Source organism: Camelus ferus, chromosome 7 (assembly GCF_009834535.1).
Source record: "Camelus ferus isolate YT-003-E chromosome 7, BCGSAC_Cfer_1.0, whole genome shotgun sequence".
Classification (NCBI taxonomy): Eukaryota; Metazoa; Chordata; class Mammalia; order Artiodactyla; family Camelidae; genus Camelus; species Camelus ferus.
In genome coordinates, this window is record NC_045702.1 from 24515873 (window position 1) to 24578710 (window position 62838).

The 62838-nt window shown below is 38.2% G+C and overlaps 1 protein-coding gene and 1 long non-coding RNA gene across 2 annotated transcripts; one reads left to right on the forward strand and one right to left on the reverse strand.

Moving 5' to 3' along the window:
- Nucleotides 1–16513: 16513 nt before the first annotated feature.
- LOC116664860 lies at nt 16514–50215 on the forward strand. The gene is made up of 3 exons (XR_004321352.1): nt 16514–17053; nt 37737–37818; nt 50128–50215. It is a non-coding gene; the product is annotated as an uncharacterized LOC116664860 (long non-coding RNA).
- On the reverse strand, nt 30542–37077 carry SPAM1 (sperm adhesion molecule 1). The gene is made up of 3 exons (XM_032483587.1): nt 36124–37077; nt 35571–35660; nt 30542–31128 (listed from the first exon to the last, which is right to left on the reverse strand). The coding sequence occupies exons 1-3, from the start codon at nt 37075–37077 to the stop codon at nt 30736–30738; spliced, it is 1437 nt and encodes a 478-aa protein (XP_032339478.1). The 3' UTR covers nt 30542–30735.
- Nucleotides 50216–62838: the final 12623 nt, after the last annotated feature.

Sequence of the window (62838 nt, forward strand, 5' to 3'; positions counted from 1 at the left end):
TTGTTATTATTACTATTATCATCTATAGCTTATAGATGAAGTTATTGAAACTTATCTGCCACACAGCCAATAAGGCACAGGAATGAGACTCTATTTTAGCATTCTTTTTAGGCCACATTATCTGTCTCTCAGGAAGTTCAGGGCTGTATCATTAGACAGGCGAGAAGAACCCAAAGAAAGAAAAAAGGAACATCCTCTTAGTTTTTTCTTTCTAATGTTATATAATTGAGTTGTTTTCCTTATTCTCTCTAGGGTCAAGTTCTATTTTGTCCATCCCTAATTTTAACCTTTCTTAGTATTTGTACACTGATTTCTAAGTGAGCCCCTCTTCATTTTCATTTTTTTCTTCAAAGTTTATTTGTTCCTCAGAAAATCAGCTCTCTGGAAACCTCTGGTCGCAGACACTGTGTCTCCAGGACTTTCTAAGAGCTGAGACAGAGGCCTTAGAGGGCAACTATACTCAGAGCCAATTCACTTAATTTCATACAACAGAGTTTTGAGATTAGTATTTAAAATATCTGACCAGGATATTCAAGAGGACAAAATCAATTTTCCATGTATCGTATCTATCATTAGGTAACCACATTTCCATTAAGTGTATAGGGTGTTTATTTCCGTTTCAGAAACATGATTCCTGATATTATGTCTGGATGGTCTATAAATAACTACAAATATGCTTATCGATGTGATGTTCTGCTTTTGGTGGTGTAAAATAGAAAACATATATAACAAGGTACTGAGTTTTCTTTGCCAAAGGAAAAAAAATTTTTTTAATCCAGAAGATTGCATATTACTTTGGAAGCTGCATGCAAATCAAGTAAATTAGACAATATCAAAAGGAAACAGTGGCCTCCTAAGAACTCCTCTTGTGGGTTAAATGTGCAGTGTATTCCTTCTTCAACTGAAAGCACAGCACAGTATTTATCCTCCCGTCTCCCCTGGTGTCAGAAATCATCAGGCTTCCAAAAGCACTAAAAATAGTCTGAGTGAAAATCTCTTGTTGAAGCAGCTAGATGAACTATTTGAGGTTTAATAAATTCCGCATTTCTAAACTTAACCACACAAATTATATCACTGGGGTAATATAGTTATTTTCATGGTAAGAAATTCTATTGGGGTCACTTGCTGCCCCCAAATAGTTGAAGGAGGTTGATGAAAAGCTTCTCAGAATGGAAAAGGTCAGTGATTGGAGTTAGCTATTCAAAATGGCCTGTCTATAAAACCACTTTCTTTTCCAGTACCAAACTTTCTTGAAGAGGCCTATTCACCAAAGTAGTTAAATTGTTGATAAATATTTTAATAATCAACTTTACTCTATACCAGTGCTGTCCCCTAGAACATTCTGTAGTGAGAAGTGTTCTATATCAGCACTGACCAACAGGGTAGTCACTACTGAACAGCGTGACTTTAGCTAATTTACCCAGAGAGTGAAATTTTAAATTATATTTAAATTTAACTAATTTAGATTAAATAGACACATGGGGCTAGGGCTACTATATTGAGTGACAGAGCTCTAACCACATATATTAGTTTTCTAGTGCTTTCATTAGAAAGTACCATAAATTGGGTGGCTTGAAACAACAGAAGTGTATGTCTCACAGTTCTGGCGGCTAGATGTCTGACATCAAGGTGTCTGCAGTGCTCCTTCGGAAACCTGTGGGAGGTGGTGGTAAATTCTTTCTTGCCTCTTCTAGCTTCTGGTGTTTGCCAGCAATCTTAGGCATTCCTTGGTTTGTAGAGGCACCACTCCAATCTCTGCCTCTGTCATCATCTGGTTATCCTTTTCTGCCTCTGTGTCCAAAGTTCCTTCTTCTCATAAGCAACACCAATCATATTGGATTAGAAGACCCCCCCCCAACTCCAGTAGGACTTCAAACTATTTACATCTGAAAGGTCACATTCTGAAATACTTGGTGTTGGGACTTCCACGTATTTGGGGTTAGGGAGCATAAGTCAACCCATAAAACCATATTTTTAAAAAAATTAACAACTGAGAAAAATATTTTCTTAAGCTATTATCATAATTGAGGTTACTGGAGGGCTGTCATTTTCAATTGGGTCTATGATCTCCCTATTGGCTCTATTTTAATTTATGTTCAAAATATTTCAGTTGAGTTCAACTGCTTTCAGTTGAAACAAAACTAAATTTCAATTCAGGAAAAAAAAAAACCCAGAACAAATGATGCTTTAAATATACTAGAATAGCTCAAATTATTAGAGAAATTGTTTTGATACATAAGATTGCTTTTAACTTTCTAAATTTTTAAGTTGAGAACTAATTTATGTAATTCTTCTTCTTTGAGTCCCCTGAACCTGTTGCTCTTTTTTCCCCTAAATCAGCACTTGAGAATAAAAAATTTCAAGAACAAATAAGTTTGAGAAAATTTGATTTAAACATCAAGAATTTTTTCTTTACTGTAGAACTTGTCAGAGATTTTATTAACTGATATTGGTCATGAGCATCTAAGAACTTGATATAGAATGCAGTGTTTCCCAAATTTTTTGAGTACAGAACAGATTTCTTGAGTTGTGTTTGTGCTGCCTTGTGTTTGGGGCTCTCACAAAATGCACTTGGGAAAAACATTACCTTAAGTGTATTAACCAACATTCAGCTTATCCTATTATTCACCCTAATCTTACTGTTGGTAACTCTACACCAAAAGCATTCCTTCTGCCCAGGATTTACATTTATTCAAAGAGTCAAAATTTAAGAGTAATTTGGGTTCTTCCTTCTTGTATACCTTATAGGCAGTCAATAATCAAGTCTTGAAGATTTCTCAAAAAACTAAAAACAGATTTACCATGGGATCCAGCAATCCCAAACCTGAGCATATATCCAGAGGGAACTCTAATTCAAAAAGGTACACACACCCCAGTGTTCATGGCAGCACTATTTACAATAGCCAAGACATGGAAACAACCCAAATGTCCATTGACAGATGAGTGGATAAAGAAGTTGTGGTATATTTATACAATGGAACGCTACTCAGCCATAAAGAAGGATAAAATAATGCCATTTGCAACAACATGGATAGACCTAGAGATCATCACCCTAAGTGAAGTAAGCCAGAAAGAGAAAGAAAAATACCATATGGTATCACTTATATGTGGAATCTAAAAAAAAAAGACACAAATGAACTTATTTACAAAACAGAACAGACTCACAGACATAGAGAAAAAAACCTTACAGTTACCAGGGTAGAAAAGGGTGGGAAGGGATAAGTTGGGAGTTCGAGATTTGCAGATAATAACTACTATATATAAAAAAGATAAACAACAGATTTCTCCTGTTAGCACAGGGAACTATATTCAATAACTTATAGTAACATATAATAAAAAGCACATGAAAACAAATATACATATATGTATATTTATGACTGAAACTTTATGCTATACACCAAAAATTGACACAACATTGTAAACTGACTATACATCAATAGAAAAAAGTATAGCTAATACTCCCAAAAAATAATAATCAAGTCTTATCACATCTCCTTTGAAATTATAATTTATTTTCTTCTCTTTCTGTATCCTTGGCCTCCAGAGGAAATAGAACTCTAATGTGACAGTCTCATACTTTTTCCCCCTAACTGGAATTTCTATAGAATTCAATCTATCTGAACTAATCTTCCTTAAATACAAATGTCATTACATTGAAGGAGAAATTAAAACAGTATTTTTGAGAAGGAAAAGCCGGGCTGGGCCTACTTGTAAATCTAAGGTTAACAAGTGTCGGTTTACTGATCTGAGTCCTGCTGGCCCTACTCGTAAATCTAAGTTTAACAAGTGGTTTGCTGATCTGAGTTCTGTTGGGCTAACTCATAAATCTAAGTTTAATAAGTGTCAGTTTACTGATCTGAGTTCTGCTGGGCAGGGCTAACTCGTAAATCTGAGTTTAATCAGTGTCAATAACTGATCTGTTTTTATTAGATAAGTTCTGGTTTGCGGATTCCCTGCTTCCCTTTTGTGATACTGCTGAACTGTTCGCGCCTTATTGGCCAATATACCCCAAGCTTGTAATCTACCCTATAAAACCTCACGCACACGTCTTAGAGGTGCTCAGAGCCCAGGAGCGATAGCCCCTCTGAGCCCGTCGGCGTAAAAAACCTGAGTACTCCAACCCTCCAAGTGGTGCTTGTTTCTTGGCTGGCCTGTCGTTTCTGTAACACTTTATTAAACTTTATCTCATGGGAAAACAGTTAGTTACTATTAACCAACAGTTCTTTGAATGCCTAAGATTATCAGTTGTTGCTCCATTAGCGCTTGGTTCATCCCGGAGCTAGAGTAGAAGAAAGGCAGCCTAATGCCTTGGCTTGGAATCAGGCGCTTCCCAGGAAAGCCCTGAGAGGTCCAAATCGATTTCTCTCTCTGCTTTTGACTTTTCTTTCCCAGGACAATCAGTGGTCACCATCTAAAACTATGGATACACCATTTCTTCTCAAGTCCCTTTCCTCTTTTAAATACCGGGGCTCCTTTGAAGCTGGCATTATGTGGCAACCAACGGAATCACTGTGCTGTACATCTGAAACTAACACACTATTGTAAACCAACTATACTTCAACAACAAAAAAGAGAGAAATCTCCACTTGTAAGGGTGTCTCCCTACCAGTACCAGGAAGAATATGTAACACTATCTTTAGGAACTTGAAACAATGCAGAAGGAAATGACTCAATTTGCGTAACAATCTTACCCTTCTTTACTGTACTTTTCCTGGTAACCTCCCATAACAGACTTCCCCCACCAACCTCTTTTGTCTTTAGCTGAAGATGGTATTTAAGGTGGTGGGTGGCTTCCACATTTTTGGTGAGGTATTCAGTCTTTCTGGGTCTCCCCAATGTATACAGGAGGTAGATGTGCTTGTCTTCTGTTTTGTTTTGTTTGGCTTTGCTTGTTTTATGGAGGTACTGGGGATTGAACCCACAACCTTGTGCATGCTAAGCATGTCCACCACTGAGCTATACCCACTGCCAAGGTATACTTGTTATTAAGCCTTCTTTTTCTCCTTTTGATCTGTCTTTTGTCAATTTGATTATTAGATCAGCCATAGAACCTAGTAGACAAGAAGAAAGAAAATTTTTCTTCCCTAACACAAAAATTGCGCTACACCTAAAGTAAAAGGAAGGAGTGAGGGGAACCTCATGGCCCTATATTTACATTTACCCTCAGGTTTCTCAACTTTTTCACTTTTGATATTTGGGGCCACATAAGTCTGTTGTGGGAGGTTACCCTGTGCGTTCTAGGAGGTTTCCATCACTAGTCGCTACCTACTGGAAGCCAGCAGGACCCTCCCCAGTTGAAAATCACTGATCTGCACTAAGTAATGTCTAAAACTGCTGAGGTTTTTAGAATGTAAAAGTGTGTTTCAATTGCTGATTTTGCACCATCTGTCCCTCATTTGGAAAGTCCGTCCTCTCTAAATAATGCACTGTCCTGAAGCCTGGAGCACAAGAGATGTCCATGTTCAAGCACTCTCTGTAAAATTTAGACTCACTAATCATTTATTCAGGCTAACAACTGTCACATTAATAATAATACAATGACATCTGTTTCCTAGGGCCGCTGTAATAAATTACCATAAACTTGGTGGCTTAAAACAGCAGAAATGTGTTCTTGCAAAGAAGTGACCAGAGCAGAAAGCTTTTATACCTTTAAGATAAAGAAATCGTAAATTTGTGAAGAACTGACAAGACAAAGAAGTTTGGACCTCGTGCATGCTAAACATGTGCTCCTCCACTTGAGCTATACTCTCCTCCACTCTTAAGTAACTAATTCAAAATAATACGCCATTTTGGGGTGGCCTGTCCTGAGCTCCAACAACCTGCAGTCTCTACTTTCTCCCTGCTCATTCTCTCTTGGACCCACTCTAACTAGGTTTTGTCTCCATCACTCATAGAAATTGCTCTTGTCAAGGTCACCAAAAACCTCCAAGTTGCCAAGTTGGTGGCCATCAGCCTCATCTCCCCAACCTCCTGCAGCAGGGGTGGTGGCATCTGCCCTGTGCCCTCCCCATTCCTCCTCTGTGCAGGTTTGCAAAAGCACATACTTCACTCTAAGAGTGAATCCTACATCTTTCTCCAACATATCTTCAGCAAAGCTCCTGGGGTATTTTTCATTTATAGGACACATATAACTCCTTCATTTAAAAATTTCCAATGTCTCCCCATTTCCTTTGGTTCACCTAAAAATTCCTTGTTCAAGAGCTTTTCCACATGGAGGGACAGACCATGGAGCTAGTGTCTAAACTTTTGCTTCCTTAAAAGTCTAGTCTGAAGAGAAAAAGACCAGGTGTGGGCACAGGAATTCCTTCTTCAGCCTTTCCAAGGCCAGCGTTCCTAATTCCAGCTTCCTGTCTAAACTCCCAGTCTCTTCCTCAGGGATTGACACTGAGAATATTCACTGCTATGTAAGAAATTAGTAAGAACCTCAATTTAGTACAGTCATGAGACCAGAAGGGGGAGCTCTCACACCCTGTGACATGGTGGAGCCCAACAGAAAGACTCCTCTCCTGGCAAGAGCTCAGCCAATGAGACCATCACAACTCAGGCAATGAGCGTTGGTGGTATAGCAGTGAGCATAGCTGCCTACCACAACTCAGCCAATGAAAAGCCATGGACTCATCATTTACTAGAGCCCTCCTAACTTCCTTTTTCCCCCTATTAAAGAGTTCTTTCCATTTATCCTGGGGACTTGCACATGGCTCACCATGGCTGCAGATATCAAACTGCAATTAAAATTCTCTGCGGATTCCAACTAAACCCATTTTTGCTGGATAAATAACTGGCAGTCAATTTGTTTTACATCAGCACCTTCACTGGGAGACTGCCTGGGCATGTGACTTTCCACCATGCCTTCAGCAGGGCATCCAGGTCAGAACAGAGACAGACTAGGGCAGCTATTGAAAAACAGGCACTGGAATCAAATCCTGGGTTCAAATCCTCACTCTGACAATTACCAGCGAGGTGATTTTAAGCAGGTTACTAAACCACTCTGTGCTTCCATGTTCTCCTTTGTAAGACAGGGATAATAACAGTACTTATCTCATGAGGTCAATGTAAGGATGAAGTGAGACAATAGATGTCAAACACTGGAAACAGTGCTCAGGACATACACAGGTAATCAGGAGAAATGTCCTCTTGCAAGAAACTCATTATCGAAGACCCACTCAGAATATTACTTGTTAAGCCGAAAAGGAAGATGCAATCAGAGTGTGGTAGAACCTTGGTGAAGCAATCCCTACATTGCTCTGCCAATGCTCATTTAAGAATGATGGTTTCCAGTCCCTTTATGGCAAGTCCCCTTGCCTCATCCCCATTTAGAATTCAAAGCTATTGACCTTCCCTCCTTCACCAGGATCCTTTGAAGTGCAAGTTTTACTCTAATCTTTAGTAGAGCCTCAGGGCCTCAGTAATTCATCAGATCTTTTTACTGTTTCGGATCAAACAGAATTTTTGGAGAAGGCAAAATCCCTCCTGTCAAACAGTAAACAAAGAAACTCTCATAATAGCCCAGTGTTCTCACATGGCCTCCAGCCTTAGGTGTCCTGGAATGCTCCAGATCTGTAGAAAGGGACTACATTGTCTTGAATGTGGAAAAGGGGCAATATAGTGAAAGGACAGGTTTGGCTGCTAAATATATCTGTGCCTTATAAAGTCATGATTATACCGATTATGTATTTAAAAGTGCTTTAATAGTATAGGTTGGTAGAGAGGTCAGCATTTTTTTTTTTTCTGCCAAAGGCTAGATAGTAAGCATTTTAGGTCTTTTGGATGTAGTAAGTTTATAGTCTTTGTCTCAACTACTTAGCTCTGCCAGCGTAGGGGAAAGCAGCCACAGGCAATAAAATTAAATCATCTGACTTAAGTAAACTATTATCAAAATTAATAGGAAGTGGAAATCTAACATATGAATAATGTCTTTACATGGTTTTAAGATATGTCTAGAAACTAGAAAATTATAATACATATAACTTTTCTTAGTGCACATATACATTATTTTTTAAAAAAAGAGTCGTGTTTTCTTCCATATGTGAATACTTACTTCATTTCAAAAATTTGACATAAGCAATTATCCTTGTTTTAGAAAATAGATTGTTCCAGGCACTACCTGTTTAAGTTGATTTATATGCAATCCTACCACACTTAAAATGCTCCAGAAACTCATTATTCAAAGACACCCTGGAGTGGAAAAAGAACTGACTTGAACGGGTTTTCTTCTGTTTAGTTTAACCCTATTGGGAATATGGTATACTAATTTTGCTTCCTTCCTGTCCTCAGAGCACTAGAAAAATCCTTTCATGATAGGATTTAAGCAGACAGTAGGAAAGGCAGCTCAAATTATGAGTGTGAATGAAAAATGGGCAATGCTCTCAACTGATGACAACTTTCACTTTGTTTACACTTGAGAAACTTTTCCTTCGCTCCATACATATAGGTATGTTTTCTCCTTCATTACATGGTCCTTGTTGTTGATATTCCAAATCAGTGCCTCTCCAGTCTTATTAAAAAAGGCAGGGCATCCTGGTTGCTTAACACCAAGCAGCCAACACCCCAACTGGGAGCAGTGTTCAGGGTTTGAAGGGCTGGTCTTCTGAGATCTTCCTTTTGTGTCTGTAGAGTCCCACCTTCCATGACGACTGGGAGAAAACGAGGGATTTCAGAAGGACTATAGAATCGTGTAACCCTCTTAAACATATTCTTCTTAGGAACTCTATTAAAAAGATAGTGTGTGTGTATGTAGTACAAAAAAGAACTCAATGAACCAGTCACTTGCTTAACAAATGTTTCAAGTTTCCACATTCATTAGGTTGAAAAATTGCTTATTATAATTGGTTATTAAACATCTGTTGAAATAATATTAATGTACTGTGTTTAATTTGGTCATCAAAAATTTCAGCTACCATTTTTTATAATAGAAAGGGCACTGGGTTGAGAGAGAAAAAAATAACAACTGGGGCTTCCTTCCAGCTCAACTACACATTTGATGTGCCATCATGGACATGTCATTTGGCATCTTTGAATCTCAGTTTCTTCATCTATAAAACAAAGGAACTGTCCTAGATTATATCTTACTTATCTTTCTCACTGTTTAAGCCTTCCAAATATTAGTTGTTTAAACTCATCTTTAAATTCCTGGAGATGTGTTATTAACACTAGAAAGACTATGGATAACATTATTTTATAGAAAAAAGGTGGAATTGATTTGTGATATGTAGGCAGTTTTGTGTCAGAGTTTTGCAAACAGAAAAGGTGTTTGTGATAGGAAAATAACTGGATTGGTGCTGTGGGTGCCCAAAACTCCCAGATTCATGCTCCTCAGTTCCTAAAGCTCTCAGTCCCTACAACTTCAGATGACATGAGCAGATTCAGAATCTACATGAAATTAAAAAACAAAAACAAAAAACTATGTCCCCAAGATACCTTATTTTACCTATTGTATGGCATTTGTTTACATTGATGTTTTAAATTCTAAAGGCATAAAGTGTTCTATATGGAACTCTTCTTTTAAAATGTAATAGTACACAAAAGGAAATTGCACCCATAGAATATACATCAAAGGTGAACTGTAAAAGTGAAAATAGACTTACTGTATGATCCAACATCCTACTCCTGGGCATATATCCAGATGAAACTCTTATTTGAAAAGATACATGCACATCAGTGTTCATAGCAGCACTATTTACAATAGCCAAGACATGGAAGCAACCTAAATGTCCATCAACAGATGACTAGATAAAGATAACGGGATACTATTCGGCCATAAAAAAGAATGAAATAATGCCATTTGCAGCAACATGGATGGACCTGGAGATTGTCATACTAAGTGAAGTTAAGTTAGACAGGGAAAGAAAAATACCATATGATGTCACTTATATGTGGAATTTTAAAAAATGACACAAATGAACTTATTTACAAAACAAAAATGGAATCAGAGACATAGAAGACAAACATAGTTACCAATGGGGAAAGTGGGGGGTAAAGGGATAAATTGGGAGTTTGGGATTTGCAGATACTAATTACTATATATAAAACAATTAAACAACAAGGTCCTACTGTGTAGCAAAGGAAACTGTTTTTAATACCTTGTAATAGCCTATAATGAAAAAGAATATGAAAAGGAATACATATATATACAACTGAATCACTACTGGTTCTGTACAGCAGAAACCAATACAACACTGTTTACTGACTATAATTAAAAAAAAAAATCCTTGGTCCACTGAAAAAATCTGTGATACTGTTTCTTTTTTTTTCGGTTTTATATTGATTTATAATCATTTTACAATTTTGTGTCAAATTCTAGTGTTCAGCACAATTTTTCAGTCATACATGGACATAAACACACTCATTATCACATTTTTTCCTCTGTGATTCCCTGTGCTATATAGTATAATCTTGCCTATCTATTCTACAATTTTGAAATCCCAGTCTATCCCTTCCCACCCTCCGCCCCCCTGGCAACCACAGGTCTGCATTCTATGTCTATGAGTCTATTTCTGTCCTGTATATACGCTTTGTTTTTGTTTGTTTGTTTGTGACACTGTTTCTTAATTCAGGTAATAATAGGATTTGATGGAAAGGACATCCCTCCCCACATGTGTGTATCGTACTAATATCGGACTAGCGTGTTACGGCATGGTTGTCCTATTAAGGTCAAAATGTGCTGTCATGCCAATCACAAGAATAGAAACTGGGATCTCATTGTAATGAAATAGTCATTCCAGTGACTATCATTTATCCATCAGAAAGAAACATCCTGGGGATAGAATTATAACTTGGAAGAAAAATCTAAAATGGAAAAGAAATGGAGCATCTTCCTTGCTCCATGCTGGCTCTTTTGAAGTGTTTAGAGGGTCTTGGTTAATGAGGCAAATGGGTGGTTAGTAAGGAGAGACAACCCTATGGCTGGACATGCGGGTCACACCAGGGGACCCTGAAGAGAGCCAGGGTTCTGTTCTCTGAGAAGAGCCAATCCTAGATGCTGATTGTTTATAGTAGTCTTTGGATGGAAGTTCCCTCCAGTTTCCTGGAGCCTTAAGTTAAATCACGACTTGTGCCAGAATAAGGGTACATGCTGTACAGCTTAGTGATGCCAGTGGACTCTTACAGGATAAGAGAAGAGCTGGGAAGCCCAGCAGCCCCTCCCATCTGGAGACGGTCCACTGCCAAGCCTGGAGAATTAGAAAGTGATTCTGTTAAGGGAGCTGGGGAGTTTCCCTGCAGCACACTAACGCTTTCAGCTTTTCAACAGTTATGTTACACTTTATAATTATGATAAACTTCAGATCAACTAAAATGCTCAGGGCTTTTTCAGACAGCTCAATGATACATATACCCTAGCTGTTCAAATCATATTCTTAACCAAAATATGAGTGCTCTCAGTTTTTCAATTAATTTTTTCCCTGAATGTTCCAGCTTGTTCCTTATAGCCACTCTTAGTTCGATTGGTTAAAGTGTTATGACCTCTCCCAGCTCTGGTCACATGCAAATTGGACAAACACATGTTACTGTATGTCTTCAATCACATCATTTATAAAACCTTTTAATAAAACAGGGTCAAGGACAGAAACTTTCTTCATTTATTTGGCCAGCCTTGAAATGAACTCACTTAATATTATGGTGCATATTTCATCATCATGTCCTCAAGGATATCATAGAAGGCTTGTCAAATGCCTTGAGGTACTTAAAATACACTATGTTTAACCTCATAAACTTACTTGAAAAAGAAAAAATAGGTCAATTTGGGTTTCAAACCTATTCTGTAAAATTTTATGATTCTAAGGAATTAGTAGCTCATTGCTCATAGCTAAAAGAGAAGACATATATAAACTAAATGATGAATGATCCTGGTAATAATTATAAATCAGCTAATTAATTATTTTTTATCATTATTATCAATTTCATGAAGCACTGTTTCTATGCCAGGCACTGCACTAAGTTCTTTTATGCTTTTTCTCTTTTAATCTTCATCACAATTTCCTGATTTTATCACTGAAGGAGGCTTAGAAATGAGTGAACACTTATCCAAGGCCCACTTATTCAAGTGTGCATCTGGTCTTAAAATGACGTTTGCCTGATAGCACAATCCATGCTAGTTAGTGATGAGGCCAGAATAAGATTAACAATTTAGAATTAGACGTATGTTTGAATCTCTTCTTTACATTTTCTCCACTTTGATGTCTTCCTTTGATGAACTAGAGAGCTGCCATATTATAGCCATATCTTAAAATGGACAGTGTTAATCTGGGCTTGGGTGTAATAGGGCTGCTCTGTCTTAGACACAGCCTCTGGGTGACAGTGTGGAGTGGAGAGGGGGACCCTATGGGAGATTTTAAAGAATGAAAAAAATGTCACTTTTGGCATAGGACATCAGTTTTCTCATCTACTATTCATTGTTTTATTTTGTCCTCATAATAATCAGGTGCATTAGAAAAGATGTATTTACTAGCATCCTAATGGTAGAGAAGGAATTAGTGCTATTAATACTAAGTAATTTGGTTAAAGTCAGAGAGCATGTTGGTTGTAACTCTGGGACTAGAAATGTTTGATTTCTTTTTTCTTTTTAAAGTGAGCTGCGTGTTATTTTCCTCCTTAAAATCAGATTTATTGAGCTATACTTTACATACAATAAAATTCCATTTTTAAATGTACAATTCAGTGAGTCTTGTTAAATGTATACAACTGTGTAGTCATCAGTACAATCAAGAAACAGAACTGCTCCTTCTTGTCCTCTGCAATCCCCTCTCCCGGCCCCCAACCCCTGACAACCACTCATCTGCTTTCTGTCACTACAGTTACACCTTTTCTAGAGTTCCATAGAAAGAGAATCATACATTCGGTAGCCTTTTGTGTCTGCCTTCCTTTGATCAGCATGATACTTTCAATATTTATCCATGTTATCACACGTATCAGTACTTAGTTCTTTTTTATCACTAAAGAGTAGTCCATTGTATACATGTACAATTTGTTTACCCATTCATCAGTCAAAGGGCATTTGGATTTCCAGTTTTAGGCTATTATGCATAAAACTGTTATGAACATTCCCAAAAAGTCTTTGTGGGGACATACACTTTTTCAACTTTTTCTTGAGTAAATACCTAGGAGTGGAATAGCTGAATTGTTTGGTAGATGTGTTTGACTTTACAAGAAAGTGCCAGTTTTCCAAAATGGTGGCACCATCTTAAATTCCCACCAGCAGCGTGTGAGTATTTCAAGGGTCCTATACCCTCACCACCACTTGATATTTTAGCCATTTTAGTGAGCATGTAGTGGTATTTCATAGTGGCTTTAATTTCCATTTCCTAGTGACTAAACTACTGTTTTTTTCTCACAGGAAAGTATGGTGAGGAATAGAGATGGGAAGTTGCACCTATGTTCTCCAGCATTATGGACAAGTTACTTCAGCTCTCTATGCCTGGTTTCCTCATGTTCAAATGATGGCTGATAATAGTACCAACCTCACAGGGTGGTTGTTAAGGATTAAATGTGTTAAATATGTGAAATACAACAATATCTGGGGCTTGGTAAATGTTTGATGAATACTAGCTGGTTGTTTTGTTGTTGTTATTGTTATCATTCTTTTTGCTCAAAAAGGAGTTGAATACTTTTGCTATGAGGTCACCAAGATTATATAGAATCTTTCTGGAGCTGTGAGATCTGTTATAACTGTTTTCTAGCACTAGGGGAGAAACTGTAACAAAGAATGGTTTGGGAAAAACAAATAAATGAACAAATCAAACAAAACAAAAACAAACACATGGATACAGAGAACAGAGTAGTGGTTGCCAGAGAGGACTAGGTATGAGAAGGTAAAATGGATAAGGGGCATCAACCATATGACTGATGGATGGACACTAAATTTTTGTCTGTGAACACGCTGTAGTGTATAAAGAAGTCAAAATGTAATGTTGTACATATGAAACATATAAAGTTATAAACCAATGTTACCTCAATAAAAAATAAAAAGAAAAAAGAATGGTTTGGGGTAGGGAGGGTATAGCTCAGTGGTGGAGCGCATGCTTAGCATGCACAAGGTCCTGGGTTCAATCTCCAGTACCTCCACTAAAATAAATAAATACAACCTAATTACTGTCCCCTCTCCCCCTCCAGAAAGAATGGTTTGTGTTGGGCCAACTGACGTCCTTTAAAGTCCAATGACCCCCATTTCTGTCCTCTCAGATGTCTGCCTGTGATCCCTCAACAGATAAAGTACATTCTTTACTGGGTGTGTTTGCCCTAACAAACTAATAGTCCTAGGTAATGCCTAGTCTCACAACAGCTCAGGTAGGCTTGTTTCAGCCCACCTTATCAGAGTCATAAACCCCATCACCCTTCACGGACCCTAAAGTGCTTATCTCACCTACAGTCAATCAGAGACCTGTGCACAAGCCAATCAGGCACCTTGGACTCCACCTTATAAAACACTCCAACAACTGACCCTCACTGCTCACACAGGCGTCCCTCTCCTGTGCGGCCCGCTGTCGCCTATAGCAGCATACCCTAATAAGCTCCTTTTCTATTCTTATAGTTTATCCCTGGTAAATTCTTTTACCAACCAGCGTGTCACTAGCTCACCAACCAGCTGCCGTGTTGTGTCCACAACAGTTTGGAATCATGTCCACATCTCCCATCTCCATATACCCCAGATACCAAATCCACTGGCAAGAAGCAAGAGTGTGGTTATTAAGCTGATTTCCATACAGAGAATGGGGGACCTCATTTAGTGAACCACAGGCAATGGCAATACTGGAGTTGGAAGAAAGGTAAAAGAGACAGAGGAGCAAGAGAAAAGCATGTCCTGATAGGTTCCCCAGAGACAGGGAGGGGAAGGGAGACTTAGCCCGTAGAAGCTGGTTAGCCGGTGCAGACTGGAATCTGACGTCAAGTCTGGGGCAGGCGAGAGAGGCTCTGTGGACCGCCTTGGAAGGATGGTTTGGATGAATCAGGGAAAGGGGAGAAGGATGGGGAAGAATAGAAGAGGCCAATCTACATTCAGTTAAAGAGAAGATCAAGTGGGGGCTGGAGAATTAAACCAGGTTTGGGAAAGGGGAAGTTGGTCATTTCTGTAGGCTGAAGATAGAATCTTTTCCCATATATTCCATTCTTCCAAATTGAGAACAAGAAGTCCCATTATAAATGCAAGAAAGCCAGTAAATACTTCTACAGACAACACAGCAGAGGAAATCTACACACAGAGGAAACCCACATCAGTGACAGAGTGGGGCTCCAAATCTTAGGCAATTTCCCACCCCCACCCTTTCCTTTGTAGCCACCAAGCTTCACAGTCTCGGTGACCTTGAGCCCCATTCCTATTCACTCTGACCCCCTGACTTGGCCCCCAAAGCCAACCAGAACTTACATTACTCATATTTTTCTAATTTTCTGTATATCATGATGTTTCGACATCTGATTGAGGAGAGACTGCCCTTCTCAGGACTAGCTAATTCTTAAGAGACAGCAAAGGGCTTGCTCTTTGATACACAAACCAACCAGTGCAGAGCCTACCTCCTCTTGCCTGTACACCCAGGGGGGCAACATTCTGCCTTCATCATTCCAGGGCCAGGTACAGGCCACTAGAAAGCATCCCTATAGCCCCAAGTCTGCCGAAACTATTCAAACTAGCCAATCCTAAACTATTTACCCTGCCCTGCCTTGTGTTTCCCAGGAAAACCCCAATAAAGGCCATGGCCTACACACTCCCCAACCCACACCTATTCCTGCTTCTGCTTCTGCTTCCTGACTGACACCTGGTGTTCCTCATGTGTCTATGTGTGGCGAGCCATGCCTCTTGTTTCTAGAGAAACTGTAACATTTAATTTTTTTCCCCATTGGTATTGACCTTTCCATGTCGCCATTCCTAAGTTAAGACCTAGACACAGAACAAACATTTCCCTACCACTCCTAGACCCATTTCGAACTTTTTCTGACTCCACTGCCCCACCACTTGACGTTCGGCCCCATTATCCCTCTACCTGCCCCCTCACCCTGACGCTTGGCCTTAGAGCTCTGCTTTCTTCCGCTTTCCCCAGACGGCCCCTTCCTCATCCAGCGCCTGCTCGGATGCCTTTTCAGTCTGAGAAAAAACACACGGCCTCCGTTGGGCATCCCTGTCGTCTAAACTGCAGTATCACTGCTGCGAAAAACACTTCCAGCCCGGACCCATCCACCTGTGCTCATCACTTCGACTTTGTTGAGCTAACAGGGTTTGTTCTGTTACCCCAAAAGGGGAAGGGAAAAGAGTCCGGTTCATGTCTTACCTGAAAGACGAGAATTCAGATGGGAGACGGAAGTGCTGTGTAGCTAAAGATTTCAAAGGTTTTTTTAAGCAAAGAGAAAGTCCAGCTCCAAGGACAGGAGGCAGGCTGATCTGAGGATGGCTAGCAATGGTCTTTGCCCCTACTCTCATACCCTCGCCGAAAGGCGCTCTCAAGATTGATTGGCGGCTCTTGCCGGAGGAGCGCTTAGTCATGCTCCTCCCCTTTTGCGCATGTCCTTACCCATGATGCACACAGAAAAACCCATGGGGCGGGGCTAAACCACAGTGCTAATTATATTACAATGAGCATTGGACCGTTTCCGGTTAGGTCCTTCTCGCTACCACACAGTTGCGGCCATCGGTTTCTAACTGGTTTCTTGCTGTCACTCATTTAGAGGAAGTGAAGCCCCTTTACGCTGAAGGCGGGCCGTTCATCTTCCGGTCCATCCGCCCTCCCCTCCACCTCATCTGCCCTGTGCCCCCACTTACCTAACTACGGAACAGTTCCACTTCCAGCCCCGTTCCTGTGTCTGCCGGCTCTGGCTCCCTCGGCCTCTCTCTTTCTCTGTGACCTTAAGTAAGTCAGATGGATATTTCACCTCCTGCCTGGAGACAGAGGAGCCACGTCCCACCTCACAGGGGATTTCCGAGGGCTCATTAAAAGTTCCTGAAGTGTCTTGAGAACCAGCCTGGTCTCGGGCAGAGCAAGCAGCTTTGACGGCGGGGCTGCGCGTGGTCCTTGTAAACACGGCAGCTCATTACAAGCTCTTATGACAAGGCTTCAGAAACAACTTTCTCAAGGTAAGAACGGACTGACTGGAATGAAACGGGTGGTCAGGCATCACTTCAAATGCAACCAGCATGCAAGTCGCCTTAGCGCTGCGCTGCTTCCTGTGACCAGGGTACTTCCAATATAGAGAGAGCATTTTCTTTATTCTCACTTCCACCTTTAGAGACTTTCATGCAGGAGACCCAATGGTTTAACACCTGCCACGGTGCATATGAGTATATTTATTTTTTATGGTAAAGAAAGCAATTTATGAGAGAGGTTTCTCTAATATTATTAAAGTTCCTCTTATGTATTTGGCCGAAAGAAATCACTCACTAATTTATGGCTGTAAATGTGCCATTGAAGTGACAGCAAATCTAGCTCAAAATATATTGTATCGTAAAAATGTGGGTAAGAGATGCTAAGAAAAGCAGATGAGGGACTGGAATGTCCCTCAGTATGACATTCTAGGCAATTATCTTAAGCAGGAGGAGGAAAGATTATATCTGCTTTGGCAGGGAGCACGAGACTGTTTTTGAATTAGGATATGAAAGGAGTCCAGGGAGTTTACAGGGTCGTGATGACAGCACCTTTAGCCCAAATCTTCTTGAGAGTGGCTGAGTGAGCAGGAGGGTTAAGTCCAGAGTTTAATCTTCCTCTATTCCTTTTTACTCTTTCCTACTTTACTTCACAGAATCAACCTGAATAAATTAGAATGGCCGAAATTAACTGCCATGGTCTGAATGTCTGTGTCCCTCTTAAATTCATATACTGAAATCCTGATTCCCTCAGAGGATGGCATTGGGAGGTGGGGCCTCTGGGGGTGTTTAGATCTTGAGAGTGGAGCCCTTGTGAATGGAATTAGTGTTCTTATCAAAGAGGCTCCAGAGGGCTCCCAGGCTCCCTACACCAGGTGAGGAGAAGGGGCCAGCCAGGATCCTGAAGAAGACTCTCATCAAGACACAGCCGGGCTGGTGCCTTGATCTTGGACTTCTAAGCCTCCAGGACTGTGAGCAATTTCTGTTCTTTATAAGTGACCCAGTCTGCGGTATTTTGTTATAGCAGCCCAAATACAGTAACATCTACTAAGATACTTTCCTCCTATAACCTTGAGCTAGATAAATAAGATAATTTGACAGGGAAAGAGAAGAAGGAGGAAATTTGGAAATGTAAACAGTTGATTTGAGCTAGATCCAGCTGGATTATTTTCCTCAAGCAGAACAGGCTCCTCTATTGATGGCAGACAAAGTGCCTCAGAAGGAATGAAAAGAAAGCCAGCATGTGTTTGTATAGACCCGGAGAAGCACCTTGTCTCCACTCCACAAGAACTTGAAAAAAAAAAATCTGTTTTTTATTTGGTGATTTTTTTTTTCTTTTTGCATTCCTTTTTCTTTCTCTCTTTCTCTGCCCTCCCATGCTCAGTTTTCTAAACATGCGAGTGAGACCCAGGGCAGTCACAGATTTGGCTGACACGATTTCATGTCACTCAGAGATAACAGGGACACTCATTTCTAGTATATTCCAGGAGAAAGGACTTTGCTCAGGCCTGATGATAGCTGACTAATGCACCGAATCTCATGTCCCAGACAGTGCAGCCTGGGGCCCTCACTGAAGCACAGTGCCCTCAGATCCGGGCCAAGTGGGGTAAGTGTCACTTGCACATAGACTGAGGTGCGTGCAGTCAGGAGGATGATTTGAGAAGCAGCCTCCCGGACAGATGTCAGTTTAATGTGAGTGGGCCACCAAAGAGGGGGCCGGCCAGACAGGGTGAATTCAGGTGTGGAGCTCATTGAATGCAAGTGAAGAAGACCAGTCACCAGAGGAAATTTAGAACAGAGTAGAGGGTAGAGCCTGATTTAAGTGCTGGCTCCATGGCTGCTCTCCAAGAAACGCTGGCTGTGTCTCTTAGTCTACTTCATCTCCGTGTCCTCATCATGGACATAAACCACAGCCCCTCCCTTAGGTGTTCTGAGGGAAAACATGACAAGACATGAACAAGGCAGTGTCATACTTAGCACAGAGCAGAGGCTCATTGCTAGAATTATTATTATTATCATTGTTATTGCTGTCTGCCCTAAACCAAGGGAGGGTGGCTGTATCTACTTTTATAGGGTGTTCAGGTACTGGGCATGGTAAATAGGGATTAAAGAAATCCTGTTTGGACAAACAAAATATCCCAGCCCAAGTTGAGCCCCCAACTGCCTTCGTCATACTGAAAATGAGAAAACTGAGGCAAAAAGAGATGAAGTGACTTGTCCAGGGTCACACAGAAAAGCAGAGTTAAGATTCAAGCCGAGGTCGTTTGCACTGCCTTCGCAGCTGCATACTTCCTACAGGAGTCTCACATTGCCTGGGTTGGGGCATCTCCCATTTCAGTTTGTGTCTGGAATGTCCTTCCTCCTCTTCTCAATTCAATAAGCTACTACTCAGCCTTCCAGTTACAGCACCAATGGGTCCTTGGGAGGCCTTTTCTAAGGCCACCAGGAAAGTGGATCTCTCCCACCATTGGGCTCGCATCCATCTTTGTCATCACATTAGGTTTTGGCTTTGGTTGAAGCTACTGCCCACTCGTTTACATCTTGGGAGGGCATCAGAGGGAGGTCTGTGACTCAGGCGTGTGGATATGTGTGTGCACGCGTACACACAGGGACAGGTATGCACACACACGTACACGGATATAATTTTTATACGATTTTGCCAGATTATCTTGGAACACACTATTTTTATGTCTAGTGTGGCTGCTTCTGCAGACACGTACTGTATATTCACCCGTGTTGTCATATGTTGGAACAGCTTTCCACTGGTAGGAATTTTTAAATATGTGCCCCACCATTATGATGGTGAGCATCTGTCTTTGTTTACTCCAAGACTGGCTAAAGTTAGAAAATGTCAAAGATAAAGAAGAAATAGCGAATATCCTTTGGCTTTGCTCTCCATGGTGTGTGAGAGGACAGCAGAACCCCAGTGCTTTTTGCATAACAACATTCTTGCTGATGGAAGGAGCCTGAAGCCCAAAATGCTAAAGTACCACCTCATACTTTCTGTTCCAAAAATATATTAGTGTAGATCTTTTTCAACAAAAAAGGCTGGAGTTGAAAAGGCAAGGCTTGACTAAAAGCTGGTCTGTCCTGATGCCACAGCTTCATCTTAAAATAGCCACAAGATAACTGGGAAAGGCTGTATGCTCCAGAATCACAAGTTCCTGTGTGACTGGGAGCAGAGGAGGTGGGTTAAAGCAGTGCCTCTGAAAAATGAAATCATTCCGTGATGGTTGACTTTTCAAAAATAATATTTTGAGTCACGTGTGATAGAGGAATTAGAAACTTCTCTATGCAGCCAGCTGATGTCTTCAAAAATGAATTCCTATTTAGCAAGTTCTTTTTGAAATCTCAAATCCGTCAACCTCTTTGAAAGGCTGGAAAGTTTCTTCTGCAAATAAAACTCACTGGGCACTTTGTGAACAGACAGAACACCTGTGGTGCTTAGTAACACATCTTAGAGGATGTATTTTTATGCAGTAAGCTCTGCAACCCATTGCTTTGGATACTTCTGCTTAGCTACTAGCAAGTTAACTTTGTTAATGCCAGGGCCTTGAATCATTGCCTTTTCAAAATGTTTTCTCATGAGATGAAAGCAGAATATGAACTTCTTCTCTTTTACAAATCTGTGATACAGAAATATGCAGACAACTTGAAATTCCGCATGACTCTTTAAAATACTTCTGCTCAGACAACCAGAAAGTTGCAACGTGGGTTCTTAATCCTCCCTTTGCTGACATCAGCAGCATCCCCTGGCTGAACATGAAAACTCAGTGCTGTAAAGCCAACAGAAATGAAAGGACATAAATCCAGTTCAGGTAGTCTTGGAATATCTTGGTGTTCCCTGATCACAGGCCCTTCGTGTCGTCTGGGAACATGAACTTATTGTGTTTGCTTCACTGTGCTGTTATGAGCCCCGCTCTCTAGTATGTGTTACCGTCAAAGCAGAGTCTGTCGGAAAGTGTGCGTGCTGCCACACCAAAGACCACGCAGTAATTTTAGCTTCTCATTCAAACCAAGGGAGAGGTGCTTTTTCATTGAAATTTATTTTTTTTAGCAAGACTAAAGTTTATTTTTTTAATTTTATTAGCACACTTTGGAGTTCTTTCTTTCCTTCCTATTTTTTTTAAGACAATTGCCTGAAATTCATTTTGCATTGCAAAAAAAAAATGATGGGAAAGGCATAATTCCTTATAAAAAGTATTTTGATCCAATGCAATGAAGTAAGTTACACAAATAATTTTGCTTACACTCTTATGTAAATATCTCCGGGAAAAGAAGCTCTAGCTTTCACCAGATTCCCAAAGCCTCTATGATGCCAAAAGGGGTATGAAAAATAGAATAAAATTATTAATATCTTGAGGTCAGGGCTATTTTTCCAACCTGGCTTTTCCCTGCAGAACCTGGGGAAGCGACTGTCCTTAAGACCCAGTGATGTTAGTCAACAGTTTTCCCATTTCCTAAGTGATATTGACCACAAGAGACAGACTTGGCTGAGTGAACAGGTTTACATATGGGTTTCAACTTTAAAACTGAGTACGAATCTTTATTTCTTATCAAGAGAAGGAGAAAAGTTTCTTTATTAAGTATCTTATTAATTAGAGAAAGCTGACTGGGAGGATGTAAAAAGAAAATGTATTTCCTTTGGTTGATACCAGAAAGCGGTTGGGTAGAGTATGTTTCTTTATTTGTGCTGCACTTTTGTATTAGATTCATCAAAGTCAAAATCTTTAGCCATTAAAGTGAACATCATTAGGGTACTGACATTGTTATGGGCTGAATTATGTCCTTTCAAAATCCATATGTTGAAGTCCCACTCCCAGACTTAACAGTGTGATCTTGTCTGGAGACAGGATCTTTACAGAGGTACTTAAGTTAAAACGAGGCCATTAGAATGGGCCCTAATCCAATATGACTGGTGTCCTTATGAGAAGAGGAAATTTGGACACAGAGAGGGACAGAAGGTAGACACAGGCAGAAGAGAGCCATCTACGAGCCAAAGAGAGAGGTGTGGAACAGATCACTCCTTTCCTGCCCTCAGAAGAAATCAGCCCTGCTAACACCTTGATCTTGGACTTCTAGCCTTCAGAACTGTAAGAAAAGAAATTTCTGTTGGTTAAGCCACCCAGTCTGAGATACTTTGTTAAGGCAGCCTCAGCAAACTAATACAGATATATAGAATAAATTCCAGGGGACCCCAGGCAAAGACAGAGAATCCAGGCTCGGGGACCCTGGAGGAACACTAGTCTGGGGCACAGAAGTAGATGTAAGTATTAGTCCCTAAGGCCCCTGCCTAGAGGAGGGAGAAATCTCCTAGGACCTAACCTTAGATGAGCATCTCTGAGGTTCCGAGTTTAAAATACCTTCCATATATATTAAATCTGCTAGATAATGTGATGCCTCTGGTGTAGGAATCAAGATTTGTGTGTCTGTTTCTTTCTTTCTTTCTTTTTTTTTTTATTCACGCAGAGAAGTGTAAAATGTAAAATCTCAATATTAAAGAAAGGGGAGGGCCAGTCAGGGCAGACTGAAAAGGATGTCCTTGCCTTCCCGGACTTGGCCAACCTGCTTCTTCCCAGTCTCTTGCACTGGGCATTTTCAGTTGCTTTGCTCTACCCTCATCCCACCACAGAGGGACGTCGGTGTTCCCTGGCCTTTGTCCCTTTACACACCCTCCCCCAAGAGAGGTTTCACCCACTCTGGTGGTTTCAAATACCTAACTGGGCTTCGACTTCTGTGGTCCTTCAGACTGGAGCTTACATCCTGGCTCTGCCCTTTGTTTCCCAGCGGGGTGCTTTGGGAAAGTTGCTCAGCTCCCCAAAGGTCTGAGTTTCTTCAGATGATAACAGTTTTAGCATCACAGAGTGTTGTGGAGATTCAGTGAGAAATTGCCCATATGCTCTTAGCACAGGCTGGACCCATAGCAAGTATCCCAAAATGAGAGCTAAAATAAAAGTAACAGCACCATACAAAAAAGTACATGGCCTTTACTGTATACTGAGTACTGCTCTAAAAGCTCCATATACATCAGCTCATTTAATTCTCACAACAGATGAGGAAACTGAGGCACAAGGATGTTAGGTAACTTGCCCAAGCTCACAAGTAGATGGTGGACATAGAACTCAAGCTCAGTTAGTCTGGCTCAGAGACCATCTTCTCAAACTGGGTTTGACTATTACTGTTACTCATTGTTAATGATACTGCCCTACTCTCTCCCATGAGAATCAGCCTTAAAAAAACAAATAAACAAACAAAAAAACCTCTCTGGGTACCCCACAGGCACCTCAGACACAACATACTCAAAAGAGTCCCCAAAGCCAGCTCTCCACCTGAGCCCCTTCCACTGCCCCAGGGAGACACCTGGCTTCACATTAGGTTCTTCCTTCCCCTTGAACCTCCCACCTCCAAGCAATCAATGATTGATTTCTATTTCTATCCTCTTCTCTCCAACCCTAATTCTTCCCGCATTCAACACTTCATCATCTCTGCTCTAGGTAACAGTGACAACCTTCTGTTTTTCCTGCCTCCAGTTTCCAACACCCAGTTTTTCCTCAATTCATCTTCTCTACAGATTTAGAATACCAGTCTGACCATTTCAATCCTGCCTGAAAAGGATGACTTATGTGTTCACTAGCATAGCCCAGAGGACCCCTCATATCTGACTCCTGTCTTCCTTTCCAGCCTCAACTCCCACCTCTCGCCAAGTTCCACTTCCCCGGCATATCACCATTCACCAGACTCTCTCTCTCTCTCACACACACACACACACACACACATCATGCTGTTTTACAACTAGTATAGTAAAGTCTACATTTAAAAGAATTATTTAGCTTATCTACTAAGAATACATACAACAATCACTCGCAGGGAAGATATGATCACTCACTTTCCCACCCACCGTTTTCCTCACCGCTAAAATACCCACAAAATTAAATTTGTTACTTGCAGGGGGAAAAAAATAAAAGTCACTTTTAAGTCAGTTTTGTAAGTAAGTCAAAAATTTTAAAGTCATCTTTCGAAAACCTCGAGCTTACAAAGTGATCACAAACCAGCCATGTTATTTGTATATTCTGTTTTTATCATCTTAATCCAGTTTTTATCTGAAGGAAAAGCTGACTGATTTTCTTCTGGTGACATAGAGGGCTAGCATGTGACTAGTTATTTCTGTTTGCCGAAACCAAAAGGCTTCAAGGACACAGAGACATTATTGTTGAAGCAGCCCTGGGGAATGACACTGTTACCCTACTGCCACCTGCTGCTGTGACTCTGAAGTTCTCCCTTGTGTTGTGACTGAGGTCCGGGATGTGTCAAGATGATGCAAGCTTCTAGGAGCCTACCTAAGCTTGCTTGCTTTCTTTGAATGTCAGTTTCTCCTTTGATCCATATATGCCATACTTTGAAAGTATATATAAAAAATTAAGTACCCCTTGATCACCTGTGCCCTTCAGAAAAGTCAGAAAAGTCTCTGTAGTTAGCAGACGCCCCTGGTCAGATGCTGTTGTGGAGTGAAAAGAAGAAATTGGAAGTAGTTCTAAGTTCTATGGGCCGTGATGTTATTTCATCTTGTAACTTCATGGGAGGGCAGTATTGTGTAAGGTGGAATGCACGCTTAGAGTCAAAGTCACCCAGGGCTTCATTCCAGCCCTAGCCATGGGACCTATTCTAAGGCTTGGTTTTCTCATCTGGAAGAAAAAAAAATTAAATAGAGGTATGTAAAGCACATAATTAGGTGTTGAATAATAATAATAATTGGAGGCTCTTCTTATTCATGAAGGATTGTGAAGTAGTGACTGACAATTCCAGCCAGGCTAGTTCCTAGCATCCATGGGGACCAGATAGCACCAAAATTAGTAGTCACTGAAGTCAGCTCTCAACATTCAAGGATTAAAGGTTTCTATAAGATACACAAAGTATATTTATTTTTGGCTGCACAATTTTTGAAAACTTTGGTATCTACATATTATAGTCATAAATTTTTCCCTACTTTTATAAAATGGTTAACTTAGAAATTTCTTCTAACACTGATCTTTAATTAAAACCTATTAGAGAACAGTAAAATCATTCAGAATGACTTATTCCTTAAAAATTATATAATTGTATTTTAACCCAAGCCCATACTTGTCCCTACAGCTGTAATTTAGGGTTAGCAAGTTGGTGTGGGGGAAGTAATATATTTTAATAAAAACTACATGTGCTACGTGCTAAAGTTTGTTATTAAACATGTACTGTAATGAAATGATTGGAAACCAAATAAGTAAGTGAAGGTATATTAACAAAATGTGTTGAAATTTTTTATGGAGTCTTAACTACAAACGTGGCATATTAGACATAAGACTGAGACTCCTGATAGTATTAATTCTTTTCTGATAATATTCATTCATCCGTGTGATAGCACATTGTACCAGAGTTAGGTAATTTGTGGTTTTCAGTCAAATTAACCATACTTACCCCTTTTAAGTAAAGATCAATTATAAATACATTTTACTTGTCCTATTCATCAAACTAAACATATTAAAACCCGTTTCAGATTTCAAAGTTAAACTCTTAGTCATTTGTCAGACAGAACGCTCTGGAGAGTATATAAATGTTTCAGATAAATGATAATCACTATCGGTCAAGTACCCACCATTTTTGTGACAAGCACTATGCTGGCTGACCTCTGTTTATTTTCTGTAATCTTCTCAACAGTTGGCCTTCCACATTCAGGGAAGAAACTCAGAGAATGAAAATTACTAGCCCAGGGTCAACAACTTGCAGGTAGCCAAGCTGAGATGGATTTGTTCTTTACCTGTACCCTACTACCGAGGATTAAGTGTCCCATTAAAAACTACTAGAAGTTTATTTAAAAGAGATCTCTTGTAAAGTAATTATTTGCCAAAAGTTTAGGAGACTCTGTGGTGGCATGGAAGCAATGAGACTCGGTGGTTAGGTGCATTTGTAGCTCCTGGTGTACTTTAAAAATATAATAATGATAATCAAAACTGAATGTCACGTAAGAAATAATAGGCAGAAGAATTAGAATGTTCTTTTTAAACCTGGCCTTCCATTGTATAATTTGTTGACATCTGAAAAGGTATTATCTTAATTTTCAGAAATGGCAACAATCTCCTAAAAATAGAATTTGAACATACAGGAGAAACAATACAAGGTTTACTTAAAAAAAAAAAAAAAAAAGTCTTGGCAAAAAAAAAAAAAAGGAATGCCCTTAATAAACTATGAAAAATATCACCTTTATTATGTAAGAACCAAGTTCTTAAAATGAAATGCCATTTTCACCTAGGGATGAACACTAATTACAGAATTTGATAATGCTCAGTGTTGGTAAGGAAAATTGGCCCTCTCATTCACTATTGGTGAGATCCTTAATAGGAACAAACTTTTAAAAGAATATTTTGCAATATCTCTGAAAATTGAACTGTATATACCCTTTGCATTAGCAATTCCATTTCATCCTGGCCAAAGCAGGCCAAGATATGTATATACACAGGTGCTAATTACAACATTTTTGATAGAGGGGGGAAAAATCTCCAGAAAATGAAATGTCAATTAATTAAGAACTTCCAGAAAAAATGTCATATAATGGTATAGTGGAGTGCAATGTAGTCACTACAAAATGCCCTGATGTGGACAAATACCCAAAATATGTTGTCATGTAGGAAGAGCACATTATAGACAGCCCTATTTGTGTTAAATATTCTATTAATTAATTTTTTTAAAGAATTGATTGTTTAATGTGACTGATTTTTTTTTTTTTTAATGGAGGTACTGTTGCCGAAAGATTGGCCCCCATCTCTGATGAGCCAAATAACCCAGAGACTAGGTCTTGGAGTTTAGAAGAAAAGAGGCAATTTTATTGCTTTGCCGGGCAAAGGGGACTCACAAAACTGTAAACCCACCTTGGACATGGGTTGGGGTGGTTATATAGCCAGAGCTCAAACAATAAAGCATTGATAAGAAGCAACAGAATCATTTTCTCACCAGAAGACTTAGAATGGTGACATGATGCCTCCAGACAACCAATTCTATAGATCCCAGAGGTCAGATCTCTTTATCTCGTGAGCACTCAAGCTGTGGTCTTCTTGGTAATTCAGGCTATTTTGTAAGGTTACAGTCTTGTGAACTTCTCCTTGGAGAAGGACTCAGATACCAAGCTTGATTATTACTTTCAATTACTGGAATAAAGTAGAATCAGTAAGATCAATAGCTTTAGTTTTAACAATACGCCAGGAACTGTGAGTAGCAAACAGTCACTCAGGTCAGTTGACCCTTTTAAGGGCAAGCATAAGAATAAGCAATCTGTTAGCCTAAGTGCAGCCATTTTATTAATCCTCCTTCAGTACTAGGGACTGAACCTAGGACCTCATGCATGCTAGGCATGTCCTCTACCACTGAGCTACACCCTCCCCTCTAAGAGCTTAGTGACTTTTTACCCATAACCTACAAGTACCTAGCCGTCTGCGGATTTGGCACATTCCAACAGTGCCAGCACTTTGTGGCTTCATCATTTTTTCTTCTTAGAGGAAGTCTGAGGCAAAGGGAGAAGGAGGAGGCAGTGACATCTGTCAGGTCAGCCCAGGTAGGGCATTCAAGTACAAACGCTCTTGGCTTTTTAAGAGGGAATTGAAGGCAAATTGTGTCTGTATTGAATGTTCTTTTCAATCCTGTGCAAATTAGCATCCTCAATGGAGTTAGAGAAAGCAAAGAATTCTAGTTCTCTTTTGCTTATCTTTTCTCTCCCAGCATTCTCCCCCACCTCCTTCCTTCCCCCGCTCTCTGATTGCCAGCAGAGGAGAAACGAGAAATATCCATGTTCTCAATTTTATTGATGGGTTTTGTTGATGGGTTTTCACGTACAAATTCTTAGCCACTCCTTATCAATTGTGTCATCAAAATGTCAGTACCTTGAGCAGAATGATTGTGTTGAAACCATCCTGGCAGCTTTGCATGTGAAACAGATAATGTGAGTCTTAGTATTCTGAACTGGGGCCGCTGGTAGGCAAGCTGCAGAGTCCTGCAATGGCAGTCCTAGACCCAGGGTCGAGACTGCACTGTTTGTCAGGTTCAAAGGAAACTGCCATTCACTAGATACTGTAATTCAAAAAGGTTTTTCCAAAAATGACTTTTCAATGAGAGATGCTCCTTTCAGAGTTAGTCTAAAAGCACACTTTTTTTTTAATTGAAGTGTAGTGGATTTACAATGTTGTATTAATTTCTGGTGTACAGCATAGTGATTCAGTTATACATACATACATACATATAAATATATTCTTTTTCATATTCTTTTTCACTATAGGCTATAGCTATTGAAAATAGCTCCCTGTGCTATACAGTGGGACCTTGTTGTTTATCTATTCTATATATAGTAATTAGTATCTGCAAATCCTGAACTCCCAACTTGTCCCTCCACCTCTCCCCTTCCCACTCAGGCCTCGGTAATCACAAATTTGTTCTCTATGTCTGTAAGTCTGTTTTTGTTTTGTAAATAAGTTCATTTGTCTCTCTATTTTTTAGATTCCACATATAAGTGATATCATATGGTATTTTTCTTTCTCTGGCTTACTTCACTTAGTATGACCATCTCTAGGTCCATCTATGTTGCTACAAATGGCATATTTTATTCTTTTTTATGGCTGAGTAGTGTTCCAGTGCATATATATGTATCTGTCTCACAGCCTCTTTATCTAATCATCTGTCAATGGACATTTAGGTTACTTCCATGTCTTGGCTATTGTACATAGTAAAAGCACACTTTAAAATGGACATATTGTTCATTTTAGCTAATATGTAGACTTATAAACTTATTATAGAAGAACAAAATATTAGCAAAGAGAAAAGCATTTCTCCTTTCCTGTTTGTTCTGTGAGTCTTAATTTATAAAGGTTACTGAGCAGCTACACAGAGGACCACATGAGGAACACCAGGTTTGGGCAAGACCCAGAAGCAGGAGAAGGGAAGAACCCATGCCAGCCAGCATCTTCCTTGTAAAGTCCACTTTTCTTTGTATGCTTTACGAAAGCCTTCATCATTTGGCCATCATTCACTGTATACCACTCGAATAACCACACTCGGTGTTTTGTTCTACTGAAGGCCCTTGTGTCTTGTGTTTCCACATGACCTAACTGCTATTCAGCCTTCAAGGCAACGGACACATCATCTCTTTCATGACATCTTTGAAACCCTTCTCTGACATGCTCAGGTTCTCGTTTATACAGCGGAGCATGCTGAACTTATATCACAGCCCTTCTCACACCCTAGTCAATGTCTGTCTTTCTCCAAATATACAACAAACTCACTGATGGTAAGAAGTACGCTATTTCACCTTGAACCTGTGACACTTAAAATTGAGCCTCGCAGAGAATAAACTCTCGATAAATGCTAAATGAAGGGTGTGAATGGAGGCTTAGATGAATTAAGGCACTTTAGATGCACAAGATTGTCAAATTTGACAATCAAGAGCGAAAAGAAAGTTAGAATACTTCGTATACGAATTTTGAAGACATATTAAACCATGTGCAAAAGTTGACAGGATAATCATTTTTTAAAAGTTACCTTTTTACAAAAGCACAACTTGAACAAATTATCAAGTGAAATAGCTAAAAACTATAATTCTGTGCTTGAGACAGATGAGTGCATTTAGGATATTACATTTTAAAAGATAAGATATTATGCTTTGATATTGTCCTGACATTTTTATTACAAATTACAAGCTACTTATAGACATTCATTTGGAGTAAATTGGCATTATTCAAATTGTCACTTTTCTCAGAAGAACACTAGGCCCCTAAGTATTAATAGGCCTTACAGTCAGTCTTTGGTAGAACCAAGAATACAACAGGTAGCTCTTAGTTTTATATATACATTCACAGTATGTGAAATATTTGCTACACTCTCATGGCAACTCAAAAATACAAACCTGGATATCATCTTACAAAGCAAATTTGATGCTCTCTTAAATCCTGTATTTATTTTTTTATTCATTGGGGGGTAATTAAGTTTATCCTTTTTTTTTTTTTAATGGAGGTACTGGGGATTGAACCCAGGACCTTATGCATGCCAAGCACGTGCTCTACCACAGAGCTATACCCTCCCCCTGATGCTCTCTTAATAAGTGAGTCTACTTTAAGTTTCAAAAGAAAATGTGTTCAATGGATTTAGTAATAACACTGCCCGGACTATGATTTTGAAAATTAAAGATGCTAGCCACAATTCTTTGTTTCTCAATCAATGATTATTTCAAGTTCAATTTGATCATGGAAAAGCAATCTCTGCTCAAAAAATTAAAATACTGTCTTGGCCATGAGTTTTGTTTCACATTTCAAATACGAAACTTTAAATATGCAGGTATCATCTCTTGCTTAAAAAAGTAAACTAAGCGAGCTAAACTATTAAATGAAAAAATGAAAAACATATCAAAACATAAAGCATGGGTACAGGAAATCTAATAAGCGCTGAACTTGTACTTGAAAAGGTTGTTTGATTTTTTTGTGTTGAATATATCACTGAGTGGAAGTGTTGTTCCAGTTAACACTCTGACAGCCCTCTTGGGTGTTGTTGGACGTGGCTTCCGCTGAATACCTGGCTGTGAGGCACCCACTGAGATCTTTCCCAGAAACACATGGAGACCCTGTGTCAGGTGGTGTGAAGGATGAGATATTGCTAAATGTGGCAGAGAATCTTTATTTCCACATAGGAGAACAACCTGAGTTTAGAAGGGCATCTATACAAACATCTTTGGCAATACACACATGAATGGTATGAATGTTTGTTACATTAGCTGTCTCCTTACAATGGGTGCTGGGATAACAACTGCAATAAAATTTTTCAGAAAATTGTTGCAGGTCTTCAATTGTGGGCTTCCCATGTACCATGTATTTTCCATCTTTCCCAGTTTGAATAGCAAAGTTCATTGGGTTCAGGTGAAGATAGTCACTTGAATTCCAGTGTCTCCTTGCACACACTCCTTGTTTCTGGCAAAGCACTTGGCTACACATTTTGGCTGCTAGGGTGACATTGACTATGTAAGGATTCAGTGTCTTCTTCATGTAATTGTTTAGGTTCATGCAAGATTGCTGTAAAATTATAAGAAGATCAGATTATTAAGATCCAAGTTATTTCATATGTGAATTAATTCACTATATTAAGCAATTTCTAAGGAAGCACAAAAAGACAACAGACCCAGTAAGAAGTAGAAATATTTTATCTTTTTTACTTTAACAAGCAAGATTCTTCCATGTGTTTTTGGTAACAATTGTAAGTTTCACATGCCATTTCATATCACTAAATAATTGACCAGTTGAGGTTTGATGTACTCTAGCTTTGGTCTTCCTCAGTAATTCATAAACTAATGGGGGTGGAAGGGGCAGAAAGGTACAATGAGGGTGGGAGGATTTAGAGCGTGGGCTCTGGGATCCATCTGCCCAGACTGGAGTCACAGTTCCATTGATGATCAACTGTGTGAACTTGGGAATCTCTTAAGTTTTCTAAGTCTTAGTTTCCTATCTGGGGGACCGTGGAAAAATTAATAACTTGGCTATGCATCACTGTAAAATAAGGATAATTACAGCACCCACCTTACAGGGCTATCATGAAGATGAAAAGGTACAGTGTATATAAAAGTGCTAAGCACGAGGCCCAGCATATCATTGGTTGGCCCTCAATTTATAAATAATATGAAGTGTAAGTGAATGTATTAAGTATCACATTTGTCAGACAAGTTTAAAGCGCATTGGAAAGAGTGGTTTCTAAATTGCTAGCTCAAAACAACTAAACAGGTTCAGCCGAGTATACTTTCTGTTAAATGTTACGTATAACTCAAGTTTGGGTGAATTAATGACAGCTCTTTTACAGATATTTGGCAGAGTATGAGTTATGAGCAACTAAAATGATTCATCTTGAAACTGATATTTCTAAAACTGGGACGCCATCCTTTTAAAAACATAGAAGGCGGTTGCTTCTTTCATGATCAACAGTTCCATTGAGTGAGCTGTCTGTGCTACTCCTTCAGTAAGACCAAAGAAGTGGTAGTGGTGGGTCATCAGGAAAGCTGAGGAATCTTGGCAGGTTCCACTCAAATCTATTTCTGTTGCCTCCCTTGAGATGATGCCATCAATGGTAGTCAGAATAAGTGCCTTCCAAGAAGGATGTTCATACCCCAGTCCCATGGAATCTGTGATTTTGTTACTTTACATGGCAAAAGGGACTTTCCAGATATGATTAAGGGTATAGACCTGAGGTGGAGAGATTATCCTGAACTATCTGGATGGGCTCAGTCTAATCACAAGGGTTCTTAATAATGTAGAAACACTTTAAGCTTGGATTTTAAAAAATTAGATGGAAGAAGGAGGGCAAATTCAAAGGGAAGGGAGACTCAGCCAGCATTGCTGGCTTTGAAGACAGAGGAGAGGGCCAAAAGAGAAAGAAGGTGGTGACTTCCAGAAGCTGGAAATGACCCCTAGCCACCGCCAGCCAGAAAATAGAGATCTTGTTGCTACAATCACAAGGAAATGAATTCTGCCAACTCAAATGAGCAAATGAGGGGCCTTCCATAGAAAGGAGTGCAACTTTGCTGACATCTTGATTTCAGTGCATTGAGGTCCCTGTTGGACTTCTGAATTACAGAACTGTAAGATAACACTTTTCTGCTGTTTAAACCACTAAGTTTGTTGTAATTTTTATGACAGCAATAGAAAACCTCTTCTTAACCCTCCCATAGCTTTGTAGGGTGTTTAAAATACAATCCAGCTTCTTTCAACTTGTACGCACCTGATGTGGTGTAATCTCTCCTTCCTCTTGTACAACCCTCTTGTCACCCACTCAGCCTTATGTACTAGTTGTCCCACAAGCATGGCAGGTTCATTTCAAACTGCCCTTACTGTTCCCTCTGCCCAGAATGCTCTTCTCTCTAATTTTTAACGTGGTTGATTCCATCTTGTCATTCAGATCACAGCTTTAATTAGACAATACCCTTCTCAGAAACCTTTCCTATCCACTTTATCATATCTACTATTTTAATTTCCTGCATGGTGCTTGTCAAATATTTTTCTTGTCTTGTGTTGTTTCTTCCCCTCCAACTTTAAATAAGCTCCAAGAAGGCAGGGACTTTGTCAGTATTCAACACTGCATCACCAGTGCCATGGATATATGAGAATTTATACCAAGTTCAGATGACATTGCAGTTGTCTACAGATACAAAAACTACACAGGGAAAGGAGTAAAAGGATGAGAATGTTTTGAGAATCCTTAGACTGCACAAGATGCGGTCTTTGAAAAGATTTAAAACTGGTTCTCCAAGAGATAAAGCCTGGTTTATAGCATTGTTAATATCCCTGGTGTAAATACTCCTACCGTGGCCAGTTTTAAGCTACCAACCTGACATCACTGAGTGCAGAATTAGGAATCAAGTACTCCATTGTTACACAGCACGGTAGTATGGTGTGAAGTAGCAGACTGTTACATAACACCATTTCTACTTACACAGATACAACAGATGTAAATAACCTCAAAAGTATGGATGATAGCACATTTTGAGTATTATTTTTGTTTTTAACATACTTTATTTTCTTCTAAGCTTTTATAATTTAATATTTAATAACGGCTGTGTTTAACAAACTTCACAAAATTTCTGAATAGTTAACAATCAGGTCTCATGGGCTGGGACCAGTAGAAGCTGGCTCTGTCACACAACTGGATCTAATAAGATGGAATGGAAGGAAATGATTTGCCTACATCTGATAACAACTGTTTCATGTTGATTCCAGTCGTTGTAAGTAAACCTGCAATTACCAGTTTCTCAAGTTGTCAATGAATCAGGGGAAGCAGGACAAGTAATCTGTGACTCTGTTGATTTCAAATGACATAGAAAAAAGAGGACGTAATGACAGAATCAATAGTCAAAATGATCATCAATTGGCAAAGGTAAAAGACATATACAGAATAGAGTCCACAAGGGACCATTTCAAGGCAGTGTTATTAAGTAGAAAATCATCATATTAAAGTTGAAGGACTGTCCCTGTATGAATAATACGGAAGGTGATTTGAGAGTCATGGCAGAAGAATGTGAATCTAAGATTAAAGTGCCATTTTGAAAAAGTGTGATGATTGACTAGTATGCCATGCCATGCCCCTACTGATTGGAGAATGCCTGATTCATTCCTCATCAGAGTCAGGTGGAGCACTCAATTATTAAAAAAAAAAAAAAAAAGAGGAAGTAGTATGGGGAAATTATAAATGGCTCCATCATAGAAGTAACAGGATCCTTGAGAAAAGAATTTATAAATTTGAGAAAACAACTAATAAAAAGTTGAAATATTCTTAGAATTTTTAAATAATTTTCTGACATATAAGAGTTTTGCAAAGGGGACATATACCTTTCCCTGAACTTACATTTTATATTATTTCTCTTTACTGGTGATCAAACCGGAGACAACAGAATCTACCAAAGAGGTAGAAGGGCTCAGATTACCTTGAAAGAATTTCTGAAGGGAGACTGCTGTTAAGTATCTTTATAAATAAAGGAAGAATCTGGCTAGTCTGTCTGAAGGACAAGATATCAAAAGATCTCTTCTGGTCTTAAGAGTATAAAGCTGTTCTCTGTAGGTCCCAGGAGAAGAGTTCTGGGTCATAAGCATCATTAGACATTCTCCATGGCACCTACATTACAAGTATCTCCACATCCGTCAGAGAAGGAAAAGTTCAGCTCCAGCTCAGCAGCGTCCATGTGATAGCTTTACTCATGTTTTGAATCAAGAAGACTGAAGAGGTGAAGGATAAAGGCCTGATATGGAGAATGAAACAAGGATGAAAAATAAAGGAAGAGAGGAAAGGATTAGGTCATGATAGTTAAAGGCTTTTTGAGCTAAAGAAAATGCGTCAGGAGAAAATGAGTACAGTTAACACTATACAGAACAAAATAAACACATTTTCCTAATAAAACAAGTTTTACTTAAAATTTTACTTAAAATGGATACTACTAAATATAACCCATGGGAAATAAAGAAGGGTTCCTTTTCCTCTCCCTTAGGGAAGCTTTGAACAACTTAGCAATATCTTCAAAAAGTAACTCCCAACTGCCCACAACCCCCCCCCCCCCAGTTACTGGCCCCCCGCAATAAACTGTCATTAAATAAATAAGTAATTACCAAACAGTAATTGGGCAAATGAAAGAATGAATGAATGCATATCAACTAGTTGAGCTCTTTTGAGAAGAAAGACAGCACAATATAGTAGAAAAAACACCAAATATCAGAAAACCAAGATTGTGGCCCTGTTTTTGCTACTTACTAACCACATAGCCTAGAGAATTTCGATTAATCTCACCAGATTTGTTTTTCTCACTGGAAAAGAGCCTTACAACCCAACCACACAAATGAAAGCTGGTTTGGTTTTTCTGTTATTCATTGAGCACATACTATTGTGTACCAAACATAGTTATTTTATTACTCAATTCCACAAAAATCCTCAAAAACATTAAAAGTAGAAATGTTTTCACCTACTTCCTGTAATTTCAACTTACCATACTTAGGCTTAAATTGGCGCTTCCCCACATTATAATTCCAGAGACGCCTAGAGCAACACTTTCACCAACTGTATGCACAAGGTCATCCTGGCAAATGTGATGGAAAGAGTTAACAGAGAGGAATAAAATAGAAGTGTTACTCTTAGAACAGTTACACCAAAGCCAAGACTGCTGACCCAGCAATAATCATTTAAATATTTCCCCGCTACTTATGTCTATCTTTGATGCCACCTCTGTCCTACAATAACAAAAATACAGATTTTCTACTATTTCAATTTTATTGACAAAACCCTATAAAAGAAAAAGAATGAAAGGAACTGAGTTAATACATTGTCTATACTACCCAATTCTCCATGGTTGTGAAGATAACTATATGACTACATTAAAATAAAATATATCCTTGTTTTGCATTCATATAGTGATGCAGAAATACCTGTGTGCACATTCCAGATTAAAAGCTAAATTTCACTCCCTTCAAAAGTGCTATTGAATTCCACTGAACACCATTTGTGGACAATATTCTATAGACTTCATACCTTGATTAACTTACCTGAGAGAGGTATTTCAGAGACATATCAGTAAAAACTGGACGGGCATATACAAACACCGGAAGTGGACGTCCAGCTTTGGCTGCTTTAGACATCCGAATGGCTTCCTGGATACGATTACGAGCAAAGAGTGCACCCCGTAGAGAAGACTTTAACTTGGTGGTCAAATAAATGGATGGGAAAAGGGCAGTGCTTTCTTTCCACAACCAGTCAAGCGCAGCATTTCTTCTTTTTTCTATTTCAGGGCAACTTCCATTGTAAGTAGGTTGGTTATAATTATGATTGTAACAATCAGGAAAAAGATAATAACCCCATAAGTAATTTGGCCGATGTAATTTTCCCACCTTTAAAGTCTCTAGCATGAATCTCTTTCCTGCCTTTTCAAACTCTACTTTGGCTACTTTGGCAGCCTCTGAGTCAGAAAGTGTTGTATTTTGTTGCCGAACTAGCTCAATAGACTGATTCTTGTAAATATCTTTCGGTTTCCAGTTTCTCTCCCAGGTAGGCCTCCAGTTTTCCCAGTCAATGACAGCCAAGCCCACGTTATCGACTTGAATGTAATAGGAAATGTCCTCTATAGCTTTCTCCAAATGCCTTTCTAAGGATCCCTTCTGGGGGATTCCTCCGTGCACATTTTCGCCTGTTACTTCATCTATGTGAGGATAGTAGCCAAGTCTATCAGCATAAAATAATGCAATAGGTTGTCCTCTGGCACCTTTCTGGGGGCTTCCCACCAAAGAGAAGAGTCTCAGATCTGGAGGCACCTTAAATCTATTACAAAGTTCAGTTGGGGCATTCCAGACCCAGAGGAAAGGGGTATTTGGAATAAGAGGGGGTGATCTGAAGTCCCGAGTCAAACAACACGGAATCAGAAGGAAGGTGAACACTGCCTGGGGTGCTCCATTGGACCCAACAAAACTCCTTAAGGAGATGGGATGGAGCCTTAATGCCTCCATCATGAAGAGCAATGACTATGAAAAGCACTTGTTGCTCCTACACACTTTAGTTTATCCAATATTTGATGCAGGATATAAGCACAGAAGAGAGACAGTAGAATGAAGCCACTTTGATTGATGAAAAGATATAATGATGATTTATATTTAATATTATTCTTCTTGCTTTTGTGTTTTAGGAATGTTTTGCAAATTGCTTCTTCTATAACTGAAAAAAAAAAAAAACACACATAGGATATCTTGTTAAACTACCTTTCCATATCAGAGATCACAAGCTTTACCAAATTCCCAACTTTAAGTGCAAGGAATTTAATTCAACTTTTGAAGATGGAGGACTCCTGTGCTTGAGTCAGTAAAATTATTTTCTCTTATGTAGGATACAAATCCTGTAATAGCTAATATTTGTCTCATCTTTCCAAATCACTATTGAACCTGCAGAGAAGTAAATGCAGCCATTTTCCCTTGTGCCCTCCTAGTTGTGCAGAATGCCGTACTGAGCAATGCCTTAGCAAAAAAACTATTGAATGAAAAGAAATTCCAAGTTGAACCTCTCAAGCTTGTTTGTTATTTCTTGGACAAGCACTCTGTAGTGGTCTACCCAAAAGTGAAAACAATCTCTCATCGAATTGTGAGATTTCATCATTTTGTTTTTCTTTTTTAAGGGATGCTGGTAAAAGAGGAGGCAAAGTCACTTCTGTCAGAGGCAATAAGTCAAAAGAATCCAACTGAATCTCCTCTTGAGGGGTAAGTTGAAGTTTCTATTTAGAACAGGACTCTTAATGATATCTCAAAGTACTGTACACTCGTGTTGTTTAAATTTAATAAAATATTTTACAATGTTATATCTTCTACTAAAAGAATTGGTTCTGACCTAGCTTAATAAAAGCAAAAATGAATTTTGGTCCTTTATAGTTTTTAATAATTGAGATTGTGTTGTGCTGACTGTCCCAATGTGAAGAGTTATGGCGCACTCTGGTACAATAATGTCTGAATCAAGGATAGGAAATTAAGCTAGGCATTACTTAACATTTGGTATTTGCAAAAATTACCTACAAGAAGATGTATTTAAATGTTCTGTGATTCTAGGAGGAAACTGGAACATTTATTTTAATTAGATTCCATTTAATTAGATGCATTTCATAATCCAGTAGTAGTGTTCTGCTGTGTGAGGGTACAATGTGGATTGTACCATTCTTCCCACGAATGTGTGTCTTTACCATAGCAAATCATTCATTCATTCCTGTTGCTGAAAAAGCAGTTGCTCTAAAGAGAACACCATAGATGGAACAAAATAAAATCTTAAGAACCATTGCAGTCTCATGCTTTGAAGATAATAGGTTTTTCCCCTAATAGTTAGAACATGTAAAGGAGCTAAAGATTTTTACCGTTTAAGCCCTTATAAACTTTCTTACTTATGACCTAGAAGGTCTTCATCTAAAGTAATATTGGGGAGAAGACTAGTTCAACTACCAACTACCAATAAAAATGTCTGAATGGCAGGGAGTGGGACAAGTACATGGAATAAAGAAAGAATTAGATGTCCTTATACTTCAAGGAAAAAGTAGGTTAAGCTTATTAAAATAATTAACATTCAAACCTAATTTCCACATGATCACTTTATGTAAGAAAAACATGGGGCAGAATGAGACTATTGGAAAGCTCTCTACTCACAGAAATCTTCAGGAAGAAATGAACACTTCTATCCTTGAAAATTGTAAATGTGAATTTTAAAATTTAAAAAGTGGGACTGGGATTTCAAAATGTAGACTAAATAAACAAAATTGTACTGGAAATATATACAGGATCTTGTGGCTCTCAGCGAAAGAGAATGTGACAATGAATGTGTGTATGTTCATGTATAACTGAAAAATTGTGCTGTATACTGGAATTTGACACAACATTGTAAAATGACAATAACTCAATAAAAAAAGTTTTTATAGTAAAAAAAAAAAGTGATAAAGCTGTTGACATTTAAAGGAAGATAGTCACTCTAATTGGTTGAGCAGTGTCCCCCTACAAATCCATTTCTACCCCAAACCTCAGAATGTGACCTTATTTGGAAATAGAGTCTTTGTAGGTACAAATAGTTAAGGATATTAAGATAATATCATAGATTTAGGGTGGGCCCTAAATCCAATTACTGGTACCCATATAAGAAAAGGAGAGGATACAGAGATACAGAGATACAGGGAAGAAGGCCATGTGACTATGGAGGCAGAGACTGAAGTGATGCAGTTACAGACCAAGGAAAGCCAAATACTGCCAGGAGCCAACAGAAGCTAGAAAAAACAAGGAGAGATTCTTTACTGGAGTCTTGAGAGGGAACATGGCCCTGCTGACACCTTGATTTAGAATTTCTAGTCTTCAGAACTGTGAGATAATACATCTCTGTTGTTTTAAGCCACCAAGTTAATGACAATTTATTTCAGCAGCCCTAGGAAACTCATTATAATCATCAAAGGTTTAAAAAAAAAAAAAGGATTGTAGCTTCTACAAGTCTCTTTTCTCAAACCAGTTTCAGCTTCAAGAGAAAGACTGGTATATTTCTATGTATCATTATGTAACTGTTTTACCCAAACTGACCTAAAAATAACAAACCAGTGACACAGCCAGAGCCAGAACCTATGTCTCTGAGCCTCATTCTGTGGAATAAAACCTTCTTGAAGGCTTCATAGTTTAAGGAGAAAGGAAAACCCTTCCAACCTTTGGGCTATCTGGTGTTTAGCAACATAACCTCCTCAGGTATCACTGTTCCATACAAAGCAAGACAGATGGTGTCTGTGTGAGCTGAGGCAATAAGCAGAGTCAAAGCACGTAAAGACAGCAAGCCTCACTTGAACTTGAAATTGGCTGCACGTATGAGTCCCAGAGGCAAGATTTCTAGAGAAGTTTAATTTCTCTAGGCAAATAGACAGATAGTTGAGAGACTGATAAGTGTTAACATTATGTGAGAGAAAAAAAGGAAAAGAAGAATGGCAGAGAGAAACGTTGTCAGATCTTAAGTACAAATGCAAGATCCAGAGATCACAGATCATTGATTTGTGACTGTGGTCAAAGGATAAGATGAATTCCATTTAGACTGTTAGCAGAACCTTAGGGATTATCAACATCCACTTCTGAGACCCAATTAGAGGAACTAGCACAGGCCCAGAGCTTTATGATTAGCAAAGAGTATATTTGGATTGGCTGTGATCTTAATTGTTCTAAGCACCTCTCAATCCACTTGGGGTCTTATTACCTAAAGATAATTAAACCAGCCAATCATTCATCCAACATTTATTGAACTATAGGATAGGTACTGTGGCAAGCACTGGTATTTAAAGGAGGAGGAGGAGACAGCACACTCTTCCTGATAAGTATTAGAAGTGCGGAAATTGACGGCCAGATGTGATAAGCACAGTGACAGGGTGTTAGGATATGCCTAATGCACCATGAGAGCCAAATACCAAGGCACCTGGGTAGATGAGATGTGGCTCCCAACAGAGAACGATGCTCAAGTTGGACAAACCCAAGTAGGTGTAGGGGCTGGGAATAGAGGCAAGGATTAGACACAGAGGGCTAGTCTTTGCAGTGATGCATTCCATAATCCAATATGGGAGAACTTTGAGGACCTGAAAAAGAAAGAAAGTTAATGCTGGTAATGGGACAGATTCCATCCCAAGGAATTCTGATTGCAGCCCTTAGGCAAGTAACAAAATAAGTGAAAAAGGCAAGATGTGTGAAACGATGGGCCAAGGCCGAAGCTCATATCCTGTCCTAAAAGAACGTCTGCTATTTGGCTCACGTTATTTCGAGTGGTGCCAAATCTTCCAATTTTTAATACATCCATTTTTATAGTGTGGAAATATCAATTTTAAATATGGACAAATCTCTGTACGTGTAAGTGTTGGCAGTGTTCAGACATTGTGAGTGAGGTGGAAAATGTCAGCTAACAGAGTTTTGGGTTGTCAATCAGGGGTCCTTGGCCCAATATAGTATTTTGTTAGGGTAGTGAGATGATCAGATTCACTTCAGAATGATTATTATAAGCACTTTATACAAGATACAATGAGAGAGGGACAAGACAGAAGGAGTATAAATAAGGTGGAGAGTAGCAGGGTGATAGGTTCAGGAGGAGATTGAGAATTGACAGCCATTGGTCACCAGATGCATTTGGAAGAATAAGGAAGCAAGTAACTTATGACTCCTTGGCTTCTGGCTTGAACAGTTAGATGGAACCAGACTAAATAAAAAAGACAGTCCTTCAACCTCTTTTCTTTACCGCCATGATCCTTCATCTGTAACAAAGCTGATTAAGCTAATGGAAGTGAAATTTCTTATAAAAATAAAATATCTTAGATAACCTGAAAAACTATTTTTTAAATGTCATTTAATGTCCTATACAGATCTGCTTCAAAATAATTTGGGTTGGAGAAGGGTGACTAGGTGGCAAGGGGGGGATCTGAGTTTAGGTGGAAAAGATTGGCTGTGAGTTAATAATGGTAGAAACTGGGTGATCAGGACATGGAGGTCATTGTTTTTCTACTTATGTGTTTATTTGGATTGAAGGAGATGAGGACATGCCATCCCCAAAAATGCCATTTTGGCATATTGACTATTTTCAGCTAAAGGCATCTGAGAGACAGCAGGTGCAGGAAGGGCTTTCTAACCTCCATTTTCTTCCTAAAAGCAGGACATAAAATTTCCTGTGAGAAAAACAGCCTCTTTGAACCAGAAAGAGAATAGTCTTATCACTGGAGACGAGGAAACGATGCCAAGATAATATAACCCTTGTCTTCTATGAGTTTCCCCTCATGCTTCCTTTCCTTAGCTTCTTCTCAGTCTCCATGACTCTACAGTCCCCAGGACAACTGAATAGGATAAAGGCATTGTCACAGTACTCAGCAAATAGCCCCTGGCCTCAGGATACTGAACGTAATTTTTTCAATATATTTTTATTGAAGTATAGTCAGTTTCCAACATTGTGTCAATTTCTGGGGTACAGTACAGCACAATACTTCAGTCATATAGGAACATACATATATTGGTTTTCATATGCTTTTTCACCTTAAGTTACTACAAGATATTGAATATGGTCCCCTGTGCTATACAGTATAAACTTGTTTGTCTATTTTATATTTATTAGTTAGTGTCTGCAAATCTCGAACTCTCAATTTAATGTATCCCAGTTTTAATGTATCTAAATTATACCCACACCCTGGGAATCATGCTTTCATATGAAAAATAAGAAGCAAAATTCCAAGTGAGCAGCAGGCCCCTAATTTATTGCTCTTGTAGCCTTTATATACTAATCACATGTGATAGGGTGTATATCCTTTACGAAATACTTAGTTTATCATTTCAACTCAGAGGCTGACTTCTCCCTCCACTTGCAAATTATAGTAAATCCAAGCTGAGTTCTGAGCAAACTTTTCAAATAAGAGACCAGCATAATATCCCCAAAGCAGAAAAATCCATGTGCAACTTTCTTCTCTTATAGCAAAAATTTATGCATGTTTTCAGGAAAGAAAGGAGCTTTCAAGTGAGACATTTTTCCTAGAAAATTTCTTATTAAGCTATGATATTTTACAAGTAATTTGGCCAGAAATGGACATGGTGATAAACCTGATTCAACAAGAGAAGTTAATACCATTTTGGGCGGCATTCCATCAACTCTTTTTTTCTTCCCCTTTCTCTTTAGTATTATTATTATCATTATTATTCCTCATTATTGGTTCTTTCTCCTACTCTGTCTTAACTTTGTCAGTATCTCCCCCTGATAAATTTTGCACAGGCTGGAGATTCTCAAGGCTAAAGAAATTGCTAATCCTTAATCTGTGTATCTCCTTCCAAGCACAATTAAATGCCAAACGACCTCCTCCCAAAGCCAAAGACGTAGTCTTAAAGACATGGCACGTTACAGAACTTCTCTCCGCCCCCCCCCCCCCCCCGAGAGACATATCTCATTTTCCCTATCAGGCTATACAGTAGAAATTTAAAAAGACAACTTACTTTTGAAACAAAATTTGAGTTTTCCTCTAAGAAGTCAGTAGATTTGTCCCAGACCATCTAATAACTCTACAGTATTTAACCTGTTGGGTGAGAGAAGACAGCTCTTTGCCCAGTCAATTAAAGATAGACTTAATTTTTTTGAAGTGTAATTGTGTGACTAGGGGAAAGGGAACTTTTGTGTGTGTGCATGTGGGGGTATGTGTGTGTGTGTTTGAATATGTGTGTTTGAATCTCAGCAAATTTAGTGCCTCCTAACAGAAAAGATTAACAAGCTTGGTAAATTAACATAAGAATCTTATACATTGCTTATTAGCATTTGAAATCAGTTTAAGAACAATGATAAAACAAATGCTCATTGCAGGTGTTTTGATTATTAAGCATTCTGTTAAATTAATGACAGATTTCTGTAGCGTAACATATAGAAAGAACTTAAAGGCATCGATTTCAAGGAATTACGGCATTCACTGTAAAAGTAGTCTCTCCTTAAGAAATTAATGAAATGAATTAGAATTGATATTTAATATTTTCAAAAAGATATTTAAGGTGGGAAGAGAGAGAGGAGAGGAGGAAAAAAAGAGCCAAATAAATAACAAAGTTCTTCAAGAGAAATCCCAAAAATCTAATTTTATTTAATTGTGATAGTGGAACACAGATATAATTTATATATGCTCATTTTATGCAATAGAAGTTTGTCCTGTTGTGACAAGACATAATTAAGAAGTAATACATCTAAGAAGCTAGAAAACCACAGGATGATTAAACATGAATTCTAAATATTGAAACCTTAAGTTATATTGATATATTGGAAAACATGTAGGATTAGGTTATTGTTCAATTTTCCAAGCCACTTAATTGATGCTCAATAGATACACACAAGAGTTAATAGTTAATTAAAGGAATGAACTTGACATACTTTGAATTACAGTAAACTCAAAATATGGCCAATGGTGACTTTTAAATAAAGATGTTCAAACAAGAACCAAAACATATTGTCCAGAAGCCTCAAAACCATCAAAGAAAAACTAGAACAGGACAGTAGTTAAAGCAGTAAAAACAAATTTTATGAAGAAAAACTATTGCAGTAGGGAAGACTCCTCAGAACAGAAATGGACTCAATTCTGAATACAAGGAGGAAGAGTGGGGATTTATAGCCAAGGAGCAAAGGGACAGGGGTGGTCAGTGGGTAGAAAAATAACTAAGAAGAAACATCAGGGGTAAAGGGAGGGTCTGGCTAAACTCACCAGGCCGGATCCTTGCTGAATACAAGCCAGGTGATCAGACAGACATCACCTGGGGGAAGGTGGAGGATGAGGAACCTGGTTACATATCCTGGGGGATCAGGTATGGAGGATGGGGAACTCCTAGTAAACTGACTTTGCAGGATTCTTGCTAGAATTGGACTCTGTAGGAAAGGCTACAGAAGTCCAGGGTTTGGGACCTAGGCAACAGGAGAGCTCAGTGGACCTAATGAGTATGGTCCAGTAGAGAATCTGTCAGTCCCCAGTCTTGTGTATGCTATTGAGTTAACCATTTAATGAAATAAATGACCTTGATCTTCTTTGAATTTCAATAAACTCAAAATCATGGCTTATGGTAACACTTTAAAATGAAGATGGTCAAACAAAAAACCAAAGTGTAGCAGCCAGAAGCCAGAGTTCAAACATTACTCGGAAGACAAATACGTTTTCTACAACCAAGCATGAAGCACTGACACACCCAGATACGACTGAAACAGAGTAATCGAAAAACTGCGTAAAGTCTTGAAGAGTCAATTCTAGAGGCTAATTAAAAACACAATAGCTTCACTAGGGATGCTCCCTGCAGTGCCACCTGTCAGACCCTAGGCTGAACTTGGCGATGCCTCACTTGCCGTCAACCCAACATTCCACCGCCATAATTCTGGGACCAATCCTGGTTCTTCTGTGGTTACGGTGACTCAGCTGCCTGGCACAAAAAAGCAAAGGGGCTTACTATTGTTGGAGCTTAGGGCAGGCAGGCTGTCCCAAAATATGCCAAAGTGGCATTGGATTATTTCGAATTAAAGTTCCTTGAAAAGCAGCCCATACAAAAAGGACACTTTGACTCTTCTTTGTCTCCCTGAATACAGGAAATAAATCTCCCCTGTGAAGGGTACACTTCCTGCACCAGGAGGCTAATAGAGACATCCTTATCACCAGAGATAAGTTGCTCAGGGCTGAGAAGCCCACATAAACAAACTTTGTTTCTGCTTTAATAATTTACTACCCAAGCCTAACTTTACTAATTAAGCTCTCAAACCCAAGCCTCTTTGTTCTCTCAAATGCTCACAAATTTATTGTTTATGTAATGAGATATAAAAGCTGCCTGCTTTTGATGACTCTCTGAGCATCCCTTTATGATCTCTCATGCACATGATATTAAATTAGTTGTCCTCCTGTTAATCTGTCTTGTGTTGATTTTATTGTTAGTCCAGCCACAAGAACTCAAGAAGGGTAGAGAGGGATATTTCCCCCTCCCTGACAGTACTATTCAAGTCAAAGTTTAAGAAGAATAACGAACACCTGCATTATTACTGGTGCCTTGCACCATGAAATTCACAAAAGTAGAGTAGCCATAACATGGGCTATGAATTGGTCTTCTATTAGCAGTATTAACTTTTGTTTCTCTTTGCTCGACCAGTCAGATGAGTTTTGGGTTTTTTCTCTGAATTGTCAAAGTCCTAGTTACTAAATCTTCTACATATGGGATTATGTCAATGATCTAAATGGCCACTGTAGCCTAAAATAAATAAAACACCTATGTATTCATAAATTTCCTTTGTCCAAAGACAATAGGGACCCAATGTCATTAAACGCATCTGAGCACCTTCATTAAGACTGCACATCAATACCACTGAAGACAAAGATGAGCTCAGCTTCAAAACACAATACAGCAGGTATTTTCCTCTTATCTAAGAGATCTGAAGCCTATAGAGATAACCAGGCTTCTAAATGGAGCACTTCGGAGGCAGATTGAATTTTTAACTTAGGACAGAGGACTGATTCAAAAATCTTGTCAGAGTTTTAAGTGGTAATAGTTATCACCCTAAAATGCCATGTTCTGCAGTCTACCTTACAAATGCACATTTTGTGAACGCAAAACTGTGGCTGAAGACTCCAGCAACCAAGTGTCTTCCTAGCGGGAATGTGTGGCAGTTCAGTCTAGACCAGCTTTTCAGCCAGGCTGTAAAGAAAAATAAAACTCAAATTTTTCATTATCCACAAAAGTTCCTTTGAAGGAGAAGGGCTTGGGGTTACAGGCTCTTATGGACAAAATGAATTCCACCTGGGAACTGCATACATCTCAGTCCAGAGGGATCCTGCTTTGCACCTCTTGTGTTAATCTCTTTGCCTTAGATTTTTAAAATGTCTCTTCTGAGCCTAGAGGTATATCTCTCTCTGACTGTTTCCACTGTGTGGCCTTTCCAAATAGATCTGACTAGTGAAGTGTTAATCTCTGATTGCCACCAAGACTATTGCAAATGATTCAAAGGCTCTCATAAAAAGTGTACTTATTTCTTAGCCCCAGTCACAGTTTATGTTCAAATCTGAAATAAGTCTGTCTCCCTCACTAGACTGTAAACTCTCTCTTGAGTTCCAATTTCCCACTGCTGGGCCTGGTACAGAGTAGGGGGTCCACGTGTACTTCATTGAGTAGGTGAATGAGTGAATCTATTAATTAATCCTTTTATCAAAATATTTTTTTCCTTTTCCCCAGCTTCACTCAGTTTTAATCTCCTACCCTTCTCCAAGGTACAAGTTATCTGTTAGATAAAACCCATTTATCACATCTTAAGCATTAACACGATAAAGAGTTGAAGGGGTGACAATTATCCTTAAGTAAGAAGAGCTTTGTTTTATCTTACTTTGTTATATGAAAGTAAAAGGTATCTTAGAGGTTACAATTAGCGGGGAGTTTAATCTTACTCTCTCAGAACTGCCCCCACTGCCACCATTCTCTCTAGTTCATGATATGATACAGTCCAAGATGCAGATATGGTATGTATGCTCCAGAGAGCAGTGGAAATGTTTACTGGTGTTTCCCTTTACAATGACTTTTTTCTTTCCTTTTTTTTCTTTTGGTGTATATATTTTTATTGAAGTACAGTCAGTTTACAATATTGTGTCAACTTCTGGTGCATAACACAGTGCTTCAGTCATACATAAACATACATATATTCGTTTTCATACTCTCCTTCACCATAAGTTACTATAAGATATTGAATATAGTTCCTTGTGCTGTACAGTATTAATTTGTTGTTTGTCTATTTTATATATGGTAGTTAGTATCTGCGAATCTCGAACTCCCAACTTATCCCTTCCCACTCCCTTCCCTCCCTGGTAACCATAAGTTTGTTTTCTATGTCTGTGAGTCTGAATCAAGAAGAAATAGATCATTTGAACAGACCAATCCCTGGAAGTGATATAGAATCAGCAATAAAAAACCTCCCTGCAAACAAAAGCCCAGGACCAGATGGCTTCACTGGGGAATTCTACCACACATGCAAAGAAGAGCTCTCCTCTTCTTACATTTACTTTTAACTTTTTTCTTTCTATTTTAACTGAGTCTTTCATTCACCAATGGGACCTTAAGGCTGGTGACTTTGGGGCTTAAGGAGATTCAGAAAAGGATTAAGGCTCTATTTCTGTTTTTAGCTTTATTATGCAGTGATTAGATGATTCAAATTATTCAATTTTTAGGCATCACTCAACTCTTTGAAAATATATTGGTAAAACCTAGATCAGTCTAACTCCCAGGGGTGCTGGGATGATGTGTGAAAGGATGTCTGTGAAGTATTTTTCACAAGAAGCCCTGAAAATCCGAAGTGCAGTGTTAGCTCCCCTGGACTACCTGTATTATTACATCTTGCTTATATCTGTTCATTTGCATTTACCCCAAACTATAAGAAAGATGGTTGTCATAAGGTGTAAAGAAAATTGGCTTTGACCTGTAGGAGGCCCAAAGAGCCAATATAGGTAATTAGATTAGGGATATCTCTAGAAAAATTTAGGAATTGTGAATTCTTAGTCCAAGAAACCCAAAGAAATGTTTATCATGGATAGTGACATTCTTAGACAACACAGAGGACTTTGTGGGGAGGGGATGGGGATAACAGCGGTGATCAAAGTCTCCTCTAAAGATTGTGGCCAGTGAGAAAGGAAAGATGGACAGAGGAAGAGTCATCCTAGCAAAATTCACTTCAAGGTGTAGAAACTCAGTAAAGGTTGCATTTACAATTAAATAGTCCTTTTATCTCCACTTATGGATTGAGAAGCTGGGTGTTTCCGCCTCAACAAAGACCACACACTGCCAGTTGAAGTAAATGGAAGAGCTCAGTCAACCCTTCCACAAGAGACAGTGGCTAGTCCTTCAACACTGAGATGATCTCTGGCCAAGATCTAATCACAAAGAGCATTTCAGAGCAAAAACTAAATCATCTAAGTAGTCCTATGCATTTTAGGCACAAATTGAGGGTAGTTGTGAACATGATTATCCAAGAAAGTGATGTTGAGTTGGCTTAGTCCTAGCATTTTTTTTTCCAAATTGCAGGTCACAAACTGTTAATGGGTCACAACATTGATTTAATTGGTTGTAATGTGCATTTTAAAAACAATAAGTGAAATAGATTATAACAGAGTGAAATAGGATCAGATTGAATAGAATAGGGTAGAATAGGAAACACAGACGGTCACCCCATGTAGTTAGGGTGAGTATCATTTTACTAACTTTTCCCATCAGTTATATGTTTACACATGTGTGCAATGGGTCACAATGTCAACTACATTTTTTACTGTGGAATGGATCAAACCACTTTGATACCCAAAAACTCTGAGTCTGACATGCCTGGATTTTGAATCCTAAGAGTAGTCACTTTCTAATTAAGTGGCCTTGGGTAAATTATTAAATCTCTTTCATCTCTTCAGCAACCACAACAGAATTCTGAGCTGTCTTGGGACTCCTTAAAGAAATGTCTGTAAATGTCTAAACTACTGGACTAAGCAACTCAGTTTTCTACGTGAGAACCTGCAGGCCTGGAATCTGCTTCTCAACTTGGTAGCAATGTGGCCTTGCCCAAACTATTTAACTTCGTTGAACTTTAGTTTTGTTTTCCTTTTCTTTTCTTTCCTTTTCTTTCTTTTTTTTTTTCTCTCAGTTAAAATATGGGGATATTAAGAGCAACTATCTCACAGATCTGTTGTGAAATTTTAGTGAAATAATGTGCAAAAATCACTCAGTACGATGCCTGTGAAGAGGTTCAGAACATTCCACCCCCAAATGTGCCACTTGGGCATAGTATTTGGGTTATTTTGAGCTGAAGGTGATTGAGCTGCATAAATGAGAAGGGCTCTCTGACCTCCTGCCTTCTGCCTGAAGCAGGACAGAAGATTTCTCATGGGAAAGGTGTACTCCTGGTGCCAGGAAGCAGGGAACGTCTTAACACCAGAGACTGGGAGTTGACACCAAAGTGGATCTGCATGAATGAACCTATGAAAACGCCCCTTATCTTCCAGGAGCTTCCTTCATATACTTCCCAGTCACAATTTACTGCTCCTGAAGCTGAAACCCTGTTTCCTTGTCTTGTCATTCCTTCACATTTTATCATTCTTTGTTAAAAAGACATATAAGCTTTTGGTCCTAACTACATCTTGGTCTCCCTTTTCCCTGTGAAGGCTTCCATGCACATGTAAAAATACTAAATAATGCTTGAGACTCACAGACATAGAAAACAAACTGATGGTTACCAAAGGGGAAAGGGAGGGGAAGATGAATTAGGAGTTTGAGATTAGCAGATACAAACTACTGTATATAAAATAGGTAAATGACAAGGTCCTACTGTAGAGCACAGGGAACTAATAACCTATAATGAAAAAGAATATGAAAAGGGTTTTTATAAATATGTATAACTGAATCACTCTGCTGTATACCAGAAATTAACACAATATTGTAAATCAACTATACTTCTATTAAAAAAATTTTTTTTAATTAAATAAAGTTGGTGTATTTTTCTCCTGTTAATCTGTCTTTTGTCATTTCAATTCACAGGCCCCCACTGCAGAATCTAAGAGGGTAAAGTAAAGGTTTTTTTCCTTCCCTTACATCTGACACATGGTAAAGACCAAATAAATGTAAGTTGTTGCCATAGTTATTAATAATAGCATCCCTTGCCTCTATCCTCTTCTGAATAAAAGGAAGGAGAAGCATGAGTAAAGGAGGCAAAACTCAAGACCATTTAATGAGTCATAGATCTGCTGGCATTAAAGCTTCCCTAGGAAACACCAAGAAAAAAAAGATTTTTTGATCTAAATATGTGGGCCATGAAAGAATTGGTCTGGCAGAAATAAAATACCCAGCATATTTATTCTGCAGTGGCGCCAGATCTGATGATGGTGCTGTGCCTTAGTCATGGCTCTTGTCCCCTCCCTGTGAACCCCGAGAAGGAGCCTGCGTGGCACTCCGTGGATTATGACTCCATCAGGAGATTAGATGGACTCAAGCCTTAGTGTGGGTTGCATTAATTTGGCTACCTCTTTGCATCCCGTGGAGAAGTCCACTAAGAAGACAACGTATTCAAGCTCAGACTTCAAACTGTCTTCCCTCATTCCGACTGAAATGTTTTTTGACTCGTCATGGGTGACTTCTTTTCAGTCTTCTAAATTGGATTCATGGAATAAGCAAGTAGCATACGAGTAAGAGGCATTTAAAATGACTATTAACAAGACAAATTATTAATATAGAATCCAGATATTTTTACAGCGTTAGGGCGTTATATATTATCTAAGCCAAATAGACTGATTCTGCTTCTATTTCACAAGAGAAGGAAGAACAATTACTAAAAATCAAAGAAGCAATAGTTAAGAATATTTCTCAGGATCAAACTTGCTTTGGCTATTAGCAGTTTTATCTACATCTATAAGATAGGAGTAATCATTAATAACCATTATTATTGCTGTTATCAAAATAAACAGTACACCTAGCATATCATATATACACCAAAATGTATGACAGATGCTATCCAAGAGGAAAATGAACTCCCATGTCAACCTTCTAATGCCATTATAAAGACGCATGAATAGCCCTAGTTAATTCTGTCCCTCTACAGTGTTCCCTAAAAACCTGAACATGTTTACCCTTGTGGATGAGCAGAACAGCAGTTCTGTGTCTCCTCACCAAGACCAGAGGGAAACAGGAGTGCTCTGTGGTTCTCACCTGAGACAAGAGAACTAGGAACTGAGGGCCATTGTGACAGGTGCCTACGAATCTGGCTAGTTTATGACAGGATGGGCGTGTCCTTGAGATTGACCAACAGGGAGAAGGCACAGGAAAGAAGGAACTCAGAGAGGATAGGGGAATCAGTAGTGGAAATATCCAGGAATATTCATTAGAATTTGGGGCTCTTCCGCTTCAGAAGTTTGAAGAGTTTGAACCTGATGTGAGATTGGAGGAACTGACCAAATCTGAATTTGGAGGATGGGGACAAGATCTTTATAAGACCTACTTTTTTTGCTAGAAAAACAAAAACAAAAAAGCCAGAACAGACGGATAACACAATAGCTTCAAAGAATTAAGGAGATATTCCCAAGGCACGTGCGCACTTGTCAACATAATTATAAGGCAGTCTCCCAAGGTTGCATCTAATTAGTACTTTAGCTACTTAATGAATGTTTATGGCTTTGACAAAGAATATTGTTTTTGTTCAATTGTGTATGGCTTATTTGCTTTTAATTCTTAACATGCAATGGCTATAGTTTTAAAAACCAAGATTTAAGTAATATTTGTTGATGGCTTAACCTACTTTAACCAAATGCGCAATATTTATTATATTTTAAATGTTAACATGCATACAACAAGACTTTCATTAAAATGTCATTAAGAAACAGTGTTTACAGGAAAGCAAGTTCAACCAAATCCCTAAAATCAGACAAGTAACAACTGATTATGAAGCCATCTAAGGATTTTCAGTAAACAATTAATTATGGCATTTAAATGTCTCAGTAACACCCTGGGGTAAGAATTATCATTCTCATTTTGCACATGAAGAAATAAGCATTAAAGAAAACTAAATGACTTGTCCACCAACCCCAAGCTAGGAAACCCAGTTCTGGCTAATTCTGTGATGCTCTGGCTCTTCACAATGTCCTCTATGGGACAAGCCGCTGTCATAGCGATGAAAATATGAAACCAATACAGGACATTTTCTTCAGAGGGAGACTGAATATTTTAATTATCTAGTATAGTATGTAGATCACGGGCACTTTTCTGCTTGTGTAATTAACCATCAGACTTTGCTATTAGAATCAACCTCACTTGAAAGGAAAGAATTAAAACTCAGTCTAAATATCTTCAAAGGTGTGGATTTAGTTAGACCCAAGTGCAGTCCTCTTACCCCTAAGCCATCTGCCTGTTTTTGGTTTAGATAACTTTTACAGAGTGATTACCTCTTTTGTTCATTTTTTTTCACTCAACTATTTTTGCGTATGCGCATTTATTCCAAATGATTAGAGGTTTTAGCATGGCAGTTCTGGTTTGTGTTTTGATTTGGTTTACTCCGTTTTGATCAGGAAAACAGAAATACTGTCTAGTTAGAATAAGATGTCCTTTAAGAAACTAACGCTTTACCTAAGGTAGAGGTAAGTTTGAATTATTTATAGAGTTCTTTCACTTCCTGGTTAGTGTGTATGACCTTTTAACTTTGCCAACAGTGATTAATTGAAGATATATAGATATAGATATAGATATAGATATAGATATATAGTCTGAAGTTACGTATTGAAGACTCACTATATAACTTTCTCAGAAAAATCCAGTGGAGAATGGATGAAGTCTGGGCCCATCAGTACTGAGCCTACACATTTCTGTGCTCTACAGCACAATGAGGAAACAGGACAAAACGCACTAGCTTGAGTCCAGCCTTAGCTACAAATCTGAGACGAGTTACATAGTCACTAACATTTTAATTTTTCTTTCTTTCTTTCCCTCCCTCTCCCTTCCCTCTCTCTCTCTTTAACACTCTATACATATTAACACATTTAATCCTGATAATAACCCTAAGAAGTAGGTATAAATATTGTCCCTATTTTACAGAAACCACACAATTCCTTTTTTACTTCAGGCCAAGCAAATTTCAGTTGAACCCCTCGGATTCAGATTTCAGAACCATATGTACTTCATTGACAAAGTCCAGGAGGGCCTTAGTGCAGTGGTTGAGGTGAGGAAAAGAAACCAGTTGCACTGAGGCCCATGGGTTCTTCAGCTCAAGAGATCCACTTCATTAAAAGTTTGTCTTGGGTGATGTGTGAGATATTTATGGTGATCTTCCAACACTTAGAACAAAAATCTTTAAATTGGAGGAAGAAAACTCTAGAAATTGCCCAGAGAGGTGTTACTGGAACCGAAGTTCCAAACCAGAGTTTTTCCTAAAACAAGACTGTGGGCAGGAGTGAGAATTTTATACATTGCGGAGGGATATCGAGATGTTTTGGAGTCACTGGGGCATCTCAGATTATACCATTGGTGCCGACTGCTTGATTTATTGATTAAACCATTTTAAATGGAGCATTTAGATAAACAACAAGTTTATACTGTATAGCACAGGGAACTATATTCAATATCTTATAGCAACTTATAATAAAAAATATGAAAAGGAATATATGTATGTATATGTATGACTGAAACATTATGCTGTACACCAGAAATTGACACAACACTGTAAACTGACTATGCTTCAATAAAAAAATTTTTTTCTAATAGAGCACTTATTATGGGCACCGGCATGAAAGATATCACACAGACCAGGTTCTGCTCCCATGGAGTTTGCATTCTAGTAGGAGGAAACAGATGATAAGAAAATCAATTTAAAAAAACTTCCAAGTGACAAATTTTGTCTTCATCCTTTTGGGCTGCTATAACAAAATATCACAGACTGGGTAGTTTATAAAGAACAGAAGTTTATTTCTCACAGCTCTGCAGGCTGGGAAGTCTAAGAGCAAGGTGCCAGTATGGTCAGGTGAGGGCGCTATTCCGGTTTGCAGACTTCTCTCTGTCCTCTCGTGGTGAAAGGAGTCTCTTCTATAAAGGCACCAGTCTCTCATGAACTAAACCCCTCCCAGAGGCCCCACATCCTAATACCATCACAACAGTCATTGGGATTTCAACATTAGAATTTTGAGGGTACACAAACATTCAGACTGTAAACAAATGCTATTACAGAATTTTTAAAGAATGAGGAAGAGAGTAATCAGGGTTGAGAAAGCAATTCTTGTCAATTTTAAAGCGTATAATATGTAATGCTGACTCTTCAAGAGATTGTACCAGTTAACGTTTCCTCCAAAAATTAATGCTTATTTCCCCCATACCCAAACTAACACTGTACTGTTATACCTTGTAAAGCCTGTGATGTTCAGAGTAATGTAAAAATGATATCTCATTGTTTAATAATTTATTTTGAGAAGTGAGGCTATGCATTGTTTCTTTGTTATAATTTTTGGTTATTTAAAAAAGACTGGTTTGTTTTTGTTTTTTTGAGGGTGGGTAATTAGATTTATTTATCTATCTATCTATCTATCTATCTATCTATCTATCTATCTATCTATCTATTTGTTTATTTGTTTTAATGGGGATTGAACCCAAGACTTCATGCATGCTAAGCATGCACTCTACCACTGAGCTATATATACCCTCCTCACTTTTTGCTGTAATTTTTGGTCCATCTACTTTTCCCAAGTTTGGGTTGCTTTGACTTGATTTGCCTGAGAGCTCTTTATATATTAGGAGAATTAGTATTTTGTTATGTGTTGCAAATGTACTTTTCCAATTTGTGTTTTGACTTGTCCATGGTACCGATTCCTTGCAAATGTCAAGCTCCTTTTTGTTAATGTTTATTTCTAAATATTTGGAGACTAAATGGGGCTTAGGTTGAGTTCCCCAGTAACAGACCTTAAGATAAGGTTTCATGTGCAAGCGATTTATTAAGGAAGTTTTTTCAGGAAAAAACTCTTAAGTGAATGAAAGTGGCAGAAAAAAGGGGATGAAACTAAGAAAGGGTGCAGTTTCACATAAAGTCCTGTGGAGGGCAGCATTAACCCAATCATATGGAGGAGCCAATTAAGGGCTGCAGGAAGTGAAACCACACTGAATGGGAGGGAGGGAGGAGGGGAAGCTCACTGAATCTGGGGGAGGGGATACACCACAGACAATAAAAGGGACCTTGGGGGCAAATGTGTGGCCACTGCCAGTGTCTGTTATGTGGGTCAAGAGTCAATGAAAGGGAAGAATAGAGAAGCTCAAACCCAGCATTTGATTTCAATGTGGAAATTTCTTATTATTTACTTGTGATTAATGATTAAGCCAGATAACAGACGGAATCCACCCAGTAAGGACAGTTTAGTCCACCTTGACCTAGTCATTAACTCAAGTGTAATTTGTTTTCTTTTCTCCTTCACCTCTTCCTGGATTTCCAGTCAGGCCTGATGGTGCCAGAGTTATTGGGAGAGTCAGTTTTCAGTAAGTCGAAGTCCAAGTGAGTAACTTTAGATGTAGATCTTGGGAGTATATGGAAGAGGTAATGGACTGAAGAGGAGAAGCTTAGTCTTGGTTAAGGAACACAGAATTCAGTCTTGCATCATTACTCCTAAGGGGCATCCTTGCTATATTTCTGGAGTAACTAGAAAATACTCCCTGAGATTGACTTTCATTATCATCGAAGACTATTTTCTTCTTGGAGGATGCAGAGGTTCCACTAAGAAAAAGTCATTCTTAAGCCTCTTGTGGAATAAAATTTGATCTTGTGAGGTAAGGATCAAGCTGAGAGCATTTGAAAGAATCTTATAACTCTTAATGACACACACTTATCTACCACAACACATTACCCCATTAGTGGTTCCCTAGGAGTCAAGTCAGGGGATTGGGGAAAAATGGTAATGGGCTGGGGGCTTTTTGGTAGGGTGATGAAAGTGTTCTAAAATTGAATGAAGTGATGGATGCACAACTCTGCGAATATCCGAAAAATCATTAAATTGTACACCTTATGGATGAATTGTATAATATGTGAATTATATCTCCATTAAGCTGTTACAATTTTTTAAAAAATCCTTTCTGGAGAAAAGCAACCCAAATTTTAACACTTAGAATTCCCACAGACTAAGATCAACAAAATATGAGCTCATAATCAATGGTTAACAGGTACCCAAATAAATAAATTACCATGACTGAGGTCAGCAAGTATAAAAAGCAATAGATATAGAATCACCTAGTGTTTAAGGAATTATAAACATCAAATATAAAATATTAAATATCTATGTAAAAATATTAAACATTTAAAAGATGGAATCATTAAAATGATTAAACAAAAGGCTGTCAAATGAGGAAGCAGGATAAGCAGAAAAAAAATGCACACATAGACTCTAGTCTAAAACTATAAACTCTAAAGCCAGGCATAATGTATTAAAATGGGCCAGAGAGAAAAGATGGATTACTTATAAAGGGAGGTAACCAGATAGAAAGCAGTATTATCATCAAAACAACAGAAAACTAGGATAAAGGGTCTACAAAATGCTAAGGGAAAGTAACTGTCAATCTATATTTTTATACCTATCAAAACTATCTATATTAAGAGTAAAATTAATAAATTATTAGATTAAAAAATAGAGAGTTCTCCCCCAGCAGACTTCACTAAGGAACTCTAAAAGATGATCTTCAGCAAGAAGGAAAATGATCCTAGACAGAAGTTTGATAATCTAAAATGAAGGACCAAGAGATAAATATGCAGGTAAATCTAAACAAACTAAAATAAAATATGTCCATATGCAATAAAAATAATAATGATGTTTAATTTGGAAATTAAAAGGAAAAGAACTAAAATACTGGACAGAAATGCAATTTAACTGGAAGGAAGAAAAGAAAGATGGGAGGAGGAAGGAAGGAAGGAAAGAGAAGCAAATATCCCTGTGTTACAGCTCTTGAAACTCCTGAGAGCAATCCAGTTGTTTCTGCTGCTACTCTTAAGTTAGGAAGCACAGCTCCAATTAATGTTCTTCAAAAGTCACATTGTTTTTCTTTTCTTGTTATTTATTTTAATTTTTTTCACTAGGAATATGTATTACAGTTGATTGGGGAGCTTTTTAAAAAATTTATGTGTTAGCTTAAGACTTCTGACTCCAGAGTCGGTGGTAAGCCCAGGAGTATTTGTTTTGGTGATTTTTATATGCATCTCCAGCCAGGAATAACTGAATTACTATCCTTTGTTTTAACAAACATTTTTTAATTGTCTCCTCTGTGCCCTGATTGAGCTTGACCTAGGAATACAATGGTGAACAAGACAGTGCCTACTGTTTAGGAAGTTCAAGTGAGTAGGAGGAGAAAAAAAATGAAGTGAAAAAAAGTGTCCATTGTGCAGGATATAGTAATGGCAGAGATTCCGCACTCTCCTGTTCCCTTTTTTGGTAATAATAGATTTTAATCTAGCCAAATGGCTGCCAGAAATAAAGACCACATTTACTAGTCCTCCCTGCAGCTAGCTGGGGTCAAGGCACCATATTCTATCAAAAGATGTAAACTAATGCGTCATGTGACAGTTTCTGGGAAATTTTCTAAAAAAAGATTTATTCTGTTCATTTGTTTTATTTCTTCTTTGTACTGCCTCCATTCTGATGCCTCGAATTTAGATGTGATAGCTAGAAAGTCACTTACCATCTTTTTTTTTTCAATTTTGTTTTCTATTGACATGTAGTTGGTTTACAATGTTAGTTTCAGGTATACAGCAAAGTGATTCAGTTACACATATATATACATTTTTTTTCAGATTCTTTTACGTTATATATTGTTAAAAGAAATTGAATATATTTCTCTCTGCTATACAGTAGGTCCTTGCTGTTTATCATTTTTATATATAGTAAAGTGTATTTGTTAGTCCCAAACTCCTATTTTATCTATCCCTAATGCCGGCCCTTTCCCCTTTGGTAACTGTAGTTTGTGTGATATGTCTGAGCAACTCGCCACCTTGAGATGATCAAGTAGTGAGCCTTATGATCCTTGTCCCAGTCTTCTTTGTAGAGCAGAGTCTTGGACTGTCTGCCTTCAGAGGGCAAAATAAACTAATATTTTTAGAAAGAGAATAAGGGCAGATTTCTTAAGCCCTGAGGGAAATATCGGTTGTGAGAATACACACAAATTAAAATCCGTAAATGCTTCTAGGTGAAGGAGTGTAGCACCCTATAATACTTAGGTGCACAGACAGAGTGCAATAATTAGTACACTAGAAATACAACACTTACTATATATTTTGCCTTGACAGTAGAATTCTAGGTTATTTTAGGGTAGCAATAAACTTGCAGAAAATTATTTCTCTTGGTGTCTTAATAGAACAGAATGCAGTAAGTGGTCTCACTGATGACCTAAGACTTGTACTTTCCAGGCACAGAGAACAGAGTACTCCGTCCTAAGTTTGCACAATAAAAATGGAACTTGAAGTGAGAAATTGATGGTTTCTGAGCCTTCAGAGAGGAACAAAGTGTCAAGTTCATAAATGAATGCTGAGTTAACATTAAACATTTTCCAGGTCCTTAAGATTAGTAATAAAGACAAAGGAAGCAGTTAAGTTTATATAGCTAGCCCTCTGATAGAAACAAAAAGCATATACTAACATTCACTTTTAAACAATGCTTATTTTGTCCATTATTAAATTGTATTCTATAACTTTAAGTTATGATAATGTAACAGCCGCTGCTCAAGATTTAGAATAAGAAAATAGCTTAAAAAGTGATAACATTATATATTACTTTATATTTGATGTACATGGCTTAGTAATGGCTTCTTTCCTTCTTTCTTTCTGGTTCCCTTTCCTTGATGAAATTGTCATTTCCTTGAGCTTAGTTGGTCAATCACGCATGGCTTTCATATCTATATACTTTAGAGTTCCATATCTCGTAGATGCTTAAGAACTTTTAGATTAGTTTAACTATCTCCAGGGAGTCTTTCTAAAATGTAATTGGGCACACCTGGAACTAACATAACATTGTAAATCAACTATGTTTCAATAAAAAATAAAACAATAAAAATTTTTAAATGTAACTGGAAATATACTTCTAATGTATAAGACTGAGTTTCCCTCAATATGATTAGAGAGAAGTCAAAATAAAGCCTAAACAAGATATTTGTATTTTAGACTTCTTTTGACAACAGCATACAGAGAACTTCCTCATTCCTTTTTAAGCTGAATGTTATCCCATTGTACAGATGTACTCTAATTCATTTAAGAAGCCCTACATTGATATACATATGGGTTCCTTCTCCTCTTTTTTTCTTTTTCAATTTATTTGTTGGTAAAACTAGGTTATTTGTCCTGTAGCATTCCCTAGGATCTGCAGTTTGATCATTACATCCCTGACATGTTGTTCTCCATTTCCCTGTGAATTGGTACAGGCATGATCACATTTCAGTTTGAGTTCTGGAAGGATTTAGTCGTAGCTGTGCTCCATATTGTGATTAGGTAATATATGATGTCTGGTTTTATCTCTTTTTGTTATGTTAGCAGCCTCTGAGGATCATGCCTAGATCCATTAATTCATTAGGAATTGCAAAATAGTTATATTCTAATTCTATCACACCTTCCTCATTTATTGGTTTGAATAAGAAGAAAATTTCCCTCCTCCACTATTTGGTTACTCTGAGGTTTATACGTAGTCGTCTCTCAGTATCAGTGTAGGGGTTGTTTCCAGGAGCCCCTGTGTACATCAGCATCCCAGGATGCTCAAGTCCCTTATGTAGAATGGTGTAGTATGGTCAACCCTCCCTATTCTCTCATTTCACATATGGGGGTTCAACCAATCTCAGACAGAAATATTGATCTGTAGTTGGCTGAATCCTCAGATGTGAAATCTGCAAATTTGGGGGGCCAACTGTACATTTAGTGAAAAAAAAATCCACATAACAGTGGGACCCATGCAGTTCAGATCCCTGTTATTCAAGGTCACCTGTAGTTCACACAGGAAATGTATAATAAATGGTTGATTCCTGCTCTTTATTTACCAGTTTTCAGGGTAAGGAGTTGGTTCCATAACATTCTTCAGAGGTGATCTATGAAAGCCTTTCTTTGGTATCATTTTGATCTCATGGATTTAAATATGTTTGATGTTTCAGTCCATTGCAGTTATTTCTTAAATGATTCTCTAATTTTCCCATCTTTGGCAGTGTCTCTTTGAGTTGGCTAGCAAGTACTTTTGATTTAATCCTAGTGACCCCTCATGGCATCCTTGCTTTATAGTATAATAAGATATTTCAGATGCATCTTGTACATTTCATGTCTCAGACCTGGAATCAGACATTTTTCTAAGAGATCCTAGTTTCTTTTATTGGTAAATAATATTTAGATATTTAAAGTATGAGTTCTAAAGATGCCTTGCTAGTAGATGGGTTAATTTAACAGTTTTTCTTCCATAGGGTCAAAAAAACCACTGACTCTGTGATACCCAAATCAGTATACTTGTGGGTTATATTTTTCTATAAATCAGAAAAAAGAAATTTGGTGCAATGAACTATCAGAAATAGAAAGTAACAACAAAAAAAAAATCCTGTTTAAAATCACATCAAAAATAATAAAATACCTAGGAAAAAACTTAACCAAGGAAGTGAAAGACCTATACTCTGAAAACTATAAAACATTGGGAAGTATAAAGCATGAAGGAAACTGAAGATGATACAAAGAAATGAAAGATATCTCATGCTCTTGGATTGGAAGAATTAATATTGTTTAAATGGCCATACTACCCAAAGCATCTGTAGATTGAATGCAGTCTTTATTTTAATACCCATGAAGCTTTTTCACAAATAGTCCTAAAATTCTTATGGAACCCCAACAGATCCTGAATTGCCAAAGAAATCTTGAGAAAAAAGTACAAAGCTAGAAGTATCACCCTCCCAGACTTCAGACCACAAAGCTACAGTAATCAAAACAGCATGGTATTGGTACAAAAACAGAATAGAGGACCCAGAAATAAACCCACACACCTATGGTCAACTAATCTATGACAAAGAAGGTGAGAATATACCGAGGAGAAAAGATAGTCTCTTCAACAAATGGTGCTGGGAAAACTGGACAGCCACATGTAAAACAATGATCTTAGAGCATTTCCTCACACCACATATAAAAATAAACTCAAAATGGATTAAACACCTAAATGTAAGACCTAAAACCATAAAACTCCTAGAAGAGAATATAGGCAGAAAACACTTTTTTTCAAGAATAAAAAAGTAGTTTATTATTCTACTTTTAAAACAGATGGAAGGTGAAAGATGTCTATTTGGTATAATTAAGAAGATTAGTGACATGAGAGTAGGCAGAAAACACTTTGACAAAAACCCTAGCAAAAATTTTTTTTGGATCTGTCTCCTAAGGCAAAAGAAATAAAAGCAAAAATAAACAAATAGAACCTAATTAAATGTAAAGGCTTTTTTGCACAGCAAAGGAAACCGCTGACAAAATGAAAAGACAACCTATGGAATGGGAGAAAACATTTGCAAATGATATGACCTACGAAGGTTCAATATCCAACATATATAAATAGCTCATACAACTCAATGTCAAAAAACTAATAAAAAAAATTGGTAGAAGGCTTGAATAGACATTTTTCTTAAGAAGACATACTGACAGCTAACAGGCACATGAACAGATGCCCTGCATCTCTAATTATTAGAAAAATGCATATCAAAACTGCAATGATATATCACCTCACACCTTCAAAATGGCTATCATCAAAAAGTTTACAAATAACAGATGTTGGGTGAAGATGTGGAGAAAAGGGGAACCCCTGTACACTGTCAGTGGGAATGTAAATTGGTACAGCCACTATGGAAAACAGTACAGAGGTCCCTCAAAAAGCTAAAAATAGAATTACCACATGATCCAGCAATCAACTCCTGGGTATATAGCTGGAAAAGTTGAAAACACTAATTTGAAAAGATATATGCACCCCAACGTTCATAGTAGCACTGTTTACAGTAGCCAAGATATAGAAGCAACCCAAGTGTCCATCAACAAACAAATGGATAAAGAAGATGTGCTGTGTGTATATATGTGTATGTATGTATATATATATATATGATTCAGCCATAAAAAAGAATGAAATTCTGCCATTTGCAGCAAAATGGAGGAACTTAGAGATTATGTTTAGTGAAATAAGTCAGACAGAGAATGACACATACTGTATGATATCACTTACATGTAGAGTCTAATAAATAATACAAATGAATGTATATGCAAAACAGACTCACAGATGTAGAAAACACATTAGTGGTTACCAAAGGGGAGAGGCAAGTGGGGAGGGGCAAATAAGGGGTATGGGATTAAGAAATATAATGTATAAGATAAGCAACAAGGATATATTGTATAGCACAAGGGAATTATAGCCATTATCTTGTAATAACTTTTAATGGAGCATAATCTGTAAAAATACTGATTCACTATGCTGTACTCCTGAAACCAATATGATATTATTAATCAATTACACTTCAGTTTTAAAAAAGAGACAGAAATTTGGTGCAAGTAAGTCTTATGTATTTTGCTGAGATCTAGTGGAAAAGATTACTAATTAAAGCTTCAAAAGAAAAGGACTCAAGGCCTGGGTACTTCTTTGTGATATTAAGTAAGTTATTTCACTACTTTGAGTCATACATAATTTCTTCTACTTCAAAATAGAGATAATATTACCTAACACAGCTTTTATGGGGATCAATATTGAAAATATTTGATGATAATTGCTAATA

Bases quoted from the DNA above. Each gene is read 5' to 3' on its own strand.
- SPAM1 (XM_032483587.1), bottom strand. From the start codon at position 37,077: ATGGAGGCATTAAGGCTCCATCCCATCTCCTTAAGGAGTTTTGTTGGG. The intron at 35,661-36,123 runs GTAAGTTAATCA...CACATTTGCCAG, and splicing joins CTCTGAAATACCTCTCTCAG to GATGACCTTGTGCATACAGT. The intron at 31,129-35,570 runs GTAAGTTGAAAT...ATAATTTTACAG, and splicing joins CCAATTTAAGCCTAAGTATG to CAATCTTGCATGAACCTAAA.